The sequence below is a fragment of the Alligator mississippiensis genome, chromosome 1 (assembly GCF_030867095.1).
Source record: "Alligator mississippiensis isolate rAllMis1 chromosome 1, rAllMis1, whole genome shotgun sequence".
NCBI classification, from domain to species: Eukaryota; Metazoa; Chordata; order Crocodylia; family Alligatoridae; genus Alligator; species Alligator mississippiensis.
In genome coordinates, this window is record NC_081824.1 from 208,896,959 (window position 1) to 208,969,047 (window position 72,089).

General features: G+C 42.3%; 1 long non-coding RNA gene across 1 annotated transcript; it reads right to left on the reverse strand.

Moving 5' to 3' along the window:
* Positions 1-18,177: 18,177 nt before the first annotated feature.
* LOC132250056 (uncharacterized) lies at positions 18,178-53,638 on the reverse strand. The gene is made up of 3 exons (XR_009461654.1): positions 53,437-53,638; positions 35,813-35,849; positions 18,178-19,444 (listed from the first exon to the last, which is right to left on the reverse strand). It is a non-coding gene; the product is annotated as an uncharacterized LOC132250056 (long non-coding RNA).
* Between the last annotated feature and the right edge of the window lie 18,451 nt (positions 53,639-72,089).

Here is a 72,089-nt window from a genome sequence, read left to right on the forward strand (position 1 = left end):
TTATTTTTTCTGACATTCTTGTGCACAAAGCAGAGCTTTCTACAGTTTCATTATGACTTAGCCAAAAACCAAGATGTAAACAAAATCTCCATCAGCTCCTCCTATTAACTTTTCCATTTTTCTCAGGAAAATTATTTCTGTCAATGTTCATTTTATCAAGGCTGACAGGCAGAAAGAATCAAGGTCTTCTTAGACAGGTGTCATAACCATGTGCTGCAATTCAGGAGCACTTTATGAGTATTGCAATTTTGTCCTGTTTATACAACACTCTTCCCCATATTATTTCGGATAGAAATCAAGTTTCAAGAATATTTATTCTAACAACTACACATGGTTGTTATTAAAAATAATACTGTGGACTTACTCTAAAAGAACTTGTAAAGGTAGACATCTTTTTTCACAAGCTGGATTTGAATATTTTATTTTTTGCAGCCTTTTGGGAATTCCAGCAAATACTGCCAAATATGCATGTCAGTCCAAATACTGCATCCTGGAATGACCTGTGTCTGGAAACACAAGTAAAACTTGTCAGAAAGGAGACAAGGCAAACCCCGAAATGTGAAGCAACTCCAAGCCTTGCAGAGAACATGAATAAAATAACGATATTTTGAGATTTAACAGAGCTAACATCATTTTGAGACTGAGATGTTTTAAGCTGTTAATGAGATTTAGCCACATGGCTGTTATTGAAATGAAGAAAAATCTCAAACACAAACTTCCCTAAAGGTATGCTAAGCATAGTATGGTGTGTTAAGAGAGAGCCCTAAAAATGTGCTGTGCATCATAGCCTTGGTCTAACCTTTAAAATCTGTAAGGTATCTCTTTCAGCCTGGACGTGAAAAGAGGCTGGACACAGCTATGACAAGAGAAGAGGGCTTCTCTTTGTCACAACCCAAAGTTGTGAGTTTTTGTTTGTGTGTGCTTCAGCACTGCTAAATTATTTTCCCGCTAAATTGCAGCTTCTTTGCACGGTGGAGTTTTCTGCTGCAGAAGAGAACCCCGGTGCAACAGAGAATTTCCCACCAATTTGAAGCTTTCTTTGCATGGTGCATTTCTTTTTGCATCTAAGAAATGCTCGGTGCAAGGAGTTCCCGCCATTTGTATGAGAATTCGTGCCACATTATTGGCCAGTTCTAAAATATGCACACGTGGTAGCTAGCGATTGGCTTGCTATCTGTATAAAGAGCTTGTGTGGTTTCCGCCCAAGTTGGAGAACTCCGAGGAGAACCCCCGCAAGGGAGGACTCCACGAACGTCAGGAGAAGGAGACTTCACGGACCCAATGCATTTCTTAAAAGGCAATAGAGGCCTGACCGAGCCCAACAACTCCGTGGGAAAGAACGAATACCAGCCTCTGGCCTCTCCCCATCGCCGATAGATTCCTAGATGTATCCCTTCCTGTATGAGAAACTACTGAACCCACGGAGCTTCAACAACTCCATGGGAAAGAACGAGGATTTAAGCGGAGCTCTACCTGGAAAACTGTCCAGCCTACACCACGACCATCTTTGGTGTAAGTAAACAATCTTTCAATCAACCACTATGCGTCCGTGACTAATTCTAGCTCGGCCCCAGTCTTCTCCGACCCCGCGTGCCCGGGCTGCTGGCCACAGTCCGCGTGCACAAAAGGGCCCGGATCGTCTCCGGCCCGCACATGGTGATGAGGATGGGATCAGGAGAGGACACGTTAGAGCTAGAATTGGTTAAGAACTGCCCTTGGCGCGATAACCAACGCCAAGTGAAAAGCTTTGAAGAACTGGAAGCGCATATCGCTTACCACCAGGCGGGTGGAACGGGTGAGAGATTTGTCAGCGGACGCCTGTCACTGAAGGGAGAAGAGGGAGAAGAGGGAGTCTCCGAAGACAGAGCCCCGAGAGAGAGGGAAGTGTATTTGCTCCCTGCGGCGTTCGGGTGTATAATGAGACATGAGTGGGTCCTGTTCAGGCCCCTCGATACTGTGTCCCTCGCCAGAGTTAACCCGGCGGGCGAAGCGAACCCGACCTTCACCCGGGAGTGTGCCCGATGCCTACGATATGCTCAGGAGAGTGAAGAGCCGGTGCCAATCGGCCGGTTCCCTCCCCTCATGGTGGCTAGATTAAGAGGTCACGAGCTTCCATCCGAGCTCCGCGAATATCTGGAGACAGAGGAATGCGCCGCAGATGAGAGGGTGGCCCCGCGGTACAACAAGGGGGGAGAGTTAAGTGCAACTTTTCATACGATTACTAATTTAATGCATAAGAATTTAAGTTTAAAAGCCCAGCTGCAGATGGCTATTCGAGCGGTCAAAGAAGCGGCTGAGAGAAAGGAGCCTGAAACGCCAGCCCAAGATGGCGCCGAGCAAGAGGGAGACCGTGTGGAAGAACTGGAAAAGAAGGGTGGAGCTTCGGAGGAACCCGCGAGAGTTCGGTCAGTGACTCTGCCCATTGACGCAGCGTCGTCTCCGGCAACCCCGCCTAGCGACGCAGCGATGCCCCTACCGACCACGCCCTCCTGCCGACGGAGAGAGTCAAGTGGAGGAGTGCATCCGCCTCTTCTGCTGAAGCAGCAACAGCAGCAGTGACTCCCGCGGCAGCAGTTCAGCCTATAACAACATCAACTCCTGAAAGAGCAGCTTTCCCTACAACAACGACTAATCGAATTGCTACTGCCTACTATGCTTGCACCAGAGCTGAGTTGCAGGATTTATGTAGAGCATCAAGAATCCAGCCTGAAGAGACTCTAGCTGTATGGTTAGGACGTTTGGTCATGGAACTTGGATCCGACCTGCTGAACCAGGAAGAAGCAAGCTTCCTAGTTAGACAAGCTTCGTGGAGTAGAGGACATGTCACAGACATCGACATGATAACGGTCAACGTTCACTGGCCTATTCCACTGCCAGCGCTTGTTGCAGGACTGATTAGTCAAAAAGCCCACGTATGGCATGAAGGACGGCCAGAACATACCGGCGCAGAGCATCTCACGCTAGCAATTATTGGAGTCTTGTACTGTGCCTGGAACCCCAGAGCATGTGCGCTGGGACTGATATCACTCCAGCGAATAAGACCATGGCCTCACCGTCATCTACTAGATCCTGGGACCGTTCCAGTAACCGTTCACAGCTTAGACAGTTTCCTCGAGATTTATGGGCGAAAAAACATCGTCGTCCTCCAGATTCTGCTCAGCCCAATGGTGAACCAACCTGTGAGTAATCTTCTTTGTCATTTGTCACGACTGCGTATCCTGATGGAGCCAAGATTATCTCTTGATCGGGACTGTTGACACCCGACCGGACTTCAAGGCACCAGACGTCGTGAATCCGATGTTCCACCACTGCCACCAAGAACCCTAGAGGAGTGATACATGTTTGGATTTCTCCTACAGCGTTCTGGACTCAACGAGCGGCAGCTTCAGATTTTAGGGGACGCAGGCAAATGGCAATTGGCCTATGAGTTAGGTTTCCGTTATTTAGAGGAACCAGATGATGGATCCTCAACGATTTCGTCCAATTGAGAATATAAGCCATGAAAATTTTGTAAATCTGTTGAAGATGTGTTAACCTATTTTTTTTTTTTTTTAGAGTTTTTGTTTACAGATCCAAGATTCAGAGTGCATGGTGAAGAGGAGCCCTAAGAGGGATGACATCACTGAAAGAAGTGAGTGCCTGACGTACGACTTCGCCATGATGCCCACTGAAGCCCTGATTGTGCAGTTTTGTTATGAATCAGATTATGTGTTTGTGTTATTGTTTCTTGATTATTATGTAACTCAATCCCAGGACAGCAAATCTTATGTTCGTTTATTTGTTTGTTTGCTTATCTGTTTGTTTGACGACTTACGACAAAGCTCTGGATAAGTGTATAGCATAATTTAACTATGCCCTCAGCAAGGGGGGATGTCACAACCCAAAGTTATGATTTTTTGTTTGTGTGTGCTTCGGCACTGCTAAATTATTTTCCCGCTAAATTGCAGCTTCTTTGCACGGTGGAGTTTTCTGCTGCAGAAGAGAACCCCGGTGCAATGGAGAATTTCCCGCCAATTTGAAGCTTTCTTTGCATGGTGCATTTCTTTTTGCATCTAAGAAATGCTCGGTGCAAGGAGTTCCCGCCATTTGTATGAGAATTCGTGCCACATTATTGGCCAGTTCTAAAATATGCACACGTGGCGGCTAGCAATTGGCTTGCTAGCCGTATAAAGAGCTTGTGTGGTTTCCACCCAAGTTGGAGAACTCCGAGGAGAACCCCCGCAAGGGAGGACTCCACGAACATCAGAAGGAGGAGACTTCATGCTGTGTGAAGATCTCTAACCGCTGCGGATCCTCACGGACCCAATGCATTTCTTAAAAGGCAATAGAGGCCTGACCGAACCCACGGAGCTTCAACAATTCCGTGGGAAAGAAACTACCGAACCCATGGAGCTTCAACAACTCCGTGGGAAAGAATGAATACCAGCCTCTGGCCTCTCCCCATCGCCAATAGATTCCTAGATGTATCCCTTCCTGTACGAGAAACTACCAAACCCACGGAGCTTCAACAACTCCGTGGGAAAGAACGAATGTCGTAGTCCTCTAACGAGGATTTAAGCGGAGCTGTACCTGGAAAACTGTCCAGCCTACACCACGACCATCCTTGGTGTAAGTAAACAATCTTTAAATCAACCACTACGCATCCGTGACTAATTTTAGCTCACCTCCAGTCTTTTCCGACCCCACGTGCCCGGGCTGCTGGCCACGGCCCGCATGCACAAAAGGGCCCGGATCGCTCCCGGCCCGCACACTCTTGTTCAGTTGAGACAAGTTGGGAAGCTGGCAGGGAAATCCATTTCCATACCTAGACCTCAACTATGCAGCTCTGCCAGAAGCTTGTAATGAAGACAAGTCCATGGACAGTATCATCCTATGCCTTCTTCCCATTCACTATACTCAGATTTATGGCTCTGATTCAGCAAGGTAGTTAGGCACAAACATTTACTTCTCTTCAAAACTGGGGAGCATTCTTTGATGGGACTGACTCCTACGATTAGATACATGTTTATCATCTTACTGAATTTAGACCTAAATTAATGGTGCAAAGCTCAAAGCAGTAGCATAATACTTTCTATAATGTTTTGGCACCATATAATATTTGGCTGATTCCAGCTGTATAGCCTGTAGGCCTCAGTTACAGATAAGTGGCCACATCTTTGGCTGCTGTAATCTGTGTCACTCCTTTGAAATACTTTTGAGTAAGAATAAATATATTGGCACCATGCACAGCCTTAGTTGCATAGGAAGGTATAATAATGTCTTACCTAGAAAAACCTACAAACTTGGTTTTGGAAACATGTTTTTGGAAGATGTTGATATGAAGAAAGAAGCTTTAATTTGCATCAAAATATTCATGAAAAAGGAAAGCCAAAACATGTTTAGTTGATGCATTTTCAGTTTGCTAACAAAAATGGAAAATTTCATACAAAAGCAGTCTCAACTTAAGCTAATGTATTTAAAACCCTAATTTTCTGTCAAAAACCCTGCTTCAAATAGCATTTTTAAAACTATCTTTGCTAATAAGCAATTTAGGTGAACAACCGGTCAAATCACATCTTTCCTTCTAGAAACCAATTAGTTTTTGCCTTCCAATTTTGAAATCAGTGTCCTTTTATTTTTAAATATCTTGAACTCAGGATTAGATATATGGTAAAAAATTAGGGTGTAAAATTGCTCAGTAATTTCATTTAGCCTTGCAAAAGTCATTGCAGACGCCTTTATTTTTAATATACATCTGGGAAAGGATATTCCCAAAATGCCTATGTGAGAATCAAAGAATTAAGATTATTATTCTGTACTTCCCACTGCCTTTGGACAAAAGCTTTCACTTTATATTTTGCTCTGTTTTGGCTGACTATTTTTAAAGTGACTTATTAAAGGGCTTTAATGAAAACTTAGGCTCATCTTCTGCTTTCAGTTACCGTGGAGTCATTGTGACTTACACATTCATAACAGAGAGCAATCTAGCCTTGGCAATCCATCATAACCTACATAGCCCTGTTTAAAGCTGCATTAACTTTAGCCTGCCATTTACTTCAGAATTATGTTTCCTACTTCGGTGTCCATTTATTGACTTTACTCTGATATTTCCTGCCTTCATTTGATGCAACTTGACCATTTTTTCCCCTGTGGCTTGTGTTCCTCATGCTGTTTCAATATGCTGTCATATCTTAGCTCTAGTTTTCTGCAGTTAATTCAAGTTTAATTACCCTTCTATGCACTTCAATCTGTTCTTCAGTCTCACAGAATGGATTAAAAATTTAAAAGGAAAGACATCCTACTGTCCCCATCTCTAGGTTTACCATTGCCTTCTTTCCTATTCTTCTCCCACCACCTATTTTTAAAGTAAATCTTCCCAGTTAAGGACCAGCTTCCTTAGTATAAAAATTACTGAGGAAGATACTAAAATATCCAAAGACTATACTGTAGTCTGTAAAACAGGAGACCACATTTTTCCATGCAGAATTTCTCTATGAGAGAGGGAGATGTTATTTTAATTTTTATGGCCCTATATCCAATCTGATTCTATGCGTGGAGAAGACAGTAGAAGGTTTAGGATGGGATTTTGAAAAGAACTTAAGTTTTAGACACTTAATTCTAATTGCTTTTCATTTGGAGATATGCTTTTGACTGGAACTTTCGGAAGTGCCACTTGGAGTCCTTGTCCGCAGAAGAGGAAATACTGATATGTATCATAATTCCTTTTCGGCAAACTTTAAGATGCCACTCTATGGGAACAAACACTTTCTAAGCATTGTATCTTCCAGCAACCCCACACAGATTTTGTTCCATAATCAGTAGTAATTGGTATAACACTGACTTTTGTATAACCCCTCCTAGTGCTACAACACATCCTTTATATCACTGTCCTTCATATCACCCCCTGCTTGATTGGTCCTTTTTGTCACATTTTGATGTTTGCAAGCTTTAGTCATCGCCAAAACAAGGAAGCACAAAGGTATATGTAAGTTTTCTTGGCAGCAAAGGGATATCCTAACTTTGCCGTAGGATTGGTCTATTTTAATTATTTTAGTCATTTGAATCCAATCCCTTGTATTGCAGAAGACGTTTTCCTCTGAAAAATCCTCAACAAGTTTTAATTAGCAACAACTGTAGTCTGCTGATTGCCTTCACACAAACATTACGTTTATTCCTAAATTAAAATAGTATAATCGCCAAACTGCTTTGAACTCCAGAAGTATAGTAAGAATGCAAAAAGCAGAGTGAACACATCAGATACCCAGCTGTATACAATCCAAAGGCCATCAGTGTTCTTAATCAGACATTGGCATTTTTCATTTTTCCCCATGACCAAGCATATATTTGCAGAGCATTTAAAATCTCCCTAGCTCCAATATTTCAGGATGACAGAAGCTGGCTTGCAATAGGAAAGTATTGCATGGTTGATTAATGCTTTGATAAATGATTCAAAAGCTATTGTCCTCCTACTTTCTGCATTGCATAGCTCTTCAGGAAAACCATTTTATAAGTCTGCTCTTGTAACTCGCATGGACTATGTGAGCTGAGAGGTTTGTTTTTTCCCCCCCAACTCTCTGCTAGGATGAACAAAAAAGTAATATATTAAGATCAAATATATTAATTAATGCCTTTGAATCATCTCTAGGAAATTAGATGGGAACTTGAGATACTATAATTAATGACGACAATATTTAAGAAAGCACGTATGTCTGGAGTTGACTTAGAAAGGACATTAGAAGAAGAGAGTAGAGGTGATTGGAAAGTGGGATTTATCTTCTGCAGGAAATTTTTGGTGGTTTGAAGTATTTCACTCCAAATTGGAATGAAAATATGTTTTGAAATTGTAGTGCATTTGAAATTGCACTGAACACAATGCAAAAATCAACTTGGAACCCTACCACTTGCACTCTTTCCAGCTTATATCTTTTCTTTGCAGTCCTGAAACTTCTACCTTATGTTTATCTGACCGCAATCCCACACAGCACACCTGGAAGGAGAGGACAATCAGGACATTGTTTCATGTACCTTTTGATCAAGCACAGGCAAAACCCCAAATAACCTTCAGCCCTGAATACCTTTCCTCCAAATTTGAAGGATTTTGTTCCTTTTGGACCAGCATGGGTAAAATTAACCATGTAGTGTAAGGGCATGACCACATAAATTAGTTACTGCAAGGTAAAGTAAGTATGGATCTACTGGGTATTAGCAGCACCGTAGCACTCTTTCACTGAGGGCTAAGCTAACACAGCTTAGCTTCCATTTACCATAGGGTAAGAGCATACACATGAACAGATACTGAGAAGAAGCTGAAATACAGTAAATTGCTGCCACTTTGTAACTCTCGATATAAAGTTGATATACTTATGACCTAAAAAAGCATACAAGAGAACAAGATTTGTTGGAGAGAGAGGGAGAAAAATAAGGAGCAATTGGCAAAACATACCTAGATTTGAACCTCATTAGTTACACTGGGTAAAACATAATCCATTATGTACAGCACAGGGCTGTCCAACTTGTGAGTTGTGGGCCATACCAGCAGTGGCTGTGAGCCACAGGGGCCACATGCCCCCTCACCCGACTGTACACAGCATCCAGGTGTCCCCCTGCTGCTCTCTCTCCCACCCCAATGCATCAAGGACCTCACCCCCCAGGTTCCTGCACCTTCCCTGCTGCACCGTGCTCCCCGCTGCTGTTCCCTGTACTCTGCTGATCTGGCTGCTGCTCCGCACCCCCCTCCCTGCAGCCTGTGCCTGGGTGTTTTGACTCACCCTTAGGTCTCCAGCTACAAGCTCCCCTACTACATCACCAGGCAGCAGGCTACTCTGTCAGTGTAGGCTGAGCAGCCATCCCCAGGGACGGGCAGGAAGGGGAAGCCAGAGGGAGGGGGAGCCTAAAGCTCCCAGCTGCTACTGCAGCTGGTACAATGGGGAGAGTGGAAGGAGGAAAAGGCGATTGGGTGGGACCCTGGGAGGCCAAAATTTGACCCCTTAGGAGACACCTGAGGCTGACAGGCTACCAGATGGACAGCCTGGGTACAACATAACAAAATACTAAATCTGTTACAGTTGTACAGAACAGTTTCCAGCCTTCTGTCTCAGAAATTCTGTCAGAAAGATCTCCCCTTTCTTCATCTCCCAGGACCTCTTTATCAATCTTTTGGTCAGCATTTTGATTACTTAATTACCATAATAGAATAAGGTTATATAGGCATTTGCACAAGGTAATATAATCAGGTAAACTGTCTGGAGGAAAGAAAATAAGTCTCTGTGTTGCATATACTGATTACTCAGAGTTCCATGAAAAGCCTTCATATTAGAGACCATCTGCAGGTCACAACATCAATTTTTATTGGTCCTTGTAGAAAATTTATAAGCAATGCTGCAAATTCTTCAGCATTAGCTGGTAGCACATTATTTATTACCAAGACATATTTACAGACTCCTCCTTTATAGGGCACTTTTATAAATAGCTTCCTCATTCAGCCAAAGTCTCTTTGTCCATATCTTCAAGGATCCCACACGTTCCTTGAGACAAATCTAACATTTTAAGATCACTCTGGTATCTTCTACCTTCACAGGTCAAAGTGATGATTGATGATTTGTATATCCTTTGTTCTTGGCATTAGATATTAGCTCACATAAATCAAATCTGTATTAGCTACTCAATGGGTCCAAATGGATTTTCCCTCAGAAAAAAATGATTTTAACCCATTTTTCACTTCCTGCAACTACAAAAGTTTGTTCAGAATCAAACTTCCTGTCATAGGCTCCTCATTAAAGCATCCATCTTCCCAAAAGCTGGTTTCTAGTTTTACCACACCCAAAGGCACTTTCCAGTTTACCATCCTTTCACCTAGATTCCTTTACACCCTTCTGTTGCCCAGCCAATGGGAGACAAGACAATAACTAATAATGTTAATAAAGTTATTATTGTTTTTGCTATTTATTTGTTAAATATTCCCCACAGTGAATTAGAGTTTACATTTTCAGTCATTCATAATGCATGTTATTTCTTTTGCATGTCACAAGGGTAAAGGAATATTAATAACATTGGCTTTATGTGCAAATTATCCAAAAATAATTTCCATACCCATCCAAACAACACAACCGTTGAGGGATGCATCTAATTATTCATGGCATTTAATATTCACTTGTGAGGCTCTGACATTGTTTTTTCACAATATATTGGTTTACATTAACTTCCACTGTATCATACAGGACAATGTAACTTGATGCAACTCAAGGCATCATAACTCATAATGTGCCTACTAGACTGTTTCATGCCTTTGACGTATACCACTAATTTTCAGGAGCAACGACGAGTTGTTTTGGAAAGTACAGTATTCCCTTGCTGGCCCCAGTTGACACATTTTTAATTTCATTGAAAGCTGGGGAATGGATTATTTCATGCCTAATGTGAAAATGAGCACATTGTCTTTAATAGTTGAACAATCAGAGGCTGACAGGGAAAATGCTGTTGGAAACACCAGTTCTAAGATTATCATAGGTTTAGTGTGATAGTAAAATAATCAAAAAAATTTACACGAAATTCAGATGTAGTAACCAATAAACTTAAAATCTGTTTAACTTCCAAAGTGATATTAAAAGAATCTTGACATGAAGATGGCAGCAGCCATCTGACATGAAGATGGCCATGAAGCTATGCATCGGAAATGGCTCTCTCTGACTGCTAATGACGAGAGAAACATTCCTTGACTTCAGCACTAGCTGTCTGAAAAGACAATTACGCATGTTCATGGGTTCAAGTTTGTGCACATGTATGTAGTGAGGTAGGTGGTCCCTCTAAAGAGCATTCCTTGGAAGGAGCTGAAAGCAGAGGCAGAAGGCTAATCAACAACTCCTTTGCCCATGTCCCCTACATCTGTACAATGGTTGCATTAGCCCTCTTCTATACAAGAGTAGCTGGAGATGTCACTCATAAAGGCTGGTTCTTTACTCTAGGGAAGGGATAGTAGACAACAGTAATTTCACAGTCTGAAGGTTTGCCTCTACTTAGATTCGCCAAGCACTTTCACAAGAGTGATAGCTTGATTGTTGAGAAGGAGATGTGCGGAGTGTGCAGTAACAATGTGATGGACATAGAGAGGAATATTCAGACAAGAGCTAAATGAATCAAGAAAGGGGAAGGGGGGAAGATAGCTATAAACACTGTCATACCCCAAAGAGACAAAATGAAAGAAGCAACAGGTATGGCTGTAACCAGCCTGAAAGGCAGGGAGGAGTGGAATGGAAAACAAGTTGAAATTAGCAGAGGTAGAATACATGTTACTGGGCCAGATTCCAAATTCAGGGAAGGCTATGGAAGTTTCTAGTCCCAAATGAACATGCAGTTTAAAGACAAGGGAATACAAACGCTAAATATAGGAAGAAGAACAGGAAGGGGAGGGACAGAAGAGTAGGGAAAGAAGAGAGAGATTTTTAATTTTCAATTAAAAAAAAAAAAAGATGTGGGACAAGCAGCAAATGTGTCAAACATCACCTCGATCACTTCACATCTCTTGCATACTGTTTGGCTATGTAGACTGTTTTAAAAGAAATTAAACAAGTCTAGGTGGAGAGGAAGCTGCACACAGAGTAAGATCTATTTATCTTTCATTTACAGGTCAGATCCACAGCTTGATTAGCATGGTAAAGCTCTATTGAAGTCAATGGAGCTATGCCAATTCAGACCACCCATGGATCTGTTCTCTTGAGGCTTTAAAAAAATAGAAATACTTATTAATATTAAATTGTGAAATGAAACACTCAAAAATGAGGAAATGCCAGAATTAAGGTTGTTTATGCAAATTAAACTCTATTTATGGATGAATTATGATAGCATATTTAATTAAATAAAATTATCCACAATTGTTTTCTTTTGCCCCTTTACTTTTTACTTTTTTCCCCTTCCATTTTCTTTTAACAACTCCACAACATTTCTAAACTTCTCCAAAGGTTAAAAGTGATGAGTAGCAAGTTATTTTTTTCCCTTAACCAATCTGTCACTTTTCCAAAATTTAAGACATTTTTGAAAGCTACAGAATGAAAAAAAAGGGGTGGGGAGGGGAAGTGGTTAAAACCAAACCAAATTCGAGCTCTAGACATTCATTTTTACTGTATTCAATGATAAAAGAGGAAGATGGAGGGGGAAAACTGGAAAAAAGCGTAAGTTCAAAATGTCAAAATCTTTTCCATTTTGAAAATACAACTAAAACATTCAGTAAAAACAAACCATTTTGTTTTGCTTTATTTGGAAATTCCCCATAAAAAAATAAGAATTGACCCTTTCTGTAAAAAGTTTTTGCAATAATCATAGTTTCAGAGTTTCACAGTAGCTAGGGTCAGGAGGGACCTGAACAGATCATCTAGCCTGACCCCCTGCCACAGGCAGGAATGAATGCTGGGTTCACAAGACCCCAGACAGGTGATCGTCCAACCTCCTCTTGAATTTGCCCAAGGTAGGGGCGAGGACCACCTCCCTGGGAAGTTGGTTCCAGATTTTGGCCACCTAACTGTAAAATATTGCTTTCTTATCTCCAACCTAAACCTATTCTCCATCAGCTTATTACCATTGTTCCTTGTCACCCCGGGGGGTGCTGGGGAAAAAAGGGCTCTGCCTATTTGCTGTTGATCCCCTCTGATGAGCTTGTAGGCAGCCACCAGGTCCCCCCTCAGCCTCCTCTTGCTGAGGCTGAACAGGTTCAGGTCCCTCAGTCTCTCCTCGTAAATAGCTTAGGCATAAATCTCTGCACTTCAGCTTCAACACTTTTTAGCCATAACATTTTAAATGCTCTTTTCCTATGTCTGTCAACCTTCTAACACTCAATATTATACTGGAAAGTAAGTGCTCTTTTTTTCCAAGCAAATAGGTAGGATTTGAAAGAAGTAGGACTAGTGCATTGCAAAACATAGAAGCCTTGCTTGCATGAGTTGTCTTGCTTTCATTGTCTCTGTGCCTTGCAGTCACAGGACAGGTTAAACAAAGAATAGACTTGGGTATAGCAGGGAACAGTGATCTTTTTTTTTCCTGTATGGATTGGCCTACTAGAAGGCCAGACTCCATGGCCCTTTGGAATTATATGGTTTAGGAAGCTATAGCTAAGTGTGAACTCCATTTAAGAGGTATTTTGGGTAGCATCTATCCAGGCCATATCTAGAGTATAAGAGCATCTTTCTGGCATAGCTATATTAGTTCTCTATACTGGCAAAGCATGGCTTTTGTGGATACAGTTTAGACGGACAAACCTCTTTTGACAACACAGCTTTCCAGGTCTCTGTGAATGAAAGGCTAGTACAAATACACTAACAGTGTCTGTCAGCACACCTACATTGTTCTTTGATCACTCCTCTTCACTTCCCGTGCTTGTGCAGAAATATGTAGTGCAATTATAACAAACTGGGCAGTCATTTGAGGTATATTCATTATGGGGACATACAGTATAAAACAAATGTAAAAGGCCATTTAACCACAAACAAAGTAATGTAAAGGATTGAGTCTGGCTGCTTAATTCTTCAACTCATGAAGTGGCTGTAAGAACGCATTTCCACCAGTACAGAACAAAAGTAGACCTACTATTAGATTTCTGCTTTAAATCAATGTAAAATTTAAAGGTATTTAAAAACTAATGTTAAGTATTATTTAAGTAGCAGATTTATTGACCTTATTACTGGCTCTCTCTCTTGCAGAATGGATTATGATAAAATGTATTTTATATTAATCTAACAGTACAAATCAGTAAGAAAGTGTTGGGACAAAAATGTACAAAAAGTCACATTTAAGCAAGGAAACTGTGATAAATGGTATTTAATATATCCAAATAGTATTGCAGCCAATTAAGTGTATGTACAGGCATTGAATTTAGATTAACCTAACCAGGGTAAGGTCGATCTAAATGACCAATTGTGCAGGTATTTAGAGTAGTTAATTCAGCCAAAAAATGGTGTGCCTGCTCTAAGATAGTTCAGGAGGTGTACTAACCTAAACTGAAAGAGAGTTAACCCAATCTAGGAAAAGGTTAACTTGATCTCCTGCATGTCTGCATGCATTCCCGGCAGAACCCTGTGGTTAGGAAATCCCAACCACTTATCCCAGCTCTGAGGCTGTGCTGTTCCCGCCCCACCAACCCTGACTAGCCTATACTTTTGCTCCCCAAGCTCCTGTGAACCCACCAATCCCCACTGCAGAACTACCAGCCCCACCACCACATCCCACTAGCCCCTCCCCTCCACCCCAAGTTACTTATATCAGGCTCCCCATACAGCTGCTGGCAGCAGTGAACATCTGTACTCACCACTCCAAGTCTATTTTTAGGTGACTTAAAGCAAGGTGTGTGAATATGTAGCAGGTGCCATGAATCACTGTATGTACCCAAGAACACATTGTATTCCACTACTCTGATATGTCTCTTCTCTCCCATTACCATATGTTTGCGCATATATCCTGCGGGGTATACGCAATTTTACAAAAAAAATGGATAGGTGCAGGCTATACGGGAGTGTGGGTTATCGACGGACTTTTTTTCCCCGCTGGGCCCGGGGAGGCTGGGCTGCGCTGCCGCTACTGCGGGAGCCGGGGCCAGGGCGGGCTGCGCCGCCGCCACTGTGGGGACTGGGGCCAGGGTGGGCTGCGCTCCCACTGCCACTGTGGGGTCTGGGGCTGGGGCAGGCTGCACCGCCTCCCCAGTGGGCCTGGTCAAGCTAGGCTGCGCCGCCGTGGGGGCCAGGGCCGGGGCCAGGCTGCACCACCTCCCTGTGTATATGCCGCCACAGGGAATACACGGGTGTGGCGTATACACAGACTAATTTACAAAAATACAATTTTCTATGGGTTATACATGGGTGAGGCTTGTACCTGTGGGTGGGCTATATGTGTGAAAATACAGTACTTTTTTGATTATTAATATTAAATCTGCAGAGCTTCCATTTTGAATCAGTATATTGAAATTTTAGAACCTGGCTTGGTAAATTAACTTAGGCATAAATTTATGTTCCAGCTTTTTAAGGCAAAGACAGACGCTTGTATTTGTAAGTGTTTGGACATGTTTTGCATTCTACTTGTACAAATTATATTTAGATACCCAATATATGCACAAAACAAAACAAAAAAAAAGAAAAAAGTGTTTCACATATAAATGTTGGTAGTCAAGGGTTTTAGAACATAAAACTTAAGGCCCTTGTTACATGTTGTACTTTGAGCCACACACATGTTGATTCTCTTAGTGTTAGCTTGGAGTTTGAAGCTGCCACACCTTTAGTCTAGAGATCTTCTCTGACTGTTCCCTACCGACACAGCTGTGACTTGTCACTAGAGTCCTGGTGAGCATGAAGGTCCCTTTCAACCATACTTCTATGATTCTCTATGCTTTAACTGTTCTCTACCTACTGCAACAGCAGCCTTCTAGACTGTAGGGAGGAGAGGAAGGTGGAAGAGCCCCTTTTGAGCGAGGCTGAAGGACTTGGTGGGGGACTATGTGGGGAGTCACTGCCTACCTGGCTCCAGGTGCCAATGTGCTCTGGGTTCACTATTATACACATCCAGGCACCACTCCCAGTGACACCCATCTGAGGCTGTTCCCAGCACCAGGACAACTTCAGTCAGGGTGGAGGGGAGTGGGGTTTCAAGCTGGAGTGCCATAACTTTGAGCCACATAACAAATTATTTAAGCCATTTACAAGTGGTAACATGCAGACAATCCAGGAGTTAAAGCTCCGGGAGCCACCCAAAATTAATGTGGAACTAAAGACCCTAATTCTAATTTCAAGACACACTGCAGCAGACTCTGAAGGCAGATTCTAGTCTATGTCCCACTTTCAGGGCAGGATCTGACCAGACACAGATCTATGGCCAGAATTTGAAAACAATTCAAGGACAAATCTGAAGCTTACTGAAGTTGTTTTGAAGATATCCATTGATTTCAGTGGGATTTGCATCAAATCCTCACTGTATATCTCTAGGGACAGACAACAACTGATTGCCAGTCTCTTTATAACAACACTTTGTTTATTTAAAGACTGCTGTCAGCTCCCCCCTAAATCATTTATGGATTAAATAATCCCAGTCCTTCCAATTTTTCCTCTTACATCAGGTCTTCTAGGTCTTCTTCCTTTTGGAATCTCTCCATTTTAATGGCATGTACAATAGGCTGCAGTCCAAATATAAATATTCACAGCACCCAAAACTTCTATTAAAAAAAAAAAAAAAATCGAACTTGTTCTCAAATAGAGTGACAAAATAGCGTCTGACCTGACATATTTTCTTTACTCTATTTCCATTTCCATGCATAAACTCATTTTTTCTGTATGTTTAACCAAAAAGGAAATCCTTCTCCCACCCTCAGATGACCTCATATGCCAAGTAGTGGCCCACAGCAATTTTGTGGTAGGTTTAAAACAATCATGATCAGAGAATTAAAACATGAGCACTGCAATAGCTTTCATATTCATGCCAACAGTGCTTCTATAATGATACAAGATAATGAGATTTACTCAGTAAATGAATCAGACTTTGCTTCTTGGAAGTTATTTCAATGTACAAGTTCTAATTGCCATAAAATAAAATATAAAGCAGAATTCCTCTCCAAAGAATTGATTTCCAGCATTTTCAAGTCAATAGGTTAAATGCAAGGCACTAAGTTAAAAAGCTCTTTGACCTGTTGTCAGGCAAATCCCATTAATTTTCACCATAGCAGTTCCTAGGAATGATTATAATTGGCAAGAACCTCTCTTGTTAAATTCTAAAAGAATGCACAGCCATAAAGCAATGGATTGCAATTTAGCCCTTGGGACTTGCCCTGTATGTAATTAAGAGGTCCGAATCCAATCACTGCAGACACTCCTGGAGTCTGATTGGTCATGTGTTTGCTTAGTTGTCATGTCACTGTCCATTTACAATGAATACAGATCTTATACTCTTGTGAGTAAAATGGAATTAGGAATGACTGTAAGAGAGGAGTTAAAAAACAAGTCATAAGTAGTCTGAGAACCCTTTGTCACTTACATAATCTTTGCAAAATTAATCTGAAGTTCTAAGCCACCTGTGCATCCTTCAATGCACATGCAGAAAATAGAAAGTTCTCTTTCCTGCTTTATCAATGGTTATTAGGGCTGTGCGAAATTTTGCCACTGGCTGTTTCATTTCAACACTGTTTTAACTCATTTCAAGCTCGAAACAGTGAAATTGAAATGAAACGAAGCACCTTGAAATAGCCTCAAAACGAAATGAGGGCAGGCGAAACATTTTGAGCTTTGAATCTGAAGCTGGGCTTGCCTGCAGGGAATCAGAAAGTAAGGAGAGGGAGGGGTAAGAGAGGAGAAGGACTGCTCTGATATTGACTGTGCGGCTGGCCAGTGACTGTGATCCTTCCCTGAGGTCCCTTTCAATTCCTGTGCTCTGGGGGAGGGATGGAAAAACAGCGTAAAAAGCAGCATTGTTTGAACTGAGCTGCTTTCTGCCTTGGGGTCAGGTACTGAGCTGTCTTCCAGCAGCTCAGCAGTGTCAGACAACAAAGGCTACCATTCATTTCTTACTTGCTAGCCTAGCAAGTGGAATTCAGCAATACTTTTTGCTTTCTTTCTTTTACCCCTTTATTTAATTATTATATTCATTGATTATTTTAATTTTATTCCTTCCCCAAAATCCTCGTTTTGTTTTTGTTAGTCTATTTTGATTCTTTTCAAATCTGTGCTTTCATTCACAGTCTGCATTCCATTCACTATGCGGGGAAACACAGCATAATTAAATTGCATATTATAAGATAGAATTTATATAGGAACACATACATAAATAAAAAAATATAAATGTATTACATAAATACATACATACAAACATATATACATTACAAATACACATACATACAATTATCTTATCTACATATATTACATAAATTAGATAACATTACAGAAGAAGAAATAGGTTTTGCAGCACACCGAGACAAAGAGAAGACACTATGAAACACACCATGAAGTGTGCTGCAAAGGCAGCTGGCAAGCCTTCAGGGTGGGGCAGAAGATGGGGTAGAGGGAGAGCTGCATGTCCCTTCCCCCCACCAAACTGAGACACAGCCTCTTTGCTATAGCAAGCAGGCATGAAGCTTCCACTAGTTCTATAGGCAGCAAGGAGAGGGGAGCAGTGCCAGTGCCACTGCCTGTACCTGAGTCTGGTGGCTCCAAAAGCACCAGCCATTACCCCCCCCCCCCCCACAACAACAAGCAGAAGCAGCTGCACCATCATGACAGTCTCCTCCACCTCCATTTCACTTCCCATGCAGAGCCTTCCAGTGCCAGAGGAAAAGCTGGATCTGGATCTGAATGCCATAGCAAGGAAAATTCTGGAGAAGGAGGTAGAATCATCTGAGTTTGTGCTCCACACCCCTCAAGTTTTCCCTAGACCCAGGTCTCTTTCCCCAGAAGGCACTTCAGAAGAGGCTGAGGTAGAGGTTGTGCAGGCAAGTAGCTCAGCTGAGTCCACTCCTCCTGTTGCTGTGCCTCTGCGTGCTGAGGAGGGGGAAATTGCAGCATCCACACATGCACCTGCACCCCAGAAGCAAGAGGGTAGTGTGGTCTGGGATCATTTTGAGCTGGCAGATGATCCCACATATGCTATCTGCCTGCAGTGCTGAGCCAAAACCAGCTGAAGCAAGGGAACAAAACACATGAGCACCACGGGGATACAGATGCATCTCTGCAGGCACCACCCCTTTGCCCTTGCTCCTCCTCAGCCTGGCACCAGTGGGAGCATGCCCAAAGGGAAGTCCCCCTCTCACTCCAAAGCCCCTGTCCTCACAAAGCAGAGGGCAGCCATCCTGGAACAGTGGGGGAAAAGGCAGACAGAAAGGGGGTTGCAAAGGTGAGCAAAATCACCCACAGCATTGGGGAGATGCTTGCTGTGGATAGCCAGCCCTTCTCCTTAGCTGACTGGCCAGGGTTCAGATTGCTCATGGCATTCGTGGCCCCATTCTACCAAGTGCCCGCATGCACCACCTTCAGCAGGACGGTGGTGCCCCCCTTGTATGAGGCATGCAGGGAGTACTTGAGGAAGGAGCTGCACAAGGCAGGTCTACAGGTGGCCTTACACTTCACCTCAGACATCTGGAGCAGCCAGGGTGGAGATCACACCTACCTCTCCCTCACAGGGCACTAGTGCAACCAGTCAGGCCGTTGGTAGGCTCTCCTTGAAGCCAAGGTGATGGATGAGTTTCACATGGCAACAGAGACCATGGGGGCCATGAACTGCTTGTTGCAGGGGTGGCTCATTGGGCAGGGTGAGCTCACCTGTGGGTTCATGGTCACTGACAGTGGGGCCAATATGACCAACTTTGTCTGCCAGTCCCATGTCCTTAGACCAACACCCCTATTACCTATCCCCAGTCAGCTGACCAGAAGGATGCAGGGTTCTGCCTGGGCAGATCTAACCGCTAGGCCTGGGGCTGGCATGAAGAGTTCTCTGGCAGCTGCTGGAGAAGAAGCTCCTGCAGGAAAGAAAAGAAAGGCTCTCTCACAGTTTGGCTGCCTGAGATACTGCTGGTGCTACTATGCTGCTTACTAAATTATAACTTATTACCTGTTATTATTTAAACTGGTGGACCAGCTGAGGCTGTAGGGGAGGAGGAGACCTCAATGGGGCATACTACCATGTCATGTAGAGGCCCCAGCGCCAGTGAGGGTATGCCTTAACACACAAAGTCACACATGTCATGAGCTTTGCTTGTCAGCAGCTTGAGGTGCAGTTTCCCAGAAACCCCTGTACTTATCACCTTGAAACTTGGCAGGTTTTGTGGAGTCAGCAGGAGCTACCATACCTGATGTGTTAATTCAAAACTGCTAAAAAATGACAAAGTTCTAGGCAGTTCTGTGATTCCCTACTATAGCCTATGGGTAAAACTTAGAAACAAAGTCAAAACAGCGAAACAGTTTCGACAAAATGAAACAAAACAGTGCTTCAAAATGAAACAAGACTTGAAATGAAACACTGTCCCATAAAAATAGTGAAATGGATGTTGAAACAAAATGGTGCTGTTTCATACAGCCCTAAAGTTATGTGGGGTTTTTTTAGCACACTAGATGGTCTTCCTACTCTATGGATGGCAGTTACACTATTTATAAAACAATACTGATCATTTATAGACACTGAAATTGAAATCAGAAGAAAAAAAGTTGAATATGACCAGAAAAAGAGAGGAAACCAAATATGAACAGAAAATTTAGGACAAGGCTTGTAGGGTTGGGCTTAGACAATGAATTCTAGTTATAAACAGGCATTTATAACTAGCTCTTGTTAATATGAAATAGGCTCAATCTGATTCTAATTTAGGCCTGTCTATTATATCAATGCAATAAACTGACCAAACCAAAGCATCCACCCCTGAAATTAAGTTATTTGAACTAATAGTTTAGCCTTGGTTTATATGAGCCTCATGCAGCAATTCACATTAACCATCTTTAATCAGCACATTAACTGAATCATCATCTATCCAGCCTTGAAGACACAAAAGAACTGAGAAGTCTGGTTGCCATAAGAGATTAAGGGTATGTCCACAAAGTTCCTATTTTCTCATTGAGGGACATTTCTGAGAATCTCCCATGTGCCCACTCCCATTTCCAAGGTACTAAATATAGAAATGAAGCAGTACAGTTGTCCTGGGGAGCATCCTTCCCTGGCTTTCAGTATATCTGTCTGCAGCGTGTCTAAGAACACTTGCAAAGGGCAGCCCCAGCATTGTATTTCTGGGTTTGGCACAAACAAGCAGTAGTCCCTCCACAAAGTATCAGGGATGTAGTGGAAATACACCCTATCCTTAAAAAAGAATGACTCACACAAGCATTCCATTGATTTAACATGTTAAGTGCTTGCAGGATTAGGCCATGAATGAACAGCCAGTTGCTCTTTATTCAGGCCTATACAGGTTTTAGGGAGGAATTTTCAGAATAGAGGTGAAAAACCAACAGAGCTGCACATTTGAGCCTGAATTTGTAACAGGCTTATACATCCCTGTTTTCATGCCGACACACTCATTTCATGAGCACATATAAATTAGGATGCATAGGGTGAGCAACCAGGAAATGTTGTGCTTGCAAATTGTCCCGCACATTAAAACAGCATGTGTCATGGAAAAAGATGAGAAAAATCTTCCCATAAATCATATTTGAAATTTGGGGGACAAGACCGGGTGACACATGAGCTGATTGGGTAAATCCTGCTGTATTTTTATCTGTCTGTCTGTCTAGCCTTATGTCTGGAATTCCTAATTCATATAATAAATTAAATTGTTTAATTGGGTAAAGCAAACAGGGTTTGGCCTTTAGTTTAGTTTAGCTTAGCTTCTATAGTAGTTAAAATATTAAACGCTTTAATATGATTCAGCAATCAGCACTAAGAAGCCAGGAAAATGTGTGGAAATTGAGTCAAAAATATCATTTGTGACCATTTATATGATAAATTTAGTCTCTCTCCTGCAGGACAATATCATGGTACAGAGTAAAAATTCTCAGATTTCTTCCCTTCTCTAATGTATTCAACTAATTCTTCTTCAGAATTCTCACTCTACAAGTTGCTCACCAGAACTGTAGCAACCATTTTCTCTGAGCATTCAAAAATAGTGTTTGCACTGCAATGCTTATATGACAGTACTTGGTCAGACAACATAGTGCTGTTTTGACCTCAGATTCAGTAACTTGAGAACATTTAGCTGCCCCCCTTTAAAACTTTGTTTCCACTTGTTTGTAATGTACATTTTGTGACCACATTTTCCTATGAAGCCCTTCTACTGAAAATTTTAAAAGATAAACTTAAAAATGGCATAGGCACTGATACAGCATATTTAAAATCAAGATGATTATCTGTGGACATGTTTTGGAGAGTTCAGTCAGCTTTGGGCATGAACAACTTGAAGTCAGGGAGAACAGATCATGGCAAGTAATCTTGACCTCTTTAACAAAAATTACAATTTCCTTTAAAAATACAGAGGACTCAGTTGAGCTGAACCTTAAGCCCCTATCACATGTTACATATACAATAAACATTGTGTTAACTAGCATTTAACTAACTGGAATACTCTATTATTCGGAATTTCCAATATCCCCTAATACAAATCTTCACTTTAGCAACCAGAATCTTTGCTGTGTCTATCTGGCACGCACATTAAGTATTTCTGTTGTTTAAAGAAAGGGAGGGGAAAAGGGGTCTCCCTGGGGCAGGGCAGGCTGCCACTGTGAGCTGGGGCAGAGGCAGCACCGGGCTCTTGCTGGCATGGGTGGCTGTGTTGTGCTCCTGTTTTCTTTGATGGGTATAACTCTCAGAAAACCAGTATTTTTAGAACACTGGCACTCCCCCCACCCCATTCATGCCAGATAACAAAGCTTTTACTGTATTATGCAATTAACTGGTTAATTGTTCAATACATTTAGGACAGTCACATGTACAATGGCATAAAAATGTCCATTCAGGTATAGAGAGACAACCAGTTACAAATTAGTACTTAAAAATGTATAAACAAATGTATAGCAGGTTTTTATCCAGCTTTAATTTGAACAAGAGGCAGAGCCCTCAGTAAATCTTTCTAATCCTGTAATACACGCAAAGTAAAGAAATGGGAAAGATACTACATGATTAAGGATGTTGTAGTATTGTACCAAAATCAGCTGAAAGAAATTATAACGAAGGAAGAATTGATAATAGTGCAAACCTCAAGTTGAAGGGAGCTCATACAGAAGTCACCAGTGTTTTGCCAAAACAATTTAATATCTTTGTTGATGATCGGGATCACAAACTTAACTGCATATTGATCAAACATGCAGATGATCCCAAACTTAACAGAACTGCAAAATGTTGAAGGGTGAATTGGAAATCAGGTAATAATTTCCAGACAAGAAATAATATATTGAACTGGAGGTACGATAATAAATGTGAATCAAGACTTAAGGAAAACATAGCTCTCACCAGACCTACAGTTACAATATCTGAAAGTCATAAAATTCCTCCAACATGCTTATTTTTATGTTTATTCTCCAACATATACTGAAAACAGAGTGAAGAAACTGCAAACTTTATTCCCTCCTCTTGTATGCCCACAACTACCTTTACTCATAAAATAGCCATATCTTGAACTTTACTTTAGTGAGTTATGAACCTTGGAGGTTTTCAAAACCTGGCTAGACTAAACTTTGGCTGGAATTATCTATTTGGGGATGGTCCTGCTTTGAGCAGGGGGTTGGACAAGATGACCTCCTGAGGTCCCTTCCAATCCTAACTTTCAATTATTCTATGATATGAGTGATTAAGCCACATTATATTTTGGCATACAAATGAATGTATCATGCACCAAGTTAAATGGGTTTAGTGAGAAACAAACGCTCACAGATTCGTCATTTACTGGGTGAGAAATCCTCTTTGCCCATTATACTATCTCATAAAGTCGCAGACACTGTGAAATGCAATTTAAACTCAAGAATACCATTGGCTCACTGGGTGAAATGAAGTGAATGAAATGACTAAATTTTTATTAACTATTAATTTTGGGAGGCACAGTATTTGAGAGCTTTAGCATGTCCCAGTTTATAGTGGTATGAAAGAACAAAGGACCCAACATAGAGACACACACTTGAACTCCTCAGGGACCTTTGGCAATCAAATTAACAAGGCAGCTATGTACAACTAGTCTCTGAAGAATGCAAGGGGTAAATTCCCTCTGTACAGAACCTCATAACCCTGTTGCCCATTCTCTGAGTAGGAAATTAGACATGGAGCCATGCTTCAGTGCCACTGCAAATAGCTGGAAAATGTTCTTTTGAGAAGTATCTGCTTGTATAGTGTTATGTACATATTACCAACACTGTTCATTCACTCAGCTTTGACATATTGATGAATATACTCTTGTGATATCACCTGTACAAGCCTTCTTGTCAAATGCAAAAGACAGAAAGCTAGAATACTGAATATAGCCATGGTCACTTCTCAAATGAACCAGGGTGTTATTACAAATAATTAAGAACTTATATCTAACCACTGAGGAAAGATGAAGGGTATTACTTAATATGAGAGGCAATAAAACATAAAGAACAGAAGCTATAGGGCTTGAGAATAACATAATTACCAAAAGAGGAAAAATGGATGTCAGTTATTAGAAAAAAGGCAATTAGGCAATTACATAATTTGCCAATAGTGGTTAGATAGAGGAAAAATCTTACTCCTCACAGGACGTTTCACTAGATGACTTATCTACACATGGTCTTAAACTGAAAGTACTTTTCAAACTTAACGTCTATTATTCCATCATTTTAAGTTTACCTGCACAATGAAAAAACCCCACTCATTAAGATGTTTCAGTTTGTCTCATGGGATAAGTCTCTGAGGCCTGAAACATGAGACTTCATATTCCTTCAACTGTCAGTCATGCAAGGACCCTTCAATAACAGGTGTAGTATATGCATAGTGCAGGATCTTACACAATACTGGGAAGCATCTGGCAGTGGCTACTGACAGAGGCAAGAGACTGAATGAAATGGTTCCTGGGTCTGATCCAGTACAGAAATTCTTCTGTTACTATTCTTCTGTACCCAAACATGTGTCCCTCCATGAAGGGCTCCAAGCCAGATCCAGTGTTTCAAGGTTAATTGACATTTTTTTATTCATGCAGAGAAAGAAGAGATCTGCATATTTATTTTGAAGCAGACAAGCATTTAATTTCAGATGCTCAGGTCTCAAAAAATGGCTGAGGGTATTTTTCTGAAATGTGAATGAGAAAAAGAAAACATAAAAAAACAACCAGCAGCTTGGGGCACAGGCAAAAGATGGGAAGTTTTATTCTGATAGAAAATGTTATGAATTACTGAAAGTGGGATGCTTTAATGATGACTGTTTCACAACTTTATTTATAGTTATCAGATTTCCATTCCAAAACATAGCCTAAAGTCATTGCTATGTTAAAATATTACCTAAAGTTTAAAACACTGCAAATTGCCACAACACTAATAAACACCAAATTGCCCTGCACCTGGCTCTGGTCATTCATACCCCTGTAAATTGTATCACCTAACTATGCTCTTTTGGTACCGTTGTATACCCACTTCCAATTCATTTTTTAAATGGGGGTGACCAGTGGAGGAGAACTGGCCCAGATATATTGGGTCACTTTGCTTCAAGCTAGAACATGACTATACCTCTCCTGTATCAAGCTAACGTAGGATTTCCCAGACCTGAATTCAAGGCAGAGGCAGAACAGACCCCATGCAATTGCCACTCTTTGTGCATAGTGTGGAAAGTCTTGATTGTGTCCACTAACCTGCTGGAGCAGAGGACTAACGTACTGTGTGGAAGGGAAGTTTGCAGGCTGCATCTAATATGGGGCTGCAGTAAATGAATCCTTCACAGAGGAGAAACTGTGACGGAGTCAGTTCCTCCCTTGGGCTCTTCTTGGACAGTGCATCCTTAGTGAGGACTGTGCTGAAAGGTACACCCCGACCCTTTGTTAACACACTGTTGCTCTAAATATTGTTATACAAGTGTTTGCCCATTCTCAACAATGATTTTCCCTGTGCTGTACATTAGAACAGATCCTGGTATTTACTTACTTGTTTCTTAGTTACTTCAGCTGTTTGAAGACGCATGCTAGAAATGTAAACATGTATTGATTTCTACTTAACACGATCTGTCAATTCAGCATCAGTACATTAGTGCCTGTGCATGTTTGTAATTATTATTCACACATGGCAGACAGTTACAGATGATGGGGATTTTTTTTAAATACAACATTCGCTTGTCAGAAAATTATACTTGATTGATTTTTTTTTTTTATAGGAAGAATTGCTTTTGACAAGTTTCCCATTTTGAAATAGGCTCAAATGTATTAAAATGGAAAGTTCCACTTTTGCATTCAAAAAGAATTTTTATTCAGCAATTTAAGAGTGTAATTTCTTTCTTTTTTATGTCCTTGGCGACAAGGTATTTAGCAGAATTTTCAGATTGATTGGAGTCTGACATGAGTACTTCTGGTATGGCCTCAGACTTGTAACCTCTGGGCTGTCAAGTGTGCACCTTAGCACCTGACCTACCCCAGCCCCCAAGACTATTGTAAAAAAAGTTAAATATAGAAATAAATCCAAACTGAAACAGAACTTTAAAAAAAATTTATTTGGTTCATGAACATTTCTCAGGTTTTGATCTTTCACTTCACTCCCAACTCCCTGTGCTGTGGGCAGGAGGCAAGTGGCCTGGACCAGCCCGTATGCTGGCTTCAGAGCCAGTCTGGATCGGGCCCTGGGCTGCCCATGCATGGAGTGCCAGTCTGGCAAGACACTGTGTGCAGTGCCTGTAGTGATGGGTCTAGCCTGTGTGCTGCAGGCAGTGCAAGTCCCAGAGAAGTGCTGGCACATGCAGCATACAGCACATGGGCCAGACTCAGTGCCACAGATGCTGTATGCAACAGGGCTGCAGGGGGCTGCATGGAACTGGCACTACATGCAGAACCCTGCCACATTCATGGGCCTACCTGGACCAGCCCCAGAGCCAGCACCTAAGGTTGGCCTGGCACAGATGCCACATGCACCGCATGTCACAAACCAACCCCTTGTGCTGTGAGCTGCCACATATCAGACCAATTGCATGTGCCAGGCTGATCCAAGACTCATGGGGTGGATCATATGAACCAGATCTAGCCTGTGGGCCACATTTGACATCTCTGCCCTACATCATGGGATTCCCTCAGCATGGGCATCTGGGTTTGTTTGTTGTTAACTTAGACTAATGGAAAGTAGTCGATGGATTGTCTTAGCAGTAAAAGATTACTTTTACTTCAGTTCTATGGCAATTAATATATGTTGACCTTTAGGTTAAGATTGAATACTTTTAGCTTGCATTGTAATAGTTTTAGTAGGCTTTAGGCTGTGTTAAGTTTAGTTTAGGCCAAGATAGCATAAGTGAGTGTGACGACTGTAGGTGCTACAGGGCTTGCTGCCACTGCCCTGAGCATGTTTTCCTACAGGCGGTGACAGGGCAGACCTTGGCTTTGGATCACCTGGTCTGCCAAGAAGCTGGTCTTATGTTTCTCACCTCCCATGACTTTGATGATACTATATTGCTAGAAGGCAATGCCCAGGGTGATCCTACCAGGTCCCAATTCCAGTTGGGCACACACCCTTCCAGGAGCTGGCCTTGGCCTGCAGTCAAATATCCAAAAAAAAAAAAAAAAGAAAGCAAAACCTGACTGCTCTCAGTCTCTTTGTCAGACTCAGTTCATGCCCCCTTCACCTGGGGTCAGGCTCTCATGTCCAAATCACAACAAAAAAAATCAGTTAATTCAGTCACTGCTCTTCACATGCCTGCCCTGACCTACTCGTGAGCATTCACAATCCCAATGGGATCTCTCCCATGTGCAGTGAGGCTCTAACCTGAAAACAACATTTCTTCTGGCCTCTCCCCTGGATCCTCAGCTGTTACTCTTGTACAGGGATTATCAGAAGCCTTGTGTGGGCAGACCTCCCCCTGCCTCCTTTTCTGGGTTGCACCCACAGCATTTCTCAGGCAGAGTTCACAACTTGCCTGCTGTGATGCTCAGCCACTCCTCTCTCTGCAGCTCACAGGGAATTGAACCCCCTCTGCTCCCCTCCAGGACCAGAAATACCTTTGAGCAGCCTCCCTCCTCCGATCCGGAGCGAGATGCTGCTCCTGAAGTGTGGCAATTTCTCTTCCCTTCTTGTCTCCAGCTGCAGCCCTGCCGGTCCTCCATGCTGCAAGTGTTGCTTGCTTCCACTTTCCCTGTCTGTTGCTGCCAGCTGCTTTTCTTCTCCTGACCTTCCCTGCCCAGCATGTAAGGCAGCTTGAGGCTTTTCTTTACTCTCTCTCACTCCTTCACAGTGAGGCTATGGGATTTCTGCTTTTTTGACTACTTTTGTCTCACTTTTACCAAGTAATATAGTAAGCCTCTGTTAGATGAGAGAGAGATAAAAGGGGTACAGTAATCTGAGATGCGGTCCTCCGATATTTTTTGTTGAGGTTCCCACTTGCAGGCCTAATGAAGATCCAGAGCCTCTTAGAGCTGCGGGTGTTGTTACACATTACCCTTGTCCTATACTAAGTGGTGTAAATGTTAGAATCAACTTTGAGCAGCCACCAATGACATGCTGAGGCCCTAAGCTATGTCCAGCTTAAGAGGCCCTATTCAATAAAAATTATCCATGAAAAGGGACTTTCATGAAATTTTAAGATGAATTATTGTTATCCTTGCACACGTTTATGAACTCAATATGAATAACAACTGTGGAGCCATATATATGTACATAAATGTTGCATACCTCCCGAGGCTGGGGGAGCATGGCAACTACCCACAGGTGGTGGCATCGAGGGTGTGGTGGCAGCAAGCGGGGAGCTCTTGCAGGCAGCCACAGCAGTGTCAGCGGTGGGAGTGGGATGGCGATCGATGACTACCTGCAGATGCTGCCAGCAGCGACAGCCAGCAGCAATTGGTGGCTGCCTGCAGACACCACCGGTGGTGCTGGCAGGGTGGTGGTGGCGGGGGGGTGATGAGTGGCAACTGGCCATTGCTGTCAGCACCTGCGGGCAATCTCAGGGGGGTGCACATGCACCCACGTGCATGCCCTATCTGTCGCCAATGTACAAGTATACTTTTGTCACATTAGAATGAAAATGTCCAGTTTCTTTTTTCTTATTTAGAGTCCCCTCATATTGTGAGGTCCTAAACTGTAGCTTATTAGTAGCTAAAGCCTAAATCCAGCTCTGGCAGTCACATGTTATGGTTTAAAGCCATCTCTGAACTGCATAACTGTGACTTGCCCCTAGAGGGCTAGAGACTGTTAATCTGAGCCCCCTCAGCACACCACAGTGCACCAGTCTTCAACATGTGCAGTGCCTGGGATGTGTTTTACTTAAATCATAGCGTGCATTAATGTGCAACTACTCAGACAACTTACTAACTTGCAGCAACGCTTCCTTCAATCTAAATAAAACACACCCTAAGTACAGCATGTAACAAGTCCTTCTATCTGTGGGCAGTAGAATGAGGCAGCATGCTGCAGATGAGCAAGACTGGAAATGGGAATTGTGGGATTGCTGCTGACAGAATTCCTGCAAAGTGCAAACTACAGAAATGGGCAGGGTCAGTGTAAACCTTGGAGGTAGGGCTAGATTGCCAGTGAGGTTTAAGCTTATACAACTAGGGTTTTATAGTGTAGACAGACAGTTTGAAAGGGACCTTTAGGATGGTCATTCCTAACATTAGTGTACACGTAGCATTGATGCTATGAAAGATAAGTTGACTGCATATCAAACAAACTCGTGAAATGACTCGTATTTAGCAAAAGAGTTAAAAGTAGATTGCCTCAGTTTCTGTTCAAAGCATCAAGGTAGATAAAACAAATTATCTCTTTACTGTTGTAGAATGCTATTTCAGAAAACTATGATTTCAGTTTTGAATGGTTAACCCAATGGTCCTCAAACTTTTTAGACTTGAGATACCACTAAAAAAAAAAAATGCCAGCTTGTAACTTTCACTTGTATTTTTTACTATAGAAAAATACTAGAGCAACTCTTTTGTTGCAAAGTCAGAAAGTTTTTGATGCTATGCATTGCTGTTTGAAATCTCTGGGTCCATCTTGTGAATGATGTGTAGGTGTTGGCACACATAACTGTGCTAATATTGTGGCAGCACCCTGTGGTACCCTTGAAAAGATATCATGGCCCCCCAGGGTACCACGGCAGTGGGTTAACCCATAAAAATTAGATTCTTTTTAAAGTTTGTCTGACAGGAAAAATCATGAGAGACCATCAAACTGAAAAGCAGCTAGCTGAAAAAACACAAAAAGTAGTTTTCAATATTACAGCTTTTCCTGAGTTCCCTTGCCAATTGTTGTGGTTTTACAGTCACATTTTTCATGCTTTTCCAAATATTCTCTCTCTCTGTGTGAAAGACCTCTTTAAACAAGAGGAATGTGGAAAGCTCACAAAATACTGAGAAGACACAAAATAAGCAAGCTGAAAAAGAGAAAAATATTATTTTCTGCAATATCTTTCAGTTATAGTGATCTTAGTTATTAATTAAAAAAGGGAAATGTCTACATTTTGAGAGAGAGTATGGCTTTTAGTTGATGGAATACATTACATATTAGGTAAATCTCGTCTTCCCAATCATATGATGATAAGCATACATAAACCTGAAGCAGCAATAGAGATAGACTCACACCAAACCAACCACTGTATTCATAACCAGGGCTGGGGTGGCATGTGGAGCTTGGGCTCCTATATTTGATTCTCTTCAGAGTCTAAAGCTGGATCAAGTTCCATAATCTCTTGTTGGCTCCTTTCTATTTAACAGGCTTAGTCCACCTTCCTATGATGTGTGAGAAAGGTGGGGGGCGGGGGGTCTGGGGCTACTGAAATCTAAATCTGGAACAGAAGTACATATGTTCTTTGGACCACCACTAATGTTCAACTGCTGAGTTGCATGAATCTGGATGGATTCTGAGCAGACCAGACTTAAGATCCATCCTATTCTATGTGGAATTTTTTGTCCTGTAATGTGACATGCACTGAATAAAAGCACTGAGTTCACTAATAACAACCAACTCTTCTTGCAGAGCAGGTAGAGTTTCAGGCTCCAGAATTGTACTGTTTTTATGTACATATTTCCCCAAAACCTGCACTCCATCCTTTATTTTTCCAGTATGTTTTCAGTAGGTGATTATCTGCAAACCTCAGAGGATAACCTAGCAGAATAGGAATATTTGGCATAGAGCACAAAGCAATGAGGCCATTCCTTTGGAGGAAATTACATAATAATTCTGAGTTAAAGAATTTCACATTTCTGTTTCTTGTATAGGTGCCTTGACTGAATAACTTTGAAATGCTGAAACTCCTAGGATCTGAAAAATAAAAGTACTCCACCATTGGAAATAAATGGTGGCTTTAATTGAAAGGAATCAAGTGTATGAGTTACCACTGTTTTCTACCAAGGCTCCATGAAGGGGTCTTTAGGGAGGTGATGCAATGGATCAGATCTATCACCAATTTTATCTGCTGAGCTCCTGTGAAAATTATAAGCGCTGCACATTCTCAGACATTTCCTTGAGGATCTCTTCATCTGAAAAAGGCCCGGGAGCTTTCAAAGAGTAAAATAAGTTTAAGGGACTTTTGAAAAAATAAGTGACATGTAGTGAAAAAATAAACAGGGAAAAATTCAAGTGCCTTTTGTATACAAATAGGCCTTTGTCAGCTCAGGGTTTCCAATACTTGGGGACTAAAGGTATTAACAGTCTCCATCAAATGAAGCAAGATAGCCATGCTGGAATGTGCCCTGGTACAGTTGATCCACTTTGTTGGGCAAAATGGCCTTCATCCATTGTCCTATGAAGTTGGGCCCCTGCTGCTCCTAGGAGTAATCCTACACGACAAGACTCAGGGTTCCCCTCTGCAAACAAGGGAACCCTGGGTTTTCCCGCTAACAGAGGAGTGCCTAGGGAATCCCTGGGTGATCTTCTACTACTGGAGAAACCCAGGGCTTTCCTGTTTGTAGAGATGTGCACCTGGCAGTTTTCAGATGCCGTTCTGAGGCTGAGACCACAGCAGATCGTCAGTCCCAGCCCCAGGACTATGCCAGAGTGTCAACAAGCAGCCAGAGAAAATTCCAGATTGGGGAACCTGGGCAAGCACTTCAGGGGCCTGATGTTGAGCACCCTGGAATCCCTCTTCCAGGTGCATGCAGGATCAGGCCCCTGAACCTCCAGAAGCACCTGCCCGAGTGGCTGGAAAATGCAGGCAGTTCAGGACTACCCATGCTCTCCCACCTTAAAGCACAGATATCAGCTGGAAAACAGATGCACAAAATGATGCACTTATATCACAACCACAGATTTGACATTTGTAGCAAGACAAGAGGCATGGACATCAGTTTGCTTGGCCTGTGTGCTACCACAATTTTTTTTTTTTTTTTTTTTTATGGTGGCACAAAGGGGACATCTGTTTCTATCCTAAAAGACTTAACTATGAAAATGTGCAGGATTGTGCTACTTAGCATTGTGAGCTACCTACCTTGGCCATTCATAAATTCTACCTGTTTATGTTTCTACATTATAGCTCAGAGGGCAGAGTCTCCATCTGAGATGCTTCCCACTGGATCAAGGAGTCAGACCTATGTCCCACACATGCCACACTTGACATATAAGGGGTACTGTGCAACTCTTCAGAATCCAGGTTACAAAACACTTTCCCAGTTCAAATGAGGAGATACAGCAACATCTGAAGTCTGTGTCTGAGGTATAGTGCATCCTTTTTATCCATTTTCAGCCCTTTTATAAAGGAAAAGGATTTGCTCATTTTTAATTAAAGTAGTAAAGGGTTATGATATTTAGATTATTTTTGTCTACCCATTTCACAGAAAATATGTTTCATTGATAACTCTTGAAAGTCTACATATTTGAATTTAGGTGTAATATATATTTTCATTGTCCAGAAAGCTTATACCCTGAATAAACTTCAGAATAATCACTGGAACACTATCCACATCTTTCCCAAGAAAACCATTTCTCTATCTTCAATAATAAATCTGGAAACTACAGATTGACATTTGCATACCCCAAATCCATCTTTAAGCTATAGATACCTCCCCAGTTTGGGAAGAAAATCTATTGGCTGACTTTTTAAACAGATGCACTTCTGCTTGGGCAACCTTAGATCCGGGTCCAAAAAAACCCAGACACATGCGTGTAATTGTACTAATGTGGCTAGTCCCAATGACTACACATCTAAACACATTTACATACATAGTGGTGAGGTCTTAGATTTTTCATATTCACAAGAGAGGAAGAGAAAGAACTTGTGCAGAAAAGTTAATCTGGCAGTATTTCATTTCCTTTTGTTACTTTAACTTCTGTTCTAATCTGGAGTGAAGTATTATCAAGCATTATTTATTTCTTGCCTACTGAGCAAGAAGCCTGATCCGACTGTTTACGCCAGTTCCCTAATTGTTCCTTGTTCTAATTTGCTTGATTATTCAAAGCCAGTACATGAAAAATCTAGTGAGTTTCAATTCAACTTGGCATCAATTGATACTTCTTAAAGCACCCAAAAGACTCCTACTGGCAGTTGACAAGGCATCACTATTCATTCATAAAAAGCTTCTTTTACCTTGGAAAAAAAACAAGGTGCTTACGTGGTAGCAGGGAGTCTGAAAGAATAATTGCAAAGAATGATGCTATTTGAAGTATATCATTTTATGAAGTATGAGCTTAATTTATTTATGGTATCTGCACATATGCCTTCAAGTCTGAAAATATTTTGACCATTTAATTTAAAGGGCCAAGTAACAAATTTACCCCAGATATGAACTTGGCCCTCTCTACTGTAGCAATGGCATTTCCAACAAGCATGGATAGCTGTCAGAAAATAATTCCTACTAATGGCAAGACCAGAAAACAATCAAATGCTCATGGGCTCATGAAAAGGGGAGACATTTTTTATTTCCTTTTCATACTGAACATTTCAAAAGGAGGAGTTTTTTTGGCTATGGAAAATTGTGGGGGGTTTTCAACTTCTGAATGCCAGCAATATGGAAACTGGAAACTATTTTACACAACCTTACAAGGGAAACTATTTGTTGCTAATCAGGCATAAAAATTAGGCAGTCAAGTTCTTTCTTCATTTACACCCATTCAGCCCCTCTAGAGGAATAATCTACAGGCTCATCATATTCCAAACAATCACTCATTATAATGAGGGCAAAGTCATAAAAGAGCAGGTACATTATCATTAGTGTAATTACAGGGTTGTTTTGGAAAGTAACAGCAACTTCAAAATACAACCATTTTGTGTGCAATGATCATTTGCTGAATTCCATTACTCCTCTATGGAGTCATAATCCCCTCTATAAAGTCGTGGTGGCATTTGACAGTACCATCAGTGTTCCCTGCTGCCGTGTGCCTTCCCACTCATTGTACACAAAATGGGTTTATTTCAAACTTGCCCTTACTTTCTGAAATGCCATTCTATATGGCCCCAAAATTACACAAACGAACAAGATCTTAAGTTTGGAGCTCTGAAACCCTGATTTAAGCACTTCAGGGGCAGATTTTCATACCTGCCTAAGTTACTTTGGAGCATTGTTCCCGTTTAACTTAATAGCAGCACAAGCCCCATTGAATTTAAGTCATTTAGGTCTTTTTGAAAATCCCACACCTGTAGGCATCTGAATACACACTTAGGAGCTGAGCTTTGCCCACCTTGGCTCTGCTGGTTTTTGACATGTAGTAATGATGAACTCATAACTAAAAAGAGTTAACATGACAAATTTAATTAATATTACTAACTTGTACTAATATGTACATGTTATAAACTTGAAAATATTAATTATATTGTGCTTACACTGCTAATAATTCAGTTTTGTATTATAATTTCCGATTACATGAGTTAGTGGCTATTACATGCATGCAAAAGTTGAACTAAAGCGTAACTGCACTGGAGTTTCATAACTTAACAGCAAAGTGTACTTGAATGTACCCGGTAGTCTCTAGCTAACATACAACCATGGTTCTCATAGCAGCCATTTTATTTGTTGGTAATGGACTCATTTAGGAATAGATAAATAAATCATGGCAACAATAAAGAACTTATTTTCATACAACAGTGTAAACAATGCCTAAAAAATGAAACAAAAGTGACAGGGAATACTGTTTACATACAGTGTAGGATTGACTTCATTATGAACAGAGGCAAGCCAAAGCTGGCTACTATTAGAAGGCGAAAGTGTGTGCATTAGAAAAAATGCTTGTGTGTTTACTATTGTAAAGATGCAAAAATAATGAGAAAAATATCTGCTATGCCTTTGCATGTCTATAGAAGTTTTCATATTTCTTTGTAATTAGTTCAAGAAATCTCCACAAAAGGCAACATCAATTATATTTCAACAAGTTTTCCAACTCCATTGAATGAGTTGTAAGGAAATTAAGTAATGTGTTCAAGGTGACTCAAAATCTAGGTTTAAAACCTATGATCCTAATGACTCCTCTAGTCCTTTTCATTAAGCATTCAAGCATATAACAAGAGTTACTTATCACTCTATTGATTTATCATTTGTAAGGTGTGGCATTCATTCTGTATGTAAATATATCTGCATTTCTACTGGCATAGAATCCAATCGACACCTGGCTAATTTCAATCCACCTCAAAGAACCACCAGTAAATCTAACTGAAATAGTCATGGAAAATAGCACTGAAGATGCCTACAGCAAATGAAAGAAATGAGATCATATTTTGGCACTGAATACAATTATGGCTAGAGAGGATATTAGGGCATGGGTCAATACAACAGACTCCCTCACTTCTGAGCTTTTAAAAAGGTTGTCATTTGTTACCATTACAAGTGCTTTCACGGCTGATTAGAACACCTATCCACCTCCAGTTAGGAAGCCCTTGACCTAGGAGCTGATAAGTTTACTTGAAAGTATACTTTTATCATGTTGAAAATTTGTATGTTGCAACAGTAGCTAAAATGGGATCAAGTCAGATTGCGAATGAACAGCTGAAACATTTTACTAAAACAACACAGAATTATCCCTTTTGCACTCTCTCTCAGAGATTCATTTTCTATCCCTCTTGTAATTTGGGGACACATATTTACTACTAAACTAGAATGGATTTGTCATGTATAATTTATGAATAATGCCTTTGTGGACACATATTAATCCCTCTATATAATTTTGATTACATTCTAAGCAAGGTACAGAATATAAATATTCATAAAATGTTCTAGGAAGTTGCCTATTTTGGTGATTTCAATACATGCTTATTTTTCATTCTATGGAGACTGTATTATTATAGATTAATTATAAAATAATTTTACCTGTTTAACTTGATGTCCAGAGGGGGCCAGAATTCCTCTGGAGAAAATAATGAAAAGATGAAAGTCAGGATAAAGAGTTTTAATAGTTAATTTGCTCATGATATGCTAATATGATGAGCATGAACATTTTCATACTGAGCCGGTCATATAATATCAATTTATATGTTTGTCACTAGGATAATATGAATGCAACTAACAAGATACATTTATAATATGGTAAAAAAACCAACAAAAAACATTTCCTTCAGCATAGTGAATGCCTGTCAGGTTGATACTATGTTTGCAATAGGGTAGAGGGGAGTTTTGTGTTCTATTACATTTCAAAGTTAATTGATCATTAAGTCACAGCTAATATTTTAAAAATACGTATTTTAGGCATGTTGGGATACATGACTTGTGTGCTTAAGTATTACTGACTTTTAGTAGGACTTAGGTGCCTCAGGCACCAAACCAGTTTTGAAAATGTTAACATTTTTCTCTAATAGACGGCTAGTTATTGGTACTTTTCAAAGTCCTTCAAACACAGAGATACTGATCTAGTTTCAGTGGAAGTTGGAGTTGCTCCTTTGAGAGGAAGCTTGCATTTGTAAAGCATTGATAAAAATCACTTCTGTTCTCCATAAGCAGTGGAGATTGACTGGTATAAGCACATTAATTTACTTCAATTCAGTATATGTCAATGACAAAACCATTCTAGATAAAGCCGTATTCCATGAAGTATACATAAAATCAATAGTTTGGTAGTAAATTCAAGCTTTAAATTAGAGCTTTCCATTTGATAGTGACATGGTCATGTCAGGCTCCCTCAATTTGGATGCCAGTGAGTGCTGCATTGAGATACTACTACTTCTAGTGACCTCATTAGTTGTAATAAAGAGACCATAACCTCCAGTTCTTAGTAACATGGATTCTTCAAAGTTTATCATTCACAAACAACACTAAATACTTACATCATGCCCTATTCAGGCATGGGTTTTTTTTGCTGCAAAATGCATGCAGTGTACAGGAAAAGGTTCTCCAGGCTACATATTGGCAGTGTGGAGCCAAAATTAGATACCAGGAAATCCTGCTAGCTAAAAAAAAAAAAATAGGTTAAAAAAAAAAAAAGGGGGGGGGGGGGGAAGTGGCATATGTGGCTACAGCATGTATCACCCAAAACTGAAGCCTGGCCAGCCAGAGCCATATTCAAGTTGCAGGCCAGGCTGTGTGCCTGGATCGCCACCACTGTAGCCCTAAGAGGCCCCCAGGACCACAAGTAAGATTACTGGGGCCAGCCCAGGTGCTGGCCTCAGCCTCCCCTACCCGACCTGGGGCAATTTGCTGTGCACTACAGTGCACATGCAGGGGCATTCCCTGGGGGCAACTAGTTTTCCCCAGGAAATGCCCCCGAATGCGATTTGTCCCCAGAGAAACGCATGTGCTCGCTCATTGGGACATACCCACAAAGAGCATAATTCAGCATTGGCTATTGAAGGCTATGTGATAGGAGGAGTTACTTGGAGACAAATAAGAAGAGAAAGGAAGTAGGTGGGAAGAGAAAAATTTAGAAGACTAGATCACCTTCTGAGGACAATTAGCACAGAACCATTCAAATCAAAAGTAGTATACTCTATTAAAGTAGCTGAAGGTCTAGCTTACAGTTTGCAGATGAACATTCAAAAGTCTAAGGTGTTACAAGTAATGGACAATAACGCCCCACCACAAGATTAGAAAAACAAGAAAATATTTTAATAAATGGGGTTCATCTGAAATGAATCATACTAAGATAAAAGGAATCAGAACTCACAGTAGAGGTGATAACTTTTATTAGATTAACTAGATTTTTGCAAAAAAAAGTTTTTAATTGCAAGCTTTAGGGCACAAATACCCTTCTCCAGGCATAGGGGAAAAGACTGTAAAAGTTCTCCTAGGTAAAAATGAAAAGTTCATATTTCATAGGAGAGCTGAAGGTGTGGTAAAACGTTCTGTTTGGAACAGTTCGTTTTATGCAGATTAGGCTCAGAAAAGTTGGAATAGTCTGTTTACCTCAAAGTTGTTTGGTGGTAAGCAGAAGTTTGCCTATATAAAATGACATTCATTTCAGAAAAACTGCATTTTAAACATTTTTTCTAGCGGAGTGAGTAGATGACAGAATTGAAAAAAGGAAGAATTCGCCTTATATTATTGTTCAGCAGAAACCTGATCCAAAGCCCACTAAAGTCATTAGGAACACATTTATCATCTTCAATCAGTTTTGGATTGGGCACTGGCTACAGAAACAGCAGAACATAAAATAAAGTAGGAGATGAAGTAGGTGTCCATAACTGATATGCTACAAATATGAAAGTGTTTTGCATCCAACAGTGGGGCCCTGCAGAGTACTTTACATTATGGCATGGTTAAGATCAGCTACATTTTTAACACAGTCAAACACAAAAGCAAACTAGATATCATTATACAGGGAAGGGGCTCTATAAATAGGGAGAAACAGTTCTATAGTCATTGATCATCCATGTAGTTAAGTCCATAGAAACCACATTTTTCTCTCCAGGGATTTTAGCTATTGCTTTGCCCTGGGGTTCTAATTTATACCTGTACAAAGTCCAGGTAAAATTTTATATGCTAGGCTGAATATGCAGAGTTAACAGATAAACTAACAGCCCATTCTTTAACCTGAGAACAGTTAACCTGGAAAAAGCCAAGACAAAAAAAGGAACTTCGTATTTTTCAGAGTAGAAGTACAGGCAAAGATATTCTTTTCCTGGTGGACAAAGTGCCAGAGCCAAAAAAGCACTAGGTGCCTCAAGTGCAATTTATGCGCCTAAGTCCAAGAGAGTTCCACAAAACCCTCTCACCTTATCACCTCAGTGATCAAAGGCATTTTTGCAAGTGCTCCAGGGGTGGGCAGTTCATTGAGAGCACCTGGAGTGTCTCATGTATCAGCAACTGCATGCTTCAAAATGGCAGTAGGGGCATGTTATCGAAAGCTCGTTGAATGATTCATCAACTCTGCACTGTAATTACAGCTTGTCAGAGCAACAGAGCAGATGCCAAACTGGTGTAGAGGCAGCCAGCACAAGAGTTTGAAGACCCCTATGCTTTTGCCAACACAGAGTTTGTGTCATTTACTTACTTAAATGTTTTAGAAGTCTAAGTTACTTAAATGTCTAAAATTCTGCTAAGTGTGCCCAGAATTGCTGCCATCTTGACAGACATCAAAATACTCATACCTATCTCATGCCTTAAGGCTATTTAGGTACCTTTATCCCCAGAGGGATCTAAACTGCTCATTCCACACTTAATGCCACCTGATAAAAGCACAGTATCCAGGACCACTTTCACAAAGAAAATATAGCATCTACTGATGCCACTGCCTACCTTTTTCATAGCAACCTCATGCTTAGGGGCACTCCCTTGAGAGGCAGAGGAGGGAATCCTACATTTTTGTCCCTGGACCTAGGACTGCTATGTGTTTAACATTAGTTTCATTGGGTGAAATGCATAAGGAAAATTGAACCATGGTCTCCCACCTCTAAAAAAGCTCTCATCATGAAGTAAGAGCAGTGGGTGGTAACCTGGACTACAGACAGACATTACACATAAACTGGTTTAAGTGATCAGAAACTGGTTTAAACCTGTAACAGAACAGATGTTTAGCGCATATAAACCAGTTTGAAAATGGCTGAAACTGGTTTGAGATAAACCTGGTTGAATGTAGTATCAGATTTAACTGATCTGGGTCAAACCAGTTTACGCAATGTTTGTCCCAGACCTCTTCCTGGTTTAAGTTTAATCAGAATCCCCCAGCATCCCAGCATGTTCTCTGGGTGGGATTCTGCCCTCAAGAGCTGGGCTGGCCCCTTCCCTTTGCTTGCTGGCTGCAGCTCCAGCAGAGACTGCATGTACAGTGGGGTCTACCTCATTTCCTCCTGCTCCTCCCCCACTCCTCCTCACCACTCCCTGCTGAAGCAGGGATTTCCCCCTCCCTCTGCCTTACACAAACAGCTCTCAGCATTCGCCAACATACCACATGCTGGCTATGTCAATGCTGTGGGAGATGGGACAAAGGTGGACAGGACTGTGCCAGCTTAGGGTTTTTTGGAGCTAATCAACAGGTAGCTGGTAATGTCCCTCCATTCTTTCCTTGGAAAAAGTTGTTTAAGAAGAGCTTGAACTAATGGAGAGAGGCTGTTGTTTTCTTAATGAGAGTTAGGGGTGATAAACTGTGTGTTATCAACTCCCTGTTGATCTGCTCAGGAGGGGGATAGGGGGGCTCCCTAATCAAAACGTCCTGCAGGGTTCTGGCCACAACCCCTCTCAGCTCAGCACTGAAAAAAGAAGGGAGGGCTGCTCTGGCACCACCTGGCTTCTAGCCTGAGCCACTGCAGGCACATGCCAGCATTTTTTCAGTCCAGAGGGGATGTCTGTACGGTAAGAAACTGGTTTAGCCTACCCAAGTTAGACTAACCTGCAAAGGTTGAATCAATTCAGGCTCAGGCTTTTTGAATGCCTGTCCCTAACCCTAAATCCCACAGGCTGGGAAGAACAGGAAGTTGGATCCATCCTGAGAAGGTCTAATCCAGCCTGGGGCAGCACAGGGGACCCTATCTGCACTGCAACACACAGTTCTGGAGCCCTCCCTTCTGCTTTCTCATGCCTGCACTTCTCCTTGCTGTAAAGGCTGCTTGAGCTTTTTGTAGCAAGTGGGAGGGAAGGGGTGGAGATTTCAGCCTGTAGCAGAGGTCTGGGTCACACAGTCTAGCTTATGGAGGAAAAAGGTTGCTGATCCCTAGGCTACAATATCATGTGCAATCATTCTTTCCCTGGCTCCATTAATTTTGCATTCTTGGCTTCATGGGGGACAACTTTCAACTGCTGGACATGCATGTCCCCGTGTAGATCTGGCCCAAAGAGTGCATATGCACGTGCAGCAAAGTTGCTGTGACATGCTGTAATTACAGCGCTTTGGAGCAGACCCAATTAATTAAGTTCGCTGGAGTGTGGGAATTATTGTGCTCCAGCAGACTCTAGCATCACACCTATAATAGATTCATAGATGTAGGGTAGGAAGGGACCTAAGTCGATCATCAAGTCCGACCCCCTGCCCTGGGTAGGAGAGAATACTGGGCTCATACGACCCCGACTAGGTAACTGTCAAGCCTCCTCTTAAAGATCCCCAAGGTAGGAGCCAGCACTACTTCCCTTGGAAGTTGGTTCCAGATCCTAGCCACCCTGTCTGTGAAAGTGTCTTCTAATGTCCAGCCTGAACCTACTCTCAAACAACTTATGACCGTTATTCCTTGTTACTTTGGGAGGTGCTCGGGGGAACAGGGTCTCTCCCATTCCCCACTGGTCCCCCCTGGTAAGTTTGTAGATGGCCACCAAGTCCCCTCTCAGCCTTCTCTTGTGAAGGCTGAACAGGTTCAGGTCCCATAGCCTCTCCTTATAGGGTCTTCCCTGCTGTCCCTGGATCTTACGAGTGGCCCCCTTCTGGACCATCTCGATGCTGGCCACATCTCTCCTAAATTGTGGTGCCCAGAACTGGATACAGTACTCTAACTGTGGCCTGACCAGTGTCACATAGAGGGGGAGGATCACCTCCTTGGCTCTGCTTGTGATGCATCTGTGGATGCATGACAAGGTGCGGTTGGCCTTACTGACTACATCCTCACATTGACGGCCCATGTTCATTTGGAATTGATAATGACTCCAAGATCTCTTCCCGCCACTGTGCTTTCAAGAAGGGAGTTCCCCAGCCTATAGGTGTGCTGCTGGTTCTTACTGCCTAAGTGCAGTACCCTGCACTTGTCAGTATTGAATCCCATCCTAATCTCACATGCCCACCTCTGTAACCTGTCCAGATACAGCTGTATCCTGTCCCTCCCTTCTAGCGTGCCCATCTTGGTGTCATCAGTGAATTTGAACAGGGTGCTTTTCACCCCCTCGTCCAAGTCGCTAATAAACAGATTAAACAGTGTGGGCCCAAGGGCCGAGCCCTGGGAGACCCCACTGCCCACATTCCTCCCTGTTGAAAATGATCCATCCACCACCACCCTCTGGGTGTGGTCCCTCAGCCAATTTGCGACCCATCTGACTGTGTAGGTATCAATGCCACAGTCGCCTAGCTTTTTAATGAGAATGGGGTGGGAGACAGTATCAAAGGCCTTCCTGAAGTTCAGAAAGACTACATCCACTGCAACACCTGCGTCCAATGATTTTGTGACCTGATTGTAGAAGGCAATCAGGTTGGTCTGACAGGACTTGCCCCAATGAACCCATGCTGGTTGCCCCTAGGCATCGTCTCCCCTGCTGGTCCTTGCCAGATGTACTCCTGGATAGTCTTCTCAAAGACCTTCCCCGGGATCGAAGTAAGACTAAAGGGCCTATAGTTGCCCAGGTCCTCTCTCCTCCCATTTTTGAAAATGGGGACCACATTGGCCCTCTTCCTGTCACCTGGCCAGAGCACCAAGAGTGCTCGTAAACCTGTACCAGGGGCCCCTTGATAACCCCTGCCAACTCCCTCAGCACCCTGGGGTGGAGGAGCATCTGGACCTGCTGATTTGAACATGTCCAGCCCCTCCAGAAGTTCCCTAACTCGGTCCTCCCCAACCCTAGGCCTGTCAGAGTCGCTCCTGAGTTCATCCTGAATCTCAGTGGGGGAGTCCTGATCCCTGCACAAAAAAAATGGGGGCAAAGAAATTGTTAAAAAGGTCTACCTTTTCCTCTGGTGCAACCACCAGATTGCCTAGCGTATCCCGCAGAGGCCCCACATTACCCGGTGCTTTCTTCATACTCCCTACATATTTAAAAAAGGACTTTTTGTTGTCCTTGATATGGAACTAGGGCTAACATCAAGGATCTGCCTTAGCTTTCCTAACACCCCCCCACAAGACCGAGCGATGGAGGTATATTCCTCTTTGGTGATAGCCCCTCCCTTCCACTGGGTGTACACCTCTTTTTTGGCTTTCAGGCATTTCTGAATGCCTTTAGTGAGCCAGCGGGGCTTTTGAGCACTCTTGTCCCCTTCGATTCTTGTTGGGACTGTCACCCTTTGGGCACGGAGGATCGTCTCTTTAAGGGATGACCACTCATCTTGGACACCCAGTTCCCCAACTCTCCAGGACCCCAGTGCCTCTCCTACCAGTCTCCTCACGTGTTGAAGTTGGCCCTCTTGAAGTCAAGGGCTACTGCCTTACTGCAGGCCCTTGACTCCCTGCGCTGTATGGTGAATTCCAGTAGGCAATGACCACTGTCACCCAGATGATCAAGAACCTGTATCAACATCACACATATAATGCTGAAAACTAGCGGTGGGGTGCTTTAACTAAAGCTCTTTCAACAAGCTTTAGTTAAAGCACCCCAGCCTCCATTTTTCAGTGTGGGGATGCTGATATACATGACTCTGGGTGCTTTAATTAGAGCGGCTGTCAGAGATGATCTAATTAAAGCGCCCCCCCCCCCTCCATTCCCTCAACTCCTGGAGCATGTATATAAACTCCCAAACAAACCAGACTTGTGAGTCTGGAATGCATATCAGTGTGTCACACTGAAAGACAAGTTAAATTGGAAGTTTCATGGATTAAAGGACCTTTTGAAAAAAAAAGTCATATGTCTAAAGAACTTCTTGAATTTGAAGGAGCACAAAGCATGTCTAGTCCACTCATTAACAAATCAGAGGATTAATCTATACACACACTTTACTGTGGAGTTGACTAACTCCAAAGTAAAGCATCACAGTCTACTTGTGTGCTGGAACTAGGATGCAGTAAATTAATTAATTCTGCCATAGGATAGTACTCTCAGGGACAGTACTATTCTATGGTGGAGTAATTTACTCCACTGCAATGCACATGTAGACAGTAACCAGGCTGGCTGGAACATGAGGCTGTTAATGTATGGAGGCTACCTGCCACCTAGCCCCACACTGTATCACCCTCATGTCCCAGCTAGCCCCATTGCCACCTTATGCTGCCATCCAGAGCCTGGGACTGACCCATTAGAACCCCTGATAGCCTGGGGCTTTTCTGCCCTGGCTTAAACTGCTGAGGTCCTGGGCGCACATGCAGATGCTGCACCCAGGAGCAGCTGACCATGGCACAAACCACACCAGAGTTTATCATATCATCCTAATGGCACATGGAGATCCACCCAGAGTCATGAAAGGGAGTGGGAAATCTGTCCACAAACCTCTTATGAAATCCTAAAGAAATGGGGCATAGACTGGTTCAAAATAAGTGATACGAAGAAAAATCCCCTTTTGCATTTAGAAAATTTTAACCTGCATCTCATTCCAAAGAATGCTTTCTTTCCACTCAGATATGAAACAAAGCTTGTCAGTTTGAGCAAGCATGCTAGCTTCCAAGGCCAGTCCTCAAGACTCCTCTGATAAGTCTATAATTGGTAACATTCAGGCCTTCTTGTACTGCATGCAAACCACAGCAGATTTTTTACATAGCAATTTCTCTGTGATTTGTTAGACCAAGACTCAGTCTCCTGCTGCATGTGCTCTCCCCTCTTGCAATTAAAGATGAAGACTGGGTCTCCAATGTGGTTTATCTATTGGTAATTACTTTAAAGAATGGAGGATTTATAAACCTAGACCTTCAAAGCATGCCTTCATTATTACCTGCAGAAACTCACTACACTGTGTTTGAGGCATTTTAAATAATCATACTTGCCAGAACTCAAGACTCTTAAAAGCAACTACCCAAGGGTTTTGAAAGTTATAGGAGAAATAGAAGCAGTTTAAAATCTTATTTTTGTTGGAGACAGTACAGTCAAACTGGCCTGAGAGACCGAGTCAGATGCTTTTTTCCCCTTTTTTTATCCAGACATGAGAAAAATAGGAAGGTGAGCTTTGTGCGTTTGCATGCACGTGAAAGAACGAGGTGAGGAGGTGGTACACATAGCTCAGCCTGCTAGCAATACCTTTTAATAAAAGGTTGCCTAATACAACCCATGATCAAAAACTGTTTTCAGTTGTAAATAATTTGCAAAAACTTAATCCATTTGAGCTGAAAATTTCCATGCTAAATATCTGCCTAGCTGTGAATTATTTGCAAAAATTAAAGCCCAAATGGCCCAAGTGCTTTTGAACTACTTCTACTGCATTTCTGCCTTGTAGTACAGGTTACAACTATGGCAGGAAGGTGACTTGGTAATAGGGATGTTTCTTTTCATGCTCTTTTGAAAATCCACCCAACTATACCAACTGGTAAACCTTTGACAAATCACACATCATACAAGCATAATAGAAACTTGATAGAACTTCTGAGCAAATTTTTCTGAATATGTCATCCTCAGGGACCATGCTTCAGCCTGGGAGTAAGTAGAAGCTTTCCTATAGTTGAAATTCTAAGCTACACTGGACCATAATGGGTCTAAGTTTGGACACAAAATCTGAGAGCACCTATCACCTCATGTTCCTCCTGCTGGGATCCCTGGATTGAGGAAGAAATTGGAGTAAAATTTACAGGGGACAAGAGCTGGACTGGCAGGAGAAACAAGTGCAGGGCAAAGGGGATGTTTACACAGCACAATGCAGTGCCTTGTTAAGGTGTTTGAGCTAGTTATAAATGAGCCAGTTAGGTAGTGGAACTAGGATAATTAAATTAGTGCTGCGCTCTTCAAAGTAAATTAAAAGCATGACTGGGAGGACTACACCTGAAAGCTGGTAAGGAGGAACAGGACTGGCTTTTGTAGTGAGAGAGTAGGAACTATAGTGATAGAGGTTATAATTTAAAGATCCTTCCTAACTTAGAAGACTCTGAAGAAGTTAGGAATTGGGACCTGGCTTTTCAGTTAGAGGGTAGGTCAGCAATTCTCAACTAGGGTGCCTTGAAATCCTTTCAAAGGTGCCATACTATGATAGTACTGTTAGGTGTGCAAGCATGATTGACATGATTAACCCAAATATTTCAAACAAGAATCCATAGAGTTAAAAATGTTCTGACCTGTTGGCTCTTTTCTGAGATCTTTGTGACACAAGAATTGCTCTATTAATTTTCCTTTTGTCAAAAACTGAGTGAGAATTAAGAGCTGACACCTTCTGAGGGATACCTTGGTCTAAAAATGTTGAGAATCACTGGATTAGATAGTTGGAGAGAAAGGAATTGTAGAGACTTGCCTACTGCTTTACAATAAAACTTATTGTTTAGTTCTTCCCATTCATGCCTGACTGTATTTACTGAACCCAGTAAACCCTACAGGAATCAGGAAGGGAAACTAGTGTTATGTTGATCAAAGTGCCATTCTGTACAAATTCCCAGGGAGGTTAGACCGGTCAGAAAAATGCCCAGCCTGATCTAACTTAGTTCACCTAAGGAGATGCACTATGTTAGGTCTGGCACAGGTTAGCCTGAAGAACTAAACAATACCTTTTAATGAACCTGCTAAACCACAGCCCTGGAGCTGGGAAGGCCCATCCACTCACCCCAGTCCCAGGGCTGTGGTTTTCCTATTCCCTATCTCCCACACCAACTGAACTATATTTAGCCCTCCCCACCTCCCCCAACCATCCTATCCTCCTGCCCCCCACAATCCCCGCCCCCCCCCACTCACCCACCAGCCCCCCTACCCCAATCCTGCTGGCCTTCCCCCCACCGCTGCTTACTTAGATCACATTCCTGGGGTGGTTTCCAGTGCCAGCAAATGTCTGCACAAGCATGACCCAATCTATAGTTGAAAGTAAGCCATAAGAATGTAGATTAGGAATGTCTGCACATACCCTTAGTGAACAGGCAGGGATACAGGGATCATACCTTGATGGAGAAGGTGACACAATGAATGGGGAAGAAAAAATAGTATGTGAACACATAACAGGCAACTGCATCATAATTCATATAAACAAAAAGGGCTGATCAAGGTTGCATGGGCATTTTTTTTTATTTATTATTATTTATTTATTTTTTTTTACTTATAAATGTTTGATTTTGACACTTTAATAATGGGTGACTTTTTAATTTTGTTCTCTTTCAAGTTCCCCATCCCTCCTCTTTCTCCTCCTCCCGCACAAGTCAGCAACAGTGAAAGCAAGAGGCCCTACTTTAACACAGGTAGGTGCTACAAGATGGAGTGGAAGAAAGGGGAGTACATCTTGCAGAATTCTGCTAGTGAACCCTGGAAAAGGAAGGGAAAGGGATGTCACATCTGTATGTATCCTCTGTTCTCTACAGGAAGGAGTAAAACTTCTGCTATTGAGTGCTATTGTCATTAAGTGCCTCAGATAAGTTATTTATAAAATGTTTCCTGAGCAACTTCCCCTGCATTTGCTCTAGGGTTAATTGCCACACTTTGAAATGGATGTTTTTGAAGAAGCTTTAGAAATGAAAGACTTTATATGTACTATATATGTACTATGCAAAAACTCAGATTCCTTCTCCGTTCTCCCCCCCCCCCCAGTGAAGTGTAATATACAGTAAAATCCCTCCAAGCAAAGCCCAATAATTGCAGCTGCTTTTATCAACACTTTCTAGAATGAGACTAAGGGGTTTCATTCAATCAAGGAGAAGGAAAAAAGCAAATCCTAATGCCCCAAGCTTTGAGTGGATTCATTATTGTGCAAAATGGCTGATGAAGCAACTCTTGAAAATGGCTTTAGCTTCCCATATCACATCATTAGTAGTACAAACTGTCAGGGCTATAGAATTCAAATGAATTCAAGCAAACTAGCTTTCTTAATTGTGCCAGCCATGGTTTTTCAGGTTAAATAAAAATATTTTATGAACCACAGCACCAAAACATCATACACAATATAAAAAGCTTTTTATCAAATGCTAGTCCTATCCCCTTTCATTTTTTCCAGTTCCTGTTAAAAATGCACTGTAAAATGTGACCACTTTCCTTAATTTATATTTTAAGGACTGACTTCACCATATAGATAGAAATATGGCTTAAATCTATAAAAATCAAGTAGCCTGATTCTTGCAATAATATGGATCTTTAAATACCATGCAACAAAATTAATAGAAACCATTAAAACAACAATTATTAAAGCGTGTGCATATTCTATTCTCTCTCCAAAAACAGGGTTAGGCAGCAGTTTCCTTCTGTACTTGGTTTCACAACGTTTATGCTTTTTAATATATATGCCCTAGGGGTACACAGCACCCAAGACCACCTTGTCTACAAATGGTCAGTCTAAGTTTAGCTCTCCTTCCGGGGGAAAGATGAAATTGCTCTTGTTGTTTCTTGAACTGGAAAGCAGTTGTCAATTCTGTATTTTTTAAATGGGTTGTGCCTTTTCACTAGGATGCAGGCATCTCCCCATGTTACTCAGCTATGGTGCTACAAAGCCACTGTATCACATCTTACTTTAACAGCATGCCCTATCTGCTCTTCTACATCCAAGTGAAGAGGATGAATCTCAGGCATGAAAAAATGGAGAGGGATTCAGAACTGGTTTTGAGGGTAAAGGCAGATTTCTATTGCAATGACATTGGCACAAACCATCTGCTTACACAGATGTACCCAAAATATGCAGTGCTAATCAATGTATCCACCTGAACATTTTTCAAGTCTGTAACAATCCAATCAGGTATAAAAAATGGCATTTAATGTGGAGGGGAGTGGTCAGATATATCCTATTCAACATAGATGCTGCTTATTTTTTACATGCATTAACCCCATTGCCACTTTTGCTAATAATTGTGGGAGATGCTTTTTTTTTTTTTTAAAGGACTTTTTCCCCTTCACAGCCCAGCTTCTCTCTCTCAAAGATCAAACTGCAGACAAATAGTAGAGGAGGCATCAGTTTTGCAGAAATGCCAGAGACCTCTGCACCACCTCCATTCAGGCAAGGTCTTGGTGCTGGCTTGACAGATTGTCAAGGATGGTGCCACCGAGATGGAAATCTGAGGAAAATGCAACGGGACACAGTGGCCCTAATACTTTGTGCTCTAAGTGTTGAGAGAGGTTTGGAGCACAGCCCATCATTTCAGCTCACAAGCTTTCTGCAGTGGCTGTAAGCACATTTACATGCAACAAAAATCAGTGCAATTCCCTCCCAGTGTGGGAAAACCCTGTTTAGGTTTCCCATGAGTGCATTTTAATTCACAGCTGAAATAATAATTTGAACCCTGAAGCAACCCATCCGCATTTTCTACACCTTTTTAAATTCTTTTTTAAGCCCACAGAAATTATTATATTGGATCCAGCCCAGGCTTCATCAAATCCTTTCTATGACAGGAGCTACTACCAGTTGCTTCAGAATTCTCCCCCTATAAACAGTTGTAGGATGATCTGTCAATATGAAGGTCTCACTCTAGCCCTTGACACTAGAGACAGGCTCAAGCCTTGAAAGCAGTCTTAAACCTCTTTTTTAGTATGAATGTTGATATTTAAAAATATTCTTGATTGTCTATCTTAGTGTCTTTGAATCCCAAGCTAGGTTATTGGTTTTTAGAAAAAATGACACGCACATTGTACTAGTTATTGCTCTCAAATTTAGCAAGATGGGACTTCAGTGTGCCAATCACTGAAAATCCCATGGTGTTACTTATGCCATTACTTTAAATTAATTTCTTTTCACTCTGGTTGTCCATCATAAAACTTCCTAGGCATTCAACCAGCTATGCTGTATATCAAAGAAACGCTCATGATTGGTGGATGAGAAAGCAAATATGGATTTTTTAAAAATCCAACAGATGAAGATTGAAGGAGAAGTAATCTGGATTGTGTGTCACAATTACTTGCCCTATGTGAGCATGGTAACTCCGCAGACAACCTGTAATTGTATTTAGTACAATTTTGTAGACTCTCTACAAAATTTAGGAGCCTTTTGTAGACTCGCACATCTGACTTTGTCCACACAGGAGGACTGAAATCCTTCGCTCTGGCAGCTGAGGTGCAGAAGTGAGGAAAAGAAGCTTGAGCTGTTTCATTGTACCCTAGAAGACTGTAATCAGAGTGCCTGTTTTCATTTTTTAGTGAAATAGGATTTATGGGGGAAGATTTTAGAAAGTGTCCAAAGAATTTAGGGTCACACGGGCCATTGCATTTTTGTTTTCAAAGGGACTTGTGCCCTCTACAATTTACAAAATTCCCTTTGGTTCTTTTAATTATTACATGGAAAGTAACTGTTCTTCACTAGATGGTAAAGTGGAGAGAGAAAACAGCAGCAGGATGAAAACATAACACTGAAAAGCAAGCATATGAACGTTGTGTGGAATGAAAATTAATGACATGTCACCAAGTAACCAGACCATTCTCATTCTTAACTCTAAATCAGTTAGCTCATTTAACTTTGGGATTGTAGGAATGTGGATGGCCAGTTGCTTGCCTTCATGCTTTCCCATTACTGTTAGGAGCCTACATTTATAGCAAATGTAATTGGAAAAAATGACAGCAGGGGCAATTTGGAAAGCCTGTTGACTGCATTAGGAGACTGCGGATAATAAGGAAGTTGTGTACAAAGGTCTTGCATGGTCAGCCTAACTCTGTTGGTTTGCAAGGTCTTGTGTACCTATGGGCTTTGTCATCTTAGCAATTAAGGAGCTCAATGCAGAGCCCAGAGAGACCCATTTTGTTGTGTAGATTTCTCTTAGATTATGGATGACAAACTCAGTTAGCAGAATTTAGCTATCTAGAAAAATAGCTCACATTAAATGCACAATTCTCATGTTTTAGATAGGAACCCATCACAACTACTACAGAGAGGAAAATAATTTTAAGCTAACAGCTCAAGGCTGGCAAAGCGTCAAGTTTTCTTGTTTTATTTTTTAAAGGGAAAAAAAACCACAAAACATTTCCACACTGGCCATTTTCATTGCATCTTACTTGTGAGGCCAAACTGTTTGCAACTCAGAATGGCTATAACAATGCATCTAAATGCCCATTTGAACAGTAAACAAGTTCTGCACCACAAAGACAAAACAGCCATCCCACCCTCTTAAACATGTCCACAGTTGTAACACAGGGTGTGCACAGAAACAATACTAGCTTTTTTATACCCCATCAGCATGGAAGAAACTTTAAGAAGCTGGTTTAACTGAATTTACAGGTCCTCTGCTTTGCAAGAGAAAGCCAAAGACCTATACTGGTGTTTTAGATGATGGTGATTAATGTTCTCCTGTTCTCCCCTGCCCCAGACTTACACTAGTTTCAAAATATTACCACTGCCACAGGAAGGTGAATAATTTCCTCTTTTGCATTAATAGGAAATCAATCCTTAAAAAACAGCCTTCCTTTCTCTATTACCCTTCTACCTCTAGATGGTCATCACAGGAGAAGTGATACCTTTCTAAGAGCTCCGTTGAAAGAGGTCAACAATAAGTTGCATTGAATTAATCCTGTCTGGAGGCCTCACCTCAGCCAGAACATGTGATGTACCTCGGGATACATCAAAAGACTAAGCAGTGTACGTTGTACCACTGCAGATCCCACTAGATGGATATTCCATCTCCAAGAGCCTTGCCTCCTCTATTATGCCTATAGACAGGTTAGCCGTGCTGGTCTGAAGTCAGGCAGAAGAGAGGGCAGCATGGCACCTCATAGACTAATAGGTTCAGAAAGGCATAACCTTTTGGAGGCAACAGACTTATTTATCACATGCTTAGCATACTTGAATCAGAACATGCATTTGATGAAGTAGACCAGGGGTGTGCCACAAGTGACACACATACCCTATCAGGGAGGGAGCAGGCAGCACAGCAGCAGACAGGGTAGAAAGCAGAGCAGCAGATTGGATGGGGAACACAGGGATGGGAACAGAAAGTAAAGCAGAAAAATCAGGCAGGGGAAGGGGAAAACATGGCACTTGGGGAGGGCACAGGTCTTAATGTCGTCATGCCTGCCAAAAAAGGTTGGCCTCTACTGAAGTAGGGTGTTGCTTACAGAAGCTAATACCTATCTGAAATAGTTAGTCTGTAAAGTGCCCTGTCCTACTTTCTGCCTGTTTACATTCATTCATTTAATCTGATTTATATGCTACCCTTTCCAACAAAGCTCAAGGTGACTTAAAAGAAGAGAAACAGAAGACTTGCAAAACAGGACACCACCACAACTTAGATGGCAACTAGAACATCAACATAAAACGGGGATCCCAAGCTTCTCATCCTAGCTTTGTTTGCTAAATGCCAACCTTAATAGGAAGTTCTTACAGCACTTCTGAAAGATTACCAGGCTCAGGCTTTGGTGGGCATCAAGAGGGAGGGTGTTTCAGAGCTAAGAATCAACTGCTGAAAATGACCCCCATGCATTTTCACACAGCAGACTTGGTATATTGATGGTACTTACAGGAAGCTGCTTTCAACTGACCTTAGGGATTCACAATAGAGCATGAGGGAAAAGATAGTCCATTTGGTATGCAAGGGCAAGCCTACTTAGGTCAAAATCATTATGCCTAGTACAAGTGTCTTGCAGGACTGTATCAAGCTTATCCATATGACTGTCCAAATAAAGAGAGTCAAATTTAATGTTACAATTAAAGTTGCAACTCTACAGAATTACAAACTTACAATTAATAACTTAAACTCTACAGAATTACAAATATATTTTTCCACACAGACAAGTATGAAATGTTATTAGTATCCAGCTTGTAATAGCAGCACAATAGTACATTCCTTCCAAGGTCAAACAAGCTCAGAGGATTTATGCCTACTGTTCTTTTAAGGAAAAAAATAATTATAATATATAGTAAAAGAGACAGTATTTTTTTTTTGTCAAGATTAATAACCATTTATAAAACAGTTATGGAGAATGCTGTTAAAGTTCCTCAAAATTCAATTATGTCTTCTATTAATACATTTTATTATAAGAAAGTTCCAAAATAATTTGCTGGTAAAGCAATTATAATAGGAATATTCCAGTACTAACATTCATAGTATTATAGTATATTATTTACTGGAAGAATCTAATATTGAGATCAAATTATTTTCTATACACTTTGTTATTTTTAGCATCATAATATTTCATAATCATATTAAAGAAAAAGTTTCATGAAAATAATTTCTAATATTTATGAATTTTCTTAGAGGAAGGGCTAAATTAGATTGCATTCTGTTACTTCAGAGGAAGAAAAGATACATTTCCTCATGAAGCCATGAAAATAAAATTTGAACTGTATATCCTCCTTATATATTATTCAATTTGACGGTGGAAAAAGTTTGATAGTCATTGTTTGAACAATATGTTGCAGCGTGATTGAGGCTAGATTGTACTGTCTGTCACAAACCCATCTGCAGGGGACCAGAAGAGCCCTGAGTTTCTCCCCATTGTGCTGCCACTTGCCCTAATGAACAAGGCAAAGTTGCCCCCACATAGCTTCCTTACCCCAGGAGGCCTTAGGTCCATTGCTTATACTGGACCTTCACCTCACATCCCCATGCCCAGCAGTAAAAGACAGAACACACTCACATTTTCTAAGCCAATCTCATGCCTTGTTGGGTCTAATTCATGTTTTGGCATAGCAAATATTTTCTCTCTTCTCAGTGTTGGGGTCTCAGGTCTATAAAATAGGGATAGTACTACTTCCCTTATTTCATGCTTTTCCTGTTATTACTGTTTAACTTAGAAGGACAGAGACACTCTTAATACAATGGGGCCCTGATTGCAGTGGGGACACTAATCCAATACAAATAATTATATTTAATAGGAAAAGGGCTTGTAACAACTATACAGTTAATGGAGACAAAAACATGGATACATACCTTTTGGAAAGACTACCAATGCTCATTTGAAATGGTGGTGTCAAATGAGTTTCACTCATTTAACAAGGGCAAAAAAGCCTCAATTTTATCAACTAGGGCCTGCTGAGCTACAAGTGGATTACACTGTGGTAGAGGCATGGTGGTAGTCACAGAATAGACAAAAAGGAAGAGATGAAGTTGGTAGGATCTACCTATGCAAGAACAGTTTATTCCAACTGACAACACTGCCAGGCAAATCAGCCAGGCTCCAAAAGGCCAGGTGTTTGCAATTTGCTTGGAAGCTCATTAAATCAGCTAAATAGAGTATAGAGTTCAAAGGATAAATGATTGGGTCTATACAGTCATACAGCTGAAAATCTGAACTAATGACTGTTTAATTGTCTGATTGGGAAAACAAACAACTCTTTGGATCAAATGATTTCAGCTTCTGCTTTTTCCCCCCCAAAGCAGTAGATACAGCCTGCATTCCACAGAAAATCTGACTTCAGTGTTTTTGATATAAAGATTTCACTTGTGATTTATTCCATCTATTGAACAATCATTTTGAGGGGAAGCTGCAATATTGGCCTTCAGTCACAGAAAGCTAATATAGTAATAATGATTTCAGAGAGAAAGCAATGATATAGGCCTCTAGTCACATTTGCAAGCAAGTCTAGGTTTCTAATAGCACAAGTGATTGATTTTGAGGGAGCCCAGCCTTCAGTAACTTACAGCATTACACTGAAACAGTAATTTCAGAGAGCATAAAGATTGAGAGCTGATCTCCTGGAAATCAATCATGGCTTTCTCTTGGATTACGGATAAAGAGACTATAAAAGATTATTTTTTCTATCAAATAACTTAGGGCAGGCCTCCCTGTATAACACAACTAGAAAAATCACATTTCAGCAGTGTGTCTACACTCAAAAAGAGTGGACTTTTAACTTGGGCTTGCTTGAGACAAAACTTTTAAGCTATTTTAGCTAACCTGACTTAAGAACACTTTTATTTTCCAGTGTGACTGTACACAGAAGATCAAGTTCTCAGTTGTTTTTATTTGCTAAAGTACAGACCCAGCTCTGAGAAGTACAGAATACATGCAGGCTGGCATTTTCAAAAGGGTACAGTTAGACAAACATCTACTACTGAAGAAGAAGAAAAAAAATCAATATGAACTGAGCACCACATTGTTAGGCCCCTTGGAAAATTCTAGCTATAGCTCCAACTGATAATGGGATTTCAGGACATTTAGCACCTTGCAGTTGGTGCCTCAAATCCTCCTGACTAATAGAGAACAAAGGACCATATACCTAACTAATGTAGATCAGCAGGTTTTTGTTGACTTCTAGTTACACTCATCTAGATCAATGGAACTGAGGATCTCTCCTAATCAATCACAATTAATAAATGCACTCAAAAGTGATCAAAAGTTAAGTGTTTGAAGCTCTCTACCTGAAATGCACAGTATTTGAAGATAATTGCAGACATTGGAATTTAATTATTATAACTGAACTATAATATTTATTATGAAATATAATGAAATTTACTAAAGGGCATACAACATTTCAGGAAATGAAAACTGTTAAGCAGTCTAGCAAGTTGTACAGTTACAGATGCAATTAATTTAGTGTTGAGTAATCAAACTTCTCATTAAAACATTGATGGGTACTCAGAGGAAAACCTGCTTCCTACATCCTTCATTATTTTCTGTCTTCTATTCCTGTTAACTGTTGCTTATCTCCTGCCCAGGCAGTATAAACTTTGAAGTCTCTCACATGTAAAACCCACTTAAACTATTTTCATTGCTCACTGCTGCATTTTACTAGTCTCTATTTTATCATTCTAAAGGGACTTTTCTTGCCTGACAGAATTTGGTGAGTTTAGCCTAAAGAATTTACTGCCATAAGAGATCATAGAGACAACATATAGGATTTTCTGAAGAATGAGATAGAAGTTGTCAGCATTTGCAGTCATGGAAGCACAAGGGAAGTGAAGGGCATACACTTATCATGAGTACTAAGGAGTTTTAAAAGGAGTCACTTTTTATCTTCCACAAACAAAAATTCAAGAGCACTATAGCATAACTACAATTTTGTTACCTTTCCCTGATCCAGCTAAGACTAGCAACTATTAGAGACAGAATAAGAACTCACTAATTTACCTAGTGTGTTCTTAAGTACTGCCCAAAATGATCTCTTTTATTGGAGGAGGATGACGACACTTACAGCAAGGTAATTAACCAATGTAACACCTCTCAGCCTGACAGATTGATTGGTATTGGCACCCACAGCCAAGATTAAGTTATGTCCTCTCACAGACAAATTGGGCAGCACTTACAAAGTTAGGAAGGTGCAGATTCTGGGCTAGTAGCTACAGTAATTAGTGCAGTGATGTCAAGTAATGGAATTACTACTCTGCTTGCCTCATTAGTAAGCCACTTCCAAAATGAATGGCACAAACTCTTTCTGTGTTTAGTTAGAGCATCTGTTTCAATCTGTCAGGGTCCAAATGTGGGACTCGGGATGTGATGAAGGGCCTGGATGCAATAAAGGACTTAAATGGCATGTAAATCCAAATCAATCAATTAAATCCAAATTGGTCTCCTTTGGCCTTCCTAAAAATTAGGCACCTAGCCCCGATATGGGTCTAGGTGCCTAATTTTTGGGTTTCCTATGGCTGAACTTAGGTCCCAGGTATCTTTGGATACCATGAGGCTGCTCTGGCACTCAGTAATTACAGCACATCCGAGCAGACTCAATTAATTATTTTAATTAATAAATTAAAATAATTTAATTTTTCCTAATAATAATTTAATAATAATAATTTAATTTCTGCTAATAATTTAATCTCCAGCAGACGCAATTAATTGAGTCTGCTGGAGTGTGGTAATTGCCATGCTACCACCAACCTCTGTGTCTCATGTATCAGCATCCCTGTGCTTCAAAATGGCAGTGGGGGCACCTTTATCTAAAGCTTGTTGAATTACCATCCCTGCTGCCATTTTGAAGTGCAGGGACACTAATACATAAGATGCTCTGGGCACTTTAATTACAGTGGCTCTCAGAGCTGCTCTAATAAAGTGCCCCCTCCTGAAGCATATGTAAAAACACCCTTACTTCCTGGGCAAGTGTTTTAAGTAATAGGTATTTATGTAAAAGGTGGGCAGCAGTCCTTGGTCCATCCTTCTTTGAGTCATTGTGGTGATTGCTGCTAAACTTTGTCCTAAATTCAGCAGGTGTCTGGGCTTGGGTGTGTTCAGCCTGTTCAGAGCTCTCTGCATAATTGATTGGCCTCTTCTGAGAGTTTAAGTGGAGTGCATCCAGGCACCTGGTATAAGGATCACAACAAAGTATGGCCTAGCTGCTGGAGTGCATTTGTAGAAGCCTAAGAGTTGGTTCCAAGGGCACTCCCAGGACCAAAGTGACGTGTTAAAGAATTTAGCCACCCAAGTACTTTGAATGCAACTGAAATGCCTACATTTAGCCCAATCCAGTTCAGTCTGAATTTGGCCCCTCAGTCTAAAACTGATGATCCTGAAAATAGTTTCTCAGCCTTCCCCTTAACTGTGTAAATGCCTGAACTGCGGAGGCCCTTTTATTTTTTACTTCAGTGTTCCCCAGGCACCTAGAGTAACTTCTCTGCACAAGCCCAGAACTTTCCTGGTCTAATCAGGGCAGGGCAACTCAGCCCCCAAGTCTTATGTAAACCCTATCTGGATTTAGAAATGAGGTGTTCCTAGAAGGGCTTGAGCCAGTAAGCATTGTCAGAGCACAGCTTCAACACATCTAGGCTCACTAAAAAAGAAAATGCAATTTTAAGCACCGATTTCTTTTAAAACATGGTTGCTAATGTTGCTGCTGCTTCTAGTTCTCTCATTACAAGCTTAATAGATAGCCTCATCTTTCTGCTTCTCCAGAGAGAAGGGGGGGGGGGGTCTTCTTAGGCCTCTATCTTCAATAAAGCATTCCAAGTGGTGAATCAGAGGCATCTAACCTCAGAGAGGAGTGGGATTGCAGACACACCTGTGGCTGCAACATACCTGCTGGTTAGCTCTAGGCAGTTGCATCCTGACTTTAGCCAGCTCCCTGCCCAGCACACTAGCTGTTTTGGACTTCATTGTGAGGCATCTAGTTTTCTTCACAACCTGTTATACCAAGTCTATTAATCTAATTACACAAGACTCAAGATTCTGCTTTGGGGAAGGAGTATGCATCTAAATGTGTGCCCTTCATTGGAAGGAGCTCCAAGACCCACCATATTTAAATTACAGTTCAGAGGGGTGAAATTCCTCTAAGCTTTGCTTTTCAAAATGCACCTGAGAGATCCTACAGTTCTTATTGAAGCTGAGCCTGATGATATTTGAGTATGTCTAGGCCAGCAATTCTCAGCTGGAGCACCTGGGCACACTGGGGTGTAGGGTGGCCATCACCGAGGACAGTCTGGTTGTCCGCTGCCCTCTACTGATATGAAACCCAATGCCTTTATGTCCTCTATTTTTCTCTTCAAGAAAACAATAGAGGACATAAAGGTGTCCGGTTTCATATCAATAGAAAACAGAGGATAACTGGACTGTCCTCTATGATGGCCACCCTAAAGGGGTACCATGAGATCCTTTTAAGGGATTTCAAGTTGCTGTGCAATAGTAATGCTATTAAGGTGAACAAAACTCCACACAGGATTCACAAGATAAATCTAGAGATTTCAGGCAGGAATCTCTAGTGTCAAAAACTTTCTGAGTTACTTGCAGCAGAAGAATTGCTCTATTTATTCTATTTTATTGTAGTCAAGAAATGAGTGAAAGCTAAGAACTGACACTTTCCAAAGGGCTTTTTGAACCTAAAAAAATTGAGAATGCTGGCCTATGCCATTGCCCTGGTATATCTGCAACCAGACTCACACAAGCACACCTCATCCAACTGTTTCTGCTTCAAATGCACTAAATGCAGCAGGGGAGTCACTCTGGGGATATGCTATGCAGCTACTACAGATGTCCACCCTCTGGAACAACTATAGCACTACATCCCTCAGTTCACCACATGCCAGTGGAAGTGAATGGGGCAGGGGGACATGCTGATATCATCCCTCTCTGGACATGCCACAGACACAGCATACACAATCTTATAATTGACCTATTTATTTGTTAAGAAATGTGTGGGGGCTGAGGGGGGACCGAGGATTGGGAATCCTCAGGAATGATAGCTGGGGTTGCGGCTGTGATCCCGTGACGGGCAGATGGGTACTCTCTATCACCGGAGTGGAATTAGGCACAGACGGGACACGTATCAGTTGGAAAAACAGAGATGGTTTTACTTACACTGTAGAGTCATATACAGCGCAGGCAAGAAATGACTTTACACTTCAATTGTAGTTGCAACAATTCTAATCTCTAGTCGCTAATCGAGGAGCTCTTGTAGACCGGGTAGCTCGGGTCTAACTCGGGCATGCAACACGGAGGATACGTCGTAAGGCTTCGACGACGGGGAGTCATTGGCAGGTGATCAAACTGCCGGAGTTCCACTCCAGGGGGAATCGCGGAGTTCCCAACTGGGGCGGAAATGCCCCTAACCTTTTATACGGCTAGCGAGCCAATTGCCAGCCACCACGTGGGAATAATTTAACATCGGCCAATCGTGTTCATATCCTCGGCGGGAACTCTATCTGAGTCCCCTTGCTGCTGCCTCTCTACAACCCCAGTGAGAGACTTGTCGTGCCCCTCACTTAGGAACACTGAGGCAAAGAACTCGTTGAGGAGTTCAGCCTTGTCCCCCCTGTCTGTCACCAATTGTTTCTGCCCATTTAGCAGGGGTCCTATTCCTCCCTGGGCCTTCCTTTTACTCCCAATATATCTAAAAAACAATTTCTTGTTGTCTTTTACTTGGGTTGCCATCCATGGAGCTGAGGATGGCAACCCAAGTAAAAGACAACAAGAAATTGTTTTTTAGATATATCGGGAGTAAAAGCAAGGCCCAGGGAGGAATAGGACCCCTGCTAAATGGGCAGAAGCAATTGGTGACGGACAGGGGGGACAAGGCTGAACTCCTCAACGAGTTCTTTGCCTCAGTGTTCCTAAGTGAGGGGCAAGACAAGTCTCTCACTGGGGTTGTAGAGAGGCAGCAGCAAGGCACCAGACTTCCATACGTAGATCCTGACGTGGTGCAGAGTTACTTGGAAGAACTGGATGCCTTTAAGTCAGCAGGCCCGGATGAGCTCCATCCGAGGGTGCTGAAGGCACTGGCCGACATCGTTGCAGAGCCACTGGCGGGAATATTCGAACAATCGTGGCGCATGGGCCAAGTCCCGGAGGACTGGAAAAGGGCTAACGTGGTCCCCACTTTCAAAAAGGGGAGGAAGGAGGACCCGGGCAACTATAGGCCAGTCAGTCTCACCTCCATCCTTGGTAAAGTCTTTGAAAAAATTATCAAGGCTCACATTTGTGAGAGCCCGGCAGGACAAATTATGCAGAGGGGAAACCAGCACAGGTTCATAGCAGGTACATCATGCCTGACTAATCTAGTCTCTTTTTATGACCAGGTTACGAAACACCTGGAAGCAGGAGTAGGGATGGATGTCGTATACTTAGATTTCAGGAAGGCCTTCGATACGGTATCCCACCCCATACTGGTGAACAAGTTAAGAGGCTGTGATGTGGATGACTACACAGTCCGGTGGGTGGCGAATTGGCTAGAGGGTCGCACCCAGAGAGTCGTGGTGGATGGGTCGGTCTCGACCTGGAAGAGTATGGGAAGTGGGGTCCCGCAGGGCTCGGTCCTTGGACCGATACTCTTTAATGTCTTCATCAGTGACTTGGACGAGGGAGTGAAATGTACTCTGTCCAAGTTTGCAGATGACACAAAGCTATGGGGAGATGTGGACACGCTGGAGGGCAGGGAACAGCTGCAGGCAGACCTGGATAGGTTGGACAAGTGGGCAGAAAACAACAGGATGCAGTTCAACAAGGAGAAATGCAAAGTGCTGCACCTAGGGAGGAAAAATGTCCAGCACACCTACAACCTAGGGAATGACCTGCTGGGTGGCACAGAGGTGGAAAGGGATCTTGGAGTCCTAGTGGATTCCAAGATGAACATGAGCCGGCAGTGTGACGAAGCCATCAGAAAAGCCAATGGCACTTTATCGTGCATCAGCAGATGCATGATGAATAGGTCCAAGGAGGTGATACTGCCCCTCTATAGGGCACTGGTCAGACCGCAGTTGGAGTACTGCGTGCAATTCTGGCCACCACACTTCAAGAAGGATGTGGATAACCTGGAGAGGGTCCAGAGGAGGGCAACTCGTATGGTCAAGGGCCTGCAGACCAAGCCCTACGAGGAGAGACTAGAGAAACTGGACCTTTTCGGCCTCCACAAGAGAAGGTTGAGAGGCGACCTTGTGGCTGCCTTTAAGTTCATCACGGGGACACAGAAGGGAATTGGTGAGTATTTATTCACCAAGGCGCCCCCGGGGGTTACAAGAAATAATGGCCACAAGCTAGCAGAGAGCAGATTTAGATTGGACATTAGGAAGAACTTCTTCACAGTTCGAGTGGCCAAGGTCTGGAACGGGCTCCCAAGGGAGGTGGTGCTCTCCCCTACCCTGGGGGTCTTCAAGAGGAGGTTAGACGAGTATCTAGCTGGAGTCATCTAGACCCAGCACTCTTTCCTGCTTATGCAGGGGGTCGGACTTGATCTATTGAAGTCCCTTCCGACCCTAACATCTATGAATCTATGAATCTATCCATGCCGGAACTCTTCACCATGCCGAGAATTCCCCTGCCTTACCGTGGCTTGTGCTGGAAAGTTCCACTGTGTCGAGGCACTGATTCAAACCAGCTCTGACATGCCCCCTTGCCGAAGACACAGCTGGGACTTGAAACACGTGCACGCCGTCCAAATTATCGCTCCTTTGTAAAGATAACTGGCTATATACAAAAGTATACAACGACAGTAGTTCGTCCTCTACGGATCGAACCAAATAGTAACCAACACACATACACATCAATATATTGGTCAAAAAAGATCAATCACGAGGAGTTCAATAGGTGTCATGGCAGAGTCACACGTCAGACGACCTCTGCGTCTCTCTTTCTCTCTCTGGATCCGCTTCTGACACGTATCTCCAACCTCGGGTAAACCTGTAGAAAAAAGAATTCTTAGACACTGTTAATCAACCTATATAACACTATCCATATGGAGAGGTAATCAGATTGTAGCAGAAAGCCCCCTTCTCCTCTAATGTAGCAGAAAGCCCCCTTTTCCTCTTGCCTGCATTTGCTCTCCCCTCTTTGGATATGTTTCTCTTTTTCTACCTTTTCTTCCTTCCTCTCTCTTTCACTTTAAGATAAGGAATTGTATTTTAAAATTTGTGCGTGTGCATTTTGTATCTCCCCTTGTAGTTTGGTATTTTTATCTATTTGTGTGCCATGGCATTTGTAGCTCATATTTTATACTCCTCACCTTTCAACTTTCAACTAAATGTGTTTTAGTAAGTTATACATTGTAACATTGTTAACAAAGGCAGGAATCAAACTGCCCTTCCCTGTATCAGGCTGGCCTCTGAAAGAGTGAGTGAATCAGTGATTGAATGTGTAACATGGAAGCAGGCAGCAATTATCACCTGGAAGCTGAACTCAATAGAAGACAGTGTAACAACCGGGAAATCTCTATACCTCACTGATCAAGGGCTAGAAGCCCTGGCCTGACTTAATCAACACCAGAGACCAACTTTTGGGCTGAATATCTCCAGATCGACCACTCCCAGAGCCCTATTCTAAATTCATCAACGGACTCCCAAACCTGCACGTACATGCGGACGACCCCTGGGGCTGACAGATGCTGTCCAGTAGCCACTGGGGGGGGGAAGTCCCACGAGGGTCAATGACCCCTGGATTGGGCAAACCAGAAAACTGGGGAGTCACCAAAGTCTGCCAAGGACAGATAAAAGGCAGTGAAAAGTGACCCTCAGGGGCGCCCTCTTGATCTCCAACTCGACCAGACCTGTCCAGCCAGAAGGACCAGCCGGCGACCCCCTTCTGGAAGATAACACCACACTGAAAGAAGCCTCAACGACAGACTCCAGCGCTTGTAGGATAGGTATACCTGACTCTGTAGCCTGCTACTGTGTATGTGTGTGTGTGTGTGTGCGCATGTGTGTGTGTGGACCAGCCCCAAGGTTTATGATTACAGTGTTTCAATCCGCCTAATAAACTAGAATTTTAAGGATCCCAAGTTGGACATTTGTAACTGTTCAACAAGATCTCTTCTCTCGGTTCCACACTCTCCTTCAAGCACATGACATAGGTGCTCGAACTCGACTCAGCTCCGGATGGCTCTTGCACGCCCGCAGATACACCGTCATGAATGACGATCCACACATGGACGCTGCGTGGTCTTGTCCTAACACAATGAGGACGTTCCGGAGTCGCCGTCTGGATCCTTTGGACACTGGAAACCCAGCTCATGGGCCAACTGCCATTGACCCTTGTCTCCCAGGATCCGCAGCTGTCACTTCGTGAGTCTGGAGTGGTGTAACAGGAAACCAAACATAATCCTCTCCTCTCTCATCCTCTGCGGCAGTTGCCACACTCGCTCTGGGTCATTTGAAGTCCCTGTGTCTGACTTCATGAGCGCTTGCAATCACGGAAGCTGTCGCAGAAGGTTGCAGGCCGGTTGGCCGGCTAATGGGTTGAGGAGGACTCGAAGGACAGTGGCGTTCCTCCCTCCATACACCTCAACACAAGCCTCTACGCTGTCAAAAGTCACTGGAACAGTTCCAGGGTTTCGTAGGTGGCGATGCGGCCACAGTCTCTGCTGCTGGGTCAGTGTCAGTTGCAGCGCATGCTCCCTGGGGTTCCAGGAACCGTACGAGCTTCCTATCACCGCCAGTAGGATCTGCTCTGCACTGATCTTTGCTGGACGACCCTCATACAGACGTGGGGCTTGTGATCCACTTGACCCGCGATGAGTGTTGGGAGCGGAACAGGCCAGTGAGTATTATACGTTAGCCAATCTATATCGGTGGCGTGTCCTCCACTCCACAAGGCTTGTCAAGTGAAGAAACTAGCCTCCTCCAGACCAAGCAGGTCAGATCCAAACTCCACAACCAGATGTTCTAACCATACAGCCAAGATCTCATTGGGCTTGATCCTCAACTCTTTGCACAGTTCCTGTAGCTCAGTCCAGGTTCTAGTGTAATGGGTAGTGTAGATTGTCTCCCTCACTCGGCTGCTTGCTGCTGCAGAACACATAGCCGCTGTCGAGGCTGCTGCTGCATCTGTGGAGAGGGGTGGATGTCCTCCGCTCACTGCCCCCTCCCCATGGAAAGGAGGCGGGGCTGCCGGAAGTGACGTCGCGCTGGTGGGCGGGGTCGCCGGCCAGGTTCCCGCCGATTCTCCCGAAGCTCCTCCCTTCTCTTCTGGTTCCAGGCAGCTCGCTCCTTCCTCGGCACCATCTAGGAGTGGCGTCAACTTGGGGCTTCTCTCCTCTGCCGCTTCTCGTGCCGTCGGAACGGCCGCGAGCAGTCGGGCTTCCAGGTCTGCATTCTTCCGCAGCAAAGTTGTCACAGCGCGGAACAACACATCCAACACTCCCTCTTTTCTATCCCTTGGGGCTACACACGTATCCAGTGGGGGGCTGAACTGGTTAGCTGTCATCGGCTCTTCACCCTCCCGTGCGAGCTGCATGCAGCGAGCGAACTCTTGGCTGAGAGCTGGGCTCACGTCGCCCGATCCCCATTTGGCGAGGGGTGCTGTGTTCCCTCTCTCCCGGGGCCTGAACAGGACTCTCTCACTGCCCATCACACACCCGAACGCCTTGGGGTGCAAATGTGCCTCCCATACTTCCGATGCCTCTTCTCCTTTTTCCTTCAGTGAAAGGTAGCCATCGATAAACCTCTCACCCACTCTGCCAGCCTGGTGATACGCGATGTGGGCACCTAGTTCCTCAGAGCTGGCCACGTGGCGTCTCCCACTATGCCAGGGGCAACTTCTCACTAGCTCCTGCTCCATTAGATCTTCCTCAAATCCTGACTCTGATCCTATCAATCCTAATTCCGATCCTGCTGATCCTGTTCATGATGCCAGTCCGGACCAGGATCCTGTTCGTGACGCCATGTGGGGGCCGAGGGGGGACCGAGGATCGGGAATCCTCGGGAACGCTAGCTGGGGTTGCGGCTGCGATCCCATGATGGGCAGATGGGTACTCTCTATCACCGGAGTGGAATTAGGCACAGACGGGACACGTATCAGTTGGAAAAACAGAGATGGTTTTACTTACACTGTAGAGTTGTATACAGCGCAGGCAAGAAGTGACTTCACACTTCAATTGTAGTTGCAACAATTCTAATCTCTAGTCGCTAATCGAAGAGCTCTTGTAGACCGGGTAGCTCGGGCATGCAACACGGAGGATACGTCGTAAGGCTTCGACGACGGGGAGTCATTGGCAGGTGATCAAACTGCCGGAGTTCCACTCCAGGGGGAATTGCGGAGTTCTCCAACTAGGGCGGAAACGCCCCTAACCTTTTATACGGCTAGTGAGCCAATTGCCAGCCGCCACATGGGAATAATTTAACATCAGCCAATTGTGTTCATATCCTCAGCGGGAACTCTATCCATGCCGGAACTCTTCACCATGCTGAGAATTCCCCTGCCTTACCGTGGCTTGTGCTGGAAAGTTCCACTGTGTCGAGGCACTGATTCAAATCAGCTCTGACAAAATGTACATTATATAACCCTCTATAACTTTAGATTTAGCATTTCTTTATTTGTGAGTTAAGTGAATTTCAACAATAAATGTTCAGGGACATTAACCTCCTGAAAGATTTTGGTCGGCATTCAGACCAGAAGGATGGTGTCTCCTGGCATGAGGGGTTTTGGAGAGAAATGCTGAGGAGATTGCTATGTTTTTAGTGCATGCAACACAAAAGAATCCTTTTGAAGTTCACAAGTGCCTATAATCATTTCCAGAGTTGAAAAAGGATTACAACAGAATGTTAGATTTGTACTTTACAGAGGCCTCTTGGATTCCCCAAGTCAGCTACTAGCCCTACAAATTAATTTATTCCCCTTGAATTTAACGCATAGACTTAAAACAATGTAATGAATTTACCGGTTGCTAACGTACTAGCCTTGTGTGCCAACAACTCCATCACTGCATTCAAATGAGATGATCTGTTTCCCCATCCTTCTGCTTTACAGCAAGATCTCTAAATTTAACCTCCCTAGAAAATGTGCTTTAATGTAAAAGTCTCCATGTTAGTGCTTTTTACATGAATTCATAATTTTTTTGGGTTGCAAAAAAATCCCTGAAACCCCCTGTTTTGCATTCTCTTGGATGCTCAGAGATATTATGATTAATATTTTCCCCTGCTCCCCTTCTGTGTAAATTTATTCTATTATGGAATTTTAATCTCTATTTAAGAAGTGAAGGAGACAAAGGAATGTTGTTACAAATGTTAAGATATCCTACAGATTTAACATAAGCAGTTGACCACTGCAAAGCTGAATGGCCACGATCAAAGTTAAACACATATCTTACACTTTATTACATGAGATGACAACCTTAATGAGTACATGTAACAGCTATTATCCCGTTAGACATAATTTCAATCAGCAACCGTCAAACATCATTTGTTTTGATAGCATTGGGACTTAGAAATTCATTTTTATGAAATATTGCTTTAATGGAATACTGGGAGGCATATTTGTAATTATATATCAATTATTTTTTGTTTAAATGCAGAGGCAAAGTTACCTATTTCTAAGTTTTAAAATAACAAGCTGGAATCTGTGCAGGAATTTTAAACACAAAATGAAAAATGTGACAATACAAAAACCTTTAACTAGACTAGTGCAAAACACTTGGAGGATTTGTGTAAAATTTGCCATTGGTAGTTTACTGTTTGAATCCAAATTTAGCTTGAGCTCTGTAGTTGGATGGGGAAGGGAAGGAAGAAAAGTGTTCACATCCAATTTTCTATTCCTATAACTAAGTTTTCAGCAATATTTTAGTTATAAACTTCAATTTATTAAAAACTGATAACATTTAAGCAGATAAAATTCCAAGGTTTGAAAAATCTGTGCTTTATACCATATGCATATATATGCCCAGTCTTTCCTTTTTATAATACATTATTTTTACTATGGTTTATATTAGAAATATGAAAACATTGTACTCCAGTATAAACATATATTAGCATTTTAAGGATCTATTCCGAAACTGAGCTACTTAGCTTCTCACAAGTCATTAAATGTGTATTTACTTTGTGGACTAAACAACTCCATTGAAGCCATTATGTATTATTAAAGTAGATAAATAATTTTCATATTAAAAGTGACTGCAAACACAAAACTGTAATGGTCCATTGCATAAAGAATCCATATTCAAGGCAAAAACTCATATTTATGAACATTTGTGTGTACTTATTGGTCATTTATTAAGAAGTAACAGCTGATAAAATTGTTTAAGAATTTTCTAAAACATTTACTTCGCTATGCCAATAAAGTGCCTCAAAAATTCACATAAGGTCTACATGAGTCGCTAACTGCGCAGTAGCCTAATAACACTGTGCAGTACAGTGCCTGGCAAAAACTGTGCTAAGATGCTACTACACAGTAGTATTAGGCTACTGCACAGTGTCACTAAAAACCCATGTGCCAATACTACTGCACAGTAGTGCAAGTTACTGCAGATTGATTTAGTACTTGGTTAACCAAGTACTAAACTTAATGCACAGTAACTACAGTACATTAATGAATGTGTAGACGTGCCCATAAAGACTCTAACTGATTAGTGATAGATTAGATACTTATACTTGATTTAGTGCTCCTTGTTGCTAATTAGCAGAGCTAAATAGCTCACTTGTAATACCATACTACGAGTGCTACACTCATTCTGATCTGGGAGGTACCCTGAACAGAGGGCCATAGTGGGCTTCACCATGGCACTGTCTGGCACAGTAAGTTGATGCTATTGTGACAAGATCCAGTTTTATGTTCACTTTGAACCCACTCGACAACACAAGTACAAGGCTATACAGAAACAGGTTGTAAAAGGTATAATGTGATTTAAAAACAACATACACGTGGGATTTGGGTTCTTTTGTTTTAATGCTTCTGTGTGGAGTGAGATTTTGATTGGAGTTCAAAAATATGCAAAATTACATATGTTCAGTACAAATATAAGATCAAGTCTCATCTCAGTGTTGCCAGTGCAACATGGAACTAAAGCTGGTAAAGCTGGTAGAGCTGGCCACTGGAATCTCTCTTCCAAATAAAGGGATCTTTTTGAAAGTACCAGGCCAAAACAAAGGCTCATGACACTGTCTCCATGACTGGGACTAGGCGTTTTGCTTGAGAAACAGGTTCATGTCCAAAGTTTCCATATGTCCCAGTAATCACCATCGGTCACATTGTACCTTTGAGGACCTTGGCAACTACTGTAAACAACACAAGGGGATTGGCCCTGTATTTAAGGAAACATTTGTCCCTCCCCAGCTGTGTTACTGGCTTTGAGATGTAACCAAAATCTAGGCTCAGGTCTGCTTTGAAATTCTTAGCTCAGTCTGATGGTCTTAGGTACAGAATCTGTTTGCAAGCTAATTGACTTGACACCAGCTGAATGGAAGGATGCTAATAGTCTCATTCTGGAGAAAATGGATTTTTATTTTTTGCATCAAACCTGAGGAGTTAACACTTCTCCCTCACCACAAACTTTTACAGTGTGATTTTTTTAAATTAACATAGCTAGAGATTTTTTGAAAAGTAATGTTGTTGTATGCCTAATTCACCTACATATAAGTATAACTCATATCTCAGCTGCACAGACTTCCATAGTTATGCAGAATTCAGATCTGATCTGGTGATATTTTCTGCACAGATATGACCAATTGTACAAGATGCTGAGCAGTGAAGAACCAAGCCCACACCAAAAAGTTTATTTATTCTCAAATGGTCAATGTGTAACTTGCATACACAGTTACCTAAATATGAACTGATACCCTATGTACTTCCCTAATTTGCAGTCTTGTCAGTGAGCTGAATCAGCTCAGTACAATTTAGACCCTAAGAACTTTTTAGTTGTATCAGGTGCAATAAATTCAAGATTGTCCCACTTCAGAGCTGTGAGCCCTATACCATGGGAATCTCTTGGAAGTCATTTAAGCTCATTTTATAGATCCTTTATATCACCAGTGCATTACACAACACACACCACAAGATCAAAGATATTTTGACTATCTGACCTGTAGTTGTGATTAAAGTTGGAAACACGCTTTGAAAAATCTGTCAATAAATAGGGTTTCTATTATGATGCACACAGTTCTTCATGCCAGCCTTGTTCTCCTGCTTCTTGGCCAGATGCTCAAAAGGCCACTCACCACCTTCAAACACGGTCTCATTTTCCAGTACAGCAGAGCAGTGGTTAGCACAAAGCCAACAAAGACACACAAAGGAATCTTTGGTTGCTCCTATGCTACAGTTTTCAGTCCTATTTGTGATTTAGGGCAGCGGCAGAATGATTTTGGCTAGACCAGAGTTCTGGGCCAAGACCAAAAATCGCATATGTTCTATTGCTTTTGATAATGTTTTTCCTTTTTCCGGTCTTTATTTTTTTCAGTCACCTAAGTAACAGGCTCTGCATGCAAATGATGCACACTCCTACACATATTTGCAATAACTGTGCCTGCATTTTTTTTCCAAATTAGACACCATTGACATCTAATAATTAGGTGTATGATGATCTGCAGTCAGAAATTGTGCATTAAGGTACAGGGAGGAATACACAAGTTCAGATCTCTAAAGCTGAAGTATATCCTACAGCTCCAGCTGCTCTGTAGACACATCCTAGAACAAAAAGGAGTTACCCTTGATTGTTTGTTTTAAAAACTTGTCAAAATTGTGTTATAGGCATGTCTAGAATAAAGGAAGAGATTACCACTATTATTGTTTTACCACAATTGATTCTTAAGGGAGAAGAAGAACACTGGAGAAAAGCAATAGTACAAATATCAAGGGAAACAAACTTATCACAGCTTATTCCAACTTCTGAAGTTGGTGAGACTTTGGTTTGAAAAATCCATGTGACACATAAAATGTGCGCTATCACAGATGGAGGCAAGTTCAGAAAGCTTAAATCTGTTCTCAGTTTGAGCAGAAGTTCAAGTGGAAATGGTGAGCCATATGTTTTTTCCCCATGAAGTCACAGTTCCTTCCTTTGCTGGACTTTGGATCAGGCCTATAATCCCTTCAGCTAGCACAGCCAACTGTTATTAAATTGCGTTAAGGAGTTCACTGTTGTGATACTGAAGTTTAGAAAACTGGACCTTTTGAAAATCTCAGGTGAGGCTGTTTTGAATATTTTGAGCCCTATCAAAAGCGCAATAGGTGCAATACTACCTACAAATCAGATGGACTGGTCACGAAATTGTGAGAAGCGCAGTTTTGCTTTGACTTATTTTTTCCCTCATGTACTGTTTCAGATTTTTCTGGTTCCACATTCCACAACAATACTTGGGCTGAAGTTTTCTGAATGGTAGAAACACATAACTGCAGTTTGCAACAAAAGGAATTAATGAACGTAATGTCAACCCAACAGGTGTTTGGCAGGATTCTTGCCAGCTGAACTCCTGGGTAACGCCAAGCCTTAAGTGTGAAGTAGCGTGTGGTACTTCTGCAACTCAAAGGGGCTTGTTACACATTAATTTCAGGTGGCTTCTGGGGCTTTTAATCCCTAGATTATCCACACATAAACACCTGAAACTAAGTTAAAGCACACTTCAGGTAGCTTAAAGTGATGCCACTCCAAGGCAGGTTTCTCTCTGATCTGTGTTTCCCAGCTCATGTTCCACTAATGTAGCTTCCACAGATGACCCACCCAATTTGCAGTCCTCCAGAAACTCAAGATGCAGTGTCTCCTTCCTCACCCTCCTGTTCTATGTGGACTAACTTTCCACCTCCTAAACTCTACTGCCTTAGGTAGGGCAGAGTTTTGGCACCAAATCAAATACCCCCATTTGCTCCCTGGAGTGTGACCTTTTCACCCCCAAGGTGCAACCCTATGCAAACAGCCTGCAGACTACATGGCAGCTACCCAGGTCACATGGCATGGACAGGTAAAGGAATAGAGTTGTGGGGAGGGGAGAACAAGGTAGGGGCCTGGATCATGTCCCCATGAACTGGGGCTTCCTTCCCACAGGAAGGGCAGTAGCTCCCCCCAGAGTGCCTTCCCTCATTGCGCCCACCTTCCAGCTACCTCATTAAGCACAACTAACCCTCCCACACCTCCATCCTAATGTATTAAAACATGAGACCTTCTTTAATTTACTTCCTCTTTCATTTTTTTTTAAATTTTAATACTTTAGTGGCTGACTTCCTCCATTTTATCAATTTCCCCCCACCGCCATTTCCACCTCTTATTTCATTACCCACCCCCATCCAATTAACTCTCTACCTCCCAGATTCATGTTTCTGCCCATCGGTGACTGGTGCCTCCTGAGTCTGGGGGGACACTTGCCCCCCGCCCCGGGGGCCAGTCAGCAACTGGGGTGGGGCTCTCTCCACAGCCAATCATGTTGACTGGGGGGGACTGGCAGCTGATCGTGCTGACCAGGGGCGGGTCCCCCCGTGGCCAATTGTGCAAACCCAGAAGTGCCAGCGGTGCACCCAGAAGCGCCAACAGTGCTTCTCCTGGCACGCCCACTCACCGGCCGCTGCTCTCAAGGGGGGCACCAGTGCTCTCTCCTGCCCCCCTACCTACCGCCTAAGCAGGGGAACACTGGCTGTCAGGGGGTGCACCAACACTCTATGTATCGCCACTGTTTCTGCCCTTTCTCCCTAACCCATCTCTTATAACCCCACCTACAGCAGAGATAGAAGCCTTTCCTGTAGCTGCTAGTCAGGCCCCTGCACATCAGTTCTATAGTGTAAAGTCACAGCTGTGCAGGTGAGGGACAGCCAGAGAAGTTTTTTAGCCTTAAGGTGCGACTGTTTCAAACTTGAGCTAGCATTAACACTGATCAACATTTGAACAGCTCGAAGTTCAACATGTAACAAGGTCCAAAGATAGCTAATATAACAGAAAAAATGTGTGCTCTGGATTTCTGCTATATGCCCTTTGTTCACATGTTCTGTCTATTCTGTTTATTCAGATGATTGACTAAGTGCTAGGGGTGTGCAAAGTGGGCCCCATTTGATTCAGATTCAGCCCGAATCGGGGACAGGGATTCAATTTGTTGATTCAGATCACAGTCCCTGATTTGATTTGGACAAAAATCAGTGATTCAGACAGACACAGCTTTAAAAGTTTTTTCTACATACCTCCAGGTACCAGTGCAGCTTGTGAACACTGTGATGCTGGGGCAGATGGAGCATCCCACAGGAGTGGGAGGGGGCCCTCCACTTGCTCAAAAGAGAACCCAGAAGTGGACTGGAAGTACTTCCAGTTCACTTCTGGGCCCGCCAGAGAGCACGCTGGGGGACCCCCCCCCACACTTCTGGCTCAGCAATCGGCTGCAGGGGGACCCTGGGTGCCTCCCCCAAGACCCAGTAGGCACCAGTTACCAAGCCGGGGGGCCCCCAGCATGCTCCCCAGCAGATCCAGAAGTGGACCAGAAGTGCTTCTGGTCCACTTTTGGGTCTGCTGCCAAGCATGCTGGGGAGCATCCCCATGCTGCACTCTATGCTACAC